Below are 72089 nucleotides of genomic sequence, written 5' to 3' on the forward strand. Positions count from 1 at the left end.
AGTTCACTTACAGAGGTGTTATTTCTGTAGGCCGAAGTTCACCTACAAAAAGTTGTTGTGTTGTGTTTAGACTATTCCTGTAAGCCGAAGTTCACTTACGGGAGTGCTATTTTTGTAGGCCGAAGTTCACCTACAGAGAATAAGCCATATCTAGGACTAGTTCCTGGGTAATGTTGGGCTGCAGGGTGTAAACCGACACGTGAGCTCCTGGCCTGCATAGGACAGACATGCATCATACTTGGTTGTGCATTTCTTCTGTTATGATTGCTGAATGAATGTTTGCTTTCTTTGTTTGTATTCTATTCACTGTGTCTGTGTTTTGTTTTCTTGTATTCTTTTGTTTGTGTTTTGCTTTCTATTTTCTCTATTTTCTCTATTTATCTGTATCTTCTATTCACTACTTCTCGGTATTCTGCTATATATCTGCTAAGCGACACAAATTAATGAACTTAACTAATAACCCCGGTCCCACTAAGAACTCCCCAGTTCTTACCCTTTCTCTCTCCCTTCCCCCTTCAGATAGAAGCAGGAGTACCCTTCCGTAATCTACTGATGACCGTTTCACAAAGAGGATTCCGCTCTAGGTAGTCTTCTGAGTCTAGGGTGAATCTCTTTATCTGTTTATATGTATATACTATGAGACCAGCCAATGTCTACACCCCGTTCGTATGCGCACTTTAGCCTAAATCCTGTGTACGAGACTCCTGTTGTGTGGCTACCTGATGAGGTACCAGAGAGACGTCATATGGCAATGTCTGATCGTGCATAGGAATAGTAGATGATGTTCCATCTTTTGGTGACGTTCCACCTGACTTGAGTTTTGAAGACATAAAACGCACTTTCCCTCGCTTTAGTAGTTTAGAGGGACTAGGCGAGTATAGAGTCTAGGCTAGCCTAGGTGCCAGCTTAGGGACCTCTTGAACAGGTCAGGACTTGGGATGTTGTATGTATGTATATGTATATAGTTATTATCTAGCTATATCTAGGGGTGTTCTAACTAAAAGTCTATACTCTAATAAAGGCTGAATCACTAAATGTTGTTAGCTGCTTGTGATGTATTTATGTGTGATTGTTTATAACTGTTTTATCTGTTTTTATTTATGAATTGATTATAAATGATTATGTTTATTAATCCAAATGTTTTCAGAAAAAAAAAGTACCTCACTAACTAACTACGCTTTTAACAACGAATCAGGCTCATATAATAAATAATAGATAATAATTAGGATGACAAATTGGTAGCACTCGATTTCTAGTAAGTCCTAGGCATACTGAAAATTGGGTCGGTACACAATTCATGCATAATTCTCAAGAAATCATGTAAAGTTCACAATGTTTGCTTGAATCAAGATGTAAGTGTATTTCTACCCAAAACATGCTTATTTACTAAGAAAATGCATGAAACTACCCTAAAATAGTAAAGAAAAGGTTAGTGAAACTGGCCAAAATGCCCTGGCATCAGCACATCACAAACCTTAAGTGGAAAACCATGATTTACCTTGGATTGTATCCTTGATTAGCTTAGGTTGAAGGAGTGTGTTTTATTTAAGTGTGGGAGAACTTTGGGAAACATTGATAGTAAATGAAATTGTACATTTTTGGGTAATTCATTGAAAATTTTGAAAAATGGGTGCATATTCATGTATCAATTTTGCTTTAACCATATGCATCTGTCATAGAAAAAGAAAAAGAAATAGAAAAAAATATATATGAAAAAAAATAATAATAATAAAAAGGGACAAAGGTTGCCCCAAAGAAAGAAAAAAATATATGAATAAGAAATGCATATGCGGATGTGGATGAAAATGGTGCATGAATGTGTATAAAAAAAAGTGGGAACGGGAAATTAGGTTGCATATTTTGTTATTTGGTTAATATAGGTTGAGTTGGACACTTGAGCTAATCAAAGATCCAATTCCTTAGTCCACTTAGCCATATTTATCCTACCTTAACCCTAACCCCATTACAACCCTCTAAAGACCTCATGATACTTGCACTCATGCATCACATATTTGTTGATTGTTAGATGAAAAGCAAATCCTTGAAAGCATGATTAGGAGGAGACTTGAGGGGATTGACCCTAAACACTTTTGAGCGTTGAGAGTGTATACACACCTAGTGAGGGTTCAATTACTCAATTCTATGTTTCTATATCTCTTATCATGTATTCTTGCAAGTTGCTTCATTTTGATGAGTTGAATCAATTCTCTAGACTTTGCTTGCATTGGATTAATTCCTTGCTTGGCCCTATTTGTCTATATTCTTGCTTGAGAATTTGATTGTTTGTTTTCACCTATTCAATAGAATACTATAAATAGATATATATACATAGATAATATATAGTATACTTGCATGTATATAGATAGTTGCATTCAATAAGTTGATTACCCTTTGATTATTCTCCTTGTTTGGTTGAGCATGAGGACATGCTATTGTTTAAGTGTGGAGGAATTGATGGGTCCATACTTTTTGATATATTTTAGCTCGATTTGGATGGATTTCATCACATAAACTCACACTTAAGCACTCAAATAGCATACTTTTGTGTTATCTCCCTAATTTGGACTTAAATGTGAAAACATGCATTTTTGTGCTTAAATTGAATAATTTAATTCCACTTTTATGCCATTCGATGCTGTGATATATTTTGTGAGTGATTTCAGGTCATTTAGGCAAGAATGGATAGGCAAAAGTGGAAGAAATCAAGTACCTGTGCATACGCACAGGAGCCAAAACAGCAAAGTGTGCGTACACACACGTCTGTGCATACGCATAGGACCCAACACGTGATTTCATTAATGAAACACGTGCTGCGCGACTTTGGGGACCTTTGGCCCAATTTTGGAAGCACTAATGCTGAATGGGAAGTGCTATATCAAGGGGGATTGAAGCCCTATGAAGGCATTAGAGTAGAAGGCCACATTTTTTACATTTTCTTAGCATAGTTAATTAGGAGTAGGAGTAGGAGTAGAGTAGAGAGCTCTCCTAGGGTTTATGCAATTTTAATTGTAGCATTTTATAGCAAGCTTTTCTCTTGGATTTTGCTTCTTTAATTGTAAGTACTCTTTAATTCCTCTTTAATTACATCACTATTACTTTCAATTTCTCTTTGGTTCAAGCATTTTGTCAATATTTACAATTTTAATTTCTTGAAGTTTTGATTGATGAATTTATTGTTTCATACTTTCTTTATGCTTGATTGCGTGTCTCTTGTTGATATTGTTGATAGTTTGTTATAGTTTTCTATTTTTCCTTGCAATTTTTCATGTTTTATTTTTATGCACACAAGGTGTTTGTGAAAATGCCAATTATGGGTTTTGAGTAGATTTTCACACCTTGGCTTGGGATTTGAGTTTCTAGGATACTAGAGTCATAATGTCCGACATTTAGTGGTAATTCTTGGGTAGTTAGTTAACTCTTGTTTCCATTGACTCTAGCTTTTTATCAACTAGTTTGGTAAGTTAGCTAGGACTTATGGATTAAGATCAATTATGCTTGCTTGACTTACTCCTCGATGTTAGGGGTTAACTAGGTGAGATTGAGTCATCATAATTATCATAGTTGTGGTTATGGCGATGATAGGATTCCTTAGACTCTCATTCTTAAGTCAAGGCACTTTATTGCATTTATAGCAATTTCACTAGTTTTGACCTTGTCTCTCTTTACTTGTATTAATTCATAATTTTGCTCATTCCTTAGTTCTTTTATTTCTTAGTTCTTTTAACCTTTCATTTATTGATTTCAAAACCCCTTTTTGCCTCCACAACCGAAAGCATAACACTTCCAATTGCATCCTAGGGAGAATGACCCGAGGTTCAAAGACTCTCGGTTTATATTTGATTCAAATTGTGATAACATTTGATTGATGATCAATTGTTGGGTTTGTACTATACTTTCAATGTCAATCCTATTTTTAGTGTGAAAAATCTAAACCCATGCTTTTGGTTTCTTCATCAAGGATCTAAACTTGTCAATGGCATAAACCACTGTAAGGAGCTCCTTTTTTGTAGTAGTGTAGTTTTTCTGTGCATCATTTAATACGCGACTAGCATAGTAAATGACATGCAGAAGCTTGTCATGTCTCTGACCTAGGACTGTGCTAAATGCATGATCACTTGCATCACACATTAGCTCAAATGGCAGGTTCCAGTTGGGTGTAGAGATGATAGGAGCACTGACAAGCTTGGCCTTCAGAGTTTCAAAGGCATGCAGGCATTCTTGGTCAAAGACGAATGGAACATCAGAAGCCAGGAGATTACACAGGGGTTTGGGGATTTTAGAAAAATCTTTTATAAACCGCCTGTAGAATCCTGCATCTCCTAGGAAGCTTCTAATAGCCTTAACACTAGTAGGTAGAGGCAAGTGTTCGATTACTTCCACCTTAGCTTGATCCACTTCTATCCCTTTGTTTAAGATCCAATGCCCAAGAACAATGCCTTCAGTTACCATGAAGTGGCATTTCTCCTAGTTTAGAACTATGTTTGTTTCTTGGCATCTTTTTAGGACCAGGGTCAGATGACCAAGACTGGGGTCAAATGAGTCTCCATAAACAGAGAAGTCATCTATGAATACTTCAAGGAACTCTACCATGTAAGAAGATGGATAACATACATCTCTGAAAGGTGGCAGGTGCATTGTACAGGCCAAATGACATTCGTCTATAGGCGAATACGCTCGAAGGACATGTGAATGCCGTCTTCTCTTGATCTTGTGGATCTACTGCTATTTGATTGTACCCGGAATATCCATTCAGGAGACAATAAAAAGCATGACCTGCTAGCCTCTCTAGCATTTGGTGAATGAAGGGTAAAGGAAAGTGATCTTTCCTGGTGGCGTCATTGAGTTTTTTCTGTAATCAATGCACATACGCCGCCCTGTAACTGTCCTTTTTGGGATCAGCTCATTCTTGTCATTGTGAACCATTGTCATTCCACCCTTATTAGGAACAACCTGGACTGGGCTCACCCATGGACTGTTAGAAATGAGATAAAAAATTCCAGCCTCATAGAGTTTAGTTACCTGCTTTTGCACTACTTCCTTCATGGCTGGGTTCAATTGCCTCTGTGGTTGTACCACTGGTTTGGCATTATCCTCCAGCCGGATTTTATGCATGCATCTAGCAGGGCTAATGCCCTTAAGGTCACTGATTGACCACCCAAGGGCGGTCCTATGGGTTTTAAGCACCTGAACTAGTGCTTCTTCTTCCTACGGCTCTAGTGTAGAGCTTATGATCACAAGATAGGTATCTCCCTCTCCCAAAAATACATATTTCAGGGAGAGGGGTAATGGCTTAAGCTCGAGCTTAGGAGGCTTCTCCTTTTCCTCAGAAGTTTCCACAGGTTCCTCTGAATCAGGCTGATTATCATCTAGGATATCATCAAGCCTGTCCTTGGAGCTTTCGGCCATATTGACTTCTTCCACCAGGGAATCAATGAAGTCAATGCTTGATGACAAGTCATCTTAGCCTAGTTTTACTAGCCGTTTTAATTTGTTTTCAATAGGTTTTATGCACTTTCTTGAGCCATAAGTAAGCCATTTGGGTAGAATTTCATGTTTTCCTTAGATTCAATCAACCATGGATAAATTGATGTATTTTCATGAGTTTTTGTGCCATAATCACTTGAATTTCAAGAAGAAGAAGAACTCTCATGACTATAGCACAGCTTTGATGCAATTGTTGATTGATGATAGGTGGAACGAAGTTTGGAAGAAGGTTGAAAAAAAAGGGAATGACAAAAAGCAAGGAAAGGAACTCACGTTTGAGCTCAAGTTTGCCTCAAACTTGGACTCAAACATGAGGAAGAGCACAATTTCACCCTGGATGCATGCCAAGTTTGCGCCAACGTTTGCCTCAAACTCGAGGTCAAACGTTTCTCCTCACAGCCTGAAGGGGTATACTTCCAACAAGAATAACTTGAGCTACAGAGCTTCAAATGAGGTGATTAAAAAAGAAATGGAAAGTAGGAATCGAGAGCTTTCCAAGCATATATGGCACTGCATGGTGGACACTAAAATTGAGGGAGAAAACTGCCCCGAAATGTACATAAACGAACATGGTGTCAACTTGCAGTGAGGCCAACTGACCTCTGCACCTTCGATGGAGTATAACTCGAGCTATAAAGCTCCAAACTATGCGCTCCCAATGGCATTGGAAAGTAGACATTCAGGGCTTTTCAAAAATATATAATAGTATGGGGTGGACAATGCATTTGAGCCTCCAGAATCTGGCGTTTTCGACCACGTTTGAGGCAAACGTCGCACAACAAAGCCAGCAACCCTGTCCTCTTCAAAGGAGCATAACTTGAGTTGTAGATGTCCAATTGAGGTGATTCTAATTGGGTTAGAAAGTTGACATTTAGAGCTTTCTAAACGTATATAATAGTCTATAGTGGGCATGAAATTGGCAACTTTGACAAGAGGACAAAGTAGCATCCCAAGACTTGATGTGCAACAAGTGTCAACGTTTGCGTCCAAGTTGGGCCTCAAACTTGGACTCAAACGCCGATGATAGTAAAAAGGCCGATCTGCATAATGGGTTTCACGAAGACGTTTGAGTCAATGTTTGCCTCAAAAATCAACTCAAACGTGAATTGCTCAACAATCCAATTTGCACGCAGATTTCTCCTCAAGACCAAGGCCATCCGAATTCATCTTCAACCCAATTCCACTCCAAAGCAATCAAAGCCCACATGACTCAATGGCACAAGGATTAGTTAGCTTAGGAATTTATTTTAATTGTGATTTGTTTAGAATTTCAATTTCATTTTCATCTTCACTTTGTAAAGCCTATATAAAGGCATCAATTCCATCTCATTAGGAGAGAGCCCCATTAGAGAATATTGGAGGGCAGCTCCATTAGAGAGAGCTCTCTCTTAGTTTTCTTTTTCGTTTTGGATCTTGGGTGGAGAATTGAAGAACTTCTGTTTCAATTCCACCTTGAAAGCTCTCTCTTAATTCAAATTCTGTTTACTGCTTTCACTTTCTTTTCTTCTGTAATTTACTTTTATATTTTCATTTTGCAATTGTTCTTGTTGGATCAAGGAAGGATTTGAGATCTAGACTTGTTTTCTAGTCTCTTCCACCCCTAAGATCTTCAACATCCTTTTAATTGCTGCAAATTAAGCATCAGTTTTTCTGTTTTCATTCTTCAAGTATTTTTGCTTTTCTGTTTAAGATATATTGCAATTCAATTCATCTTTAATTCTATTGTTTGTTGAAATCTGCTTCTGCTTGTTTAAATTCTACAATTCCAGCTCCCAATCCCTTTTATAATTCAAGCAATTTACATTTTTTGCACTTTAAGATTCAGTCATTTACATTTCTTGCAATTTAAGTTTCTGCAATTTACATTTCTTGCAATTTAAGTTTAAGCTATTTTATTTTCTTGTTCTTTAAGTTACTTGCAATTTACTTTCTGTTGGCTACATTTAACATAATTCACTCAATGTTAGCTTGACTAAACTAATCACCCACTAAAGTTGCTTAATCCATCAATCCCTGTGGGATCGACCTCACTCTAAGTGAGTTTTACTACTTGATGCGACCCAGTACACTTGCCGGTGAGTTTTAGGTGATTGGAATTTGTTTTCCAAAAAATCCATCAAGTTTTTGGCGCCGTTGCCGGGGATTTATTTAGATCAACAATGATTAAGTGGGTGAGAAGTCTAGATCAAGCATTTTCTTTATTTTTGTTTTCTGTTTTAGATTTAAACTAAGGTGTTTGAGTTTTTGCCTCACTAAGAAATTCTCATCTCTGATATGTGTAATTTTAATTTTCCTTGGTGTTGTATTTTACAAAATTCAAATGGAGTTCAACTCATCTTATGATCAAACAAATTTTATGGGATATTACCCACCATCACCAATCCCTAATGGTGGCTGGGAATATCACCAAGAAAATACCAATTATGAACACTCCAATTCATGGAGATTTGCTTCAGAGACACAAGATGAGCAAGAGAATCATATGGGATACTTCCCACCACCACAAAATGATTCAAGTCATTATTATAATGGTGGTTGGGAGTATCACCAAGGAATGAAAGAGCATCCACCCTCACGTCCCAGTTTCTCATTTGAAAGTTCTTCATCACTTGATTATGCCTCAACACAAAGTTTCCTCCAAAATCCATACAAGTCATCCTATCAATCACACAACTCATTCCACACCCCTCAACACAACTTCACCACAACACATCCATGTCACCAAAATTACTCTCAACCTTCATCTCTTGAACCAGCAGATGAGGATTACCTTCAATGGTCCAAAAAACCCTTAGAAAGCCAATGCCAAGCCATTGAAATACACAGAAAACTCATGGAAAGATACACACAATCCCAATCCTGGAAAGAAATCATCTTCAAGAAGATGAATGGGCCCTTAGAGCAAACAAAGGGGAACTTAGAACCATCAAACAGTGAGGATGAAGACCAATTTGTGAGTGAGAAAATGGAAAAACAAGAACAAAAGGTCCCTGTTGCAAGTGAAATTGCAAGAAAGGATGAGGGACATGAGCCAAGGATTTTACAATCACAAAAGCTACTTGAGGTGACAATGAAACATAAAGATTCCCTCCCAAAGGAATTAATGGAAAATCATGAAGAAAAAATAGAGGAAGATACTCAAGAGAATTCATACTCAAGTGAAGTAAAGAAGAAAGAGGAAAGGCTCAGGGAACCACCAATACAAGAGGCTCTTGATGAAAAGAAGACTCCAACAATCACACAACCACCAAGACTTGGATTCAAGGAAGTGAAGGCAATTAACAAAAGCACCAAGAAGAGGATTGTGACCAAGCTACCAAGGACAATATTCATGAAGAATAAAGGGTCAACCACAAGCAATCCAACCCCTGGACCATTAGCAAGCAAGCTCAATCAAGCCATGTACAAAAGAAAGCTTGCTGAGAGAAAACCAAGAAAAGGGACAATAGCTGAAACCTCTCCCCCCTTGAGGTCATTCCTCTTAACAAACTGGAAGAAGAGGAAGAAAGTGAAGAACAACATGTCAAGCTAATGACACTAAAAGAGCACTTGTTGGGAGGTAACCCAACCGTAGGTAACATTTCTTCTCTGCTTTGTTTTCTTTCTGTGCTTTATTTAAATTCAATAAATTGGCATATGGTTAAATTCTAAGTTTGGTGTTGCCCTGCAAGAATTTGTTTTCAATTCCTTTGGATGATTGCATCAATTCTACATGGAAGTGTCACACTAAGATTCTAAGTTTGGTGTGCCACTTATTTTTCTATGCAAGTCATCCAGCAGCACCACTTGTCTGCATAACCACAATGCCTTTGTAGTGTTAATTTTCTTTTGGTTTGACACTTTGTTATTCTATTTACTTTAGTTATTTCTTTGTTTTTAATGCTTTCACTTATTTTGCTTCTTAACTATTTTTGTTAATACATCACCAAGAAATCCTTATTCATGACAGATTCTTCACTTAGTGATTGTATTTAACAAATTACAGTTTTATTTGCTTAGTTTTAATTCAAATAAATTGACATATGATTACATTCTAAGTTTGGTGTTGCTATGCAACAAAATTTAGTTCCAATCATTACAAGATACCTGCATTAATTCCAAGTGAAAGTGTCACACTAAGTTTGGTGTGCCACTTATCTTTTATGCAATGTATTGTGCACACCTTCTTATCTATGCAATCACAATGTCTCTATCTCTTGTACCTTGATTATTATCTTTAATTTTGCTTACTTAGAACACATGTACTACTAACATTTCATTGTGTAAGATATTCATGATCCATCTTAGCCCCATAGCCATTGTTCTAATTGTTGCTTGAGGATGAGAAAGCATTCTAAGTTTGGCAAGGGAAGGAGGAGAATGGGAGGAAAATGACAACAATAGAGAAGATGAACTACAAGGTTGTAAAGTTCCTTTTCCTCTCATTTGTTTCAAGCACTATAAACTGCATGATTGTCTTTACCTTCTCTGTATGCATGTGTGTATGAAAAGGCATAGTTTGATTTCTAAATTGCAACATGGTGCTGTGTCATTATGATTACCAACTTGAGTTTTGTGAATTCAAAAGCAATAAAGTATCATGATCATAAACAAACAAGGAATTAAAGAAGAATTTAGCATGTGCATAAAAGTATTGGAAAGCTAGTATGTTTGATTGTTGCTTAATTGCATTAGATTTTATTTAATTGAAGTTTTCATCTAGCACGTTTTGTGAAATCTTTTAAAATCATGAAAACCTTGAAGAAGCAAATGCAAAATAAAGCAAGAAAAGAAAAAGGGAAATAATGAGAAAGCTGAAGGCTCTGAGTACCAATGACAATTATATTGTTAAGTACTTGTGGTGTTTATGTATCAAGCCAAATGCTTGAAAACAAAACACTTAGAAGTCAAGGCTAGACTCAAGTGCAAAAGCACTCCCTCAAAGCTCAAGGTTCTGAGCATCAATGATTAGAGAGTTAAGAAAAGAAACAAATGAGCTTAATGAAGTCCTCTAATTAAATGCTTGTGGTGCTTATGTATCAAGTGGTAATACTTGAAAACAAAGCATTTAGAAGTCGTAGCTTTGTTATCAACTCATGGGGCAAAGCACCCAAAAGGAGAAGCTAATAAGAAAATCAAAAGCTTGCTTCAAGGAAGAAATATAAGAAAAAGATTTCATAAATTGAGCTAGATAGAAGCATCAATCATTTACATTTCTTTTGTGATTGTAGCTTGCTTAGAAAACTAGCTTACCATGAACATTGAGTTGCTATTCTTCTCACCTTGGTTTGTCAATATTTATTGCATGATTCTTTTCTTGCTTGGGGACAAGCAAGGTTTAAGTTTGGTGTTGTGATGACAAGTCATCTTAGCCTAGTTTCACTAGCCTTTTTCCATTGTTTTCAATAGGTTTTATGCACTTTCTTGAGCCATAAGTAAGCCATTTGGGTAGAATTTCATGTTTTCCTTAGATTCAATCAACCATGGATAAATTGATGCATTTTCATGAGTTTTTGTACCATAATCACTTGAATTTCAAGAAGAAGAAGAACTCTCATGATTATAGCACAGCTTTGATGCATTGTTGATTGATGATAGGTGGAAAGAGGTTTGGAAGAAGGTTGAAGAAAAAGGGAATGGCAAAAAGCAAAGAAAGGAACTCACGTTTGAGTTCATGTTTGCCTCAAACTTGGAATCAAATGTGAGGAAGAGCACAATTTCACCCTGGATGCATGCCAAGTTTGCGCCAACGTTTGCCGCAAACTCGAGGTCAAATGTTGCTCCTCACAGCCTGAAGGGGTATACTTCCAACAAGAATAACTTGAGCTACAGAGCTCCAAATGAGGTGATTCAAAAAGCAATGGAAAGTAGGAATCGAGATCTTTCAAAGCATATATGGCACTGCATGGTGGACACTAAAATTGACGGAGAAAACTGCCCCGAAACGTGCATAAACGAACATGGTGTCAACCTGCAGTGAGGCCAACTGACCTCTGCACCTTCGATGGAGTATAACTCGAGCTGTGAAGCTCCAAACTATGCTCTCCCAATGGCATTGGAAAGTAGACAATCCGGGCTTTCCAACAATATATAATAGTATGGGGTGGACAATGCGTTTGAGCCTCCAGAATCTGGCGTTTTTGACCACATTTGAGGCAAACGTCGCCTCAAACGTTGCACACCAAAGTCAGCAACCCTGTCCTCTTCAAAGGAGCATAACTTGAGTTGTAAATGTCCAATTGATGTGATTCTAATTGGGTTAGAAAGCGGACATTCAGAGCTTTCTAACCATATATAATAGTCTATAGTGGGCATGAAATTGACAACGTTGACAAGAGGACAAAGTAGCATCCCAAGACTTGATGTGCAACAAGTGTCCACGTTTGTGTCCAACTTGGGCCTCAAACTTGGACTCAAACGCCAATGACAGTAAAAGGCCAATCTGCATAATGGGTTTCACGAAGACGTTTGAATCACTGTTTGCCTCAAACGTTGACTCAAACATGAATTGCTCAACAATCCAATTTGCACGCAGATTTCTCCTCAAGACCAAGGCCATCCGAATTCATCTTCAACCCAATTCCACTCCAAAGCAAGCAAAGCCCACATGACTCAATGGCACAAGGATTAGTTAGCTTAGGAATTTATTTTAATTGTAATTTGTTTAGAATTTCAATTTCATTTTCATCTTCACTTTGTAAAGCCTATATAAAGGCATCAATTCCATCTCATTAGGAGAGAGCCCCATTAGAGAATATTGGAGGGCAGCTCCATTAGAGAGAGCTCTCTCTTAGTTTTCTTTTTTGTTTTGGATCTTGGGTGGAGAATTGAAGAACTTCTGTTTCAATTCCACCTTGAGAGCTCTCTCTTAATTCAAATTCTGTTTACTGCTTTCACTTTCTTTTCTTCTGCAATTTACTTTTATATTTTCATTTTGCAATTGTTCTTGTTGGATCAAGAAAGGATTTGAGATCTAGACTTATTTTCTAGTCTCTTCCCCCCCTGAGATCTTGAATATCCTTTTAATTGCTGCAAATTAAGCATCAGTTTTTCAGTTTTCATTCTTCAAGTATTTTTGCTTTTCTGTTTAAGATCTATTGCAATTCAATTTATCTTTAATTTTATTGTTTGTTGAAATTTGCTTCTGCTTGTTTAAATTCTGCAATTCCAGCTCCCAATCCCTTTTATAATTCAAGCAATTTACATTTTTTGTACTTTAAGATTCAGTCATTTATATTTCTTGTAATTTAAGTTTCTGCAATTTACATTTCTTGCAATTTAAGTTTAAGCTATTTTATTTTCTTGTTCTTTATGTTACTTGCAATTTACTTTCTGTTGGCTACATTTCACACAATTCACTCAATGTTAGCTTGACTAAACTAATCACCCACTAAAGTTGCTTGATCCATCAATCCCTGTGGGATCGACCTCACTCTAAGTGAGTTTTACTACTTGATGCGACCCGGTACACTTGCCGGTGAGTTTTAGGTGATTGGAATTTGTTTTCCAAAAAATCTATCAATGCTCAGATTGGGTGCTGCATAGCCTTCACAGCATTCAGTACAAACTTCTCCTCATTGACTCTTAGGGTTACTTCTCCTTCTTCAAAATCAACGAGGGTTCATCGGTGACTAGGAAAGGTCTTCCTATGATGAGAGATGCACTTTTGTGCCCCTCTATATCCAATACCACAAAGTTAGTGAGAAAGGCAAAAGGTCCAACCTTGACAATTACGTCCTCTATTATGCCTGATGGTATCTTAGTAGACCCATCAGCAAGTTGAAGGCATATGCGGGTTGGTTTGACTTCTTTAGTCAAGCAGAGCTTCTTTATTAGTGAATATGGTATTAGGTTGATGCTTGCTCCAAGGTCACATACAGCTGTCCTTGTACAAGCATCACCTAAAGTGCGTGGTATCATAAAGCTTCCAGGATCTTTAAGCTTCTCTAGCAAGTTATTTTGAATGATTGCACTGCATCCCCACTGAGGAGGACTGTTTATGTCTCTCTCTAATCCTTCTTATGACTTAAAATGTCCTTCATGAACTTTGCATAAGAAGGTATCTATTCAAGAGTTTCTACGAAGGGGGATCTTTATTTATAATGTTCTGAGATATTCCGCAAAGCAGGTGAACTGTTTATCCCATTCCTCTTGATAGAGTTTCTGAGAAAATGGCATTTTAGCCTTGTACTCATCAACCTTGGTTGAAGGAGGCCGAATGCCATGTGAGTTGGAAGAGGGGTTACTAGCTTGCTTAGGAGGGTTGTTATCAATGAACAACTAGCCTCTTTTGCATGGGCTTTCAAAGCCCATGCTGCTGTCCCCTTGGGCGTGTGGATGCCCAATCTCTCCCTTTCCTTGGCGTTCTATGCCAATAAGGTCAGCTTCCTGGACGTTTGAACGCGCAGTCTCTGCCCTTTCTTGGTGTTTAACGCCAAGAGAGATACCTTTCTGGGTGTTTAAATGCCTAGAGTTATTTTGTGCAGAGACTTGGTTCTCCTCTATGAGCTTTTTGTTTTTATTATACTGAGGTTGGGTATTTAAGGTTTTCCCACTCCTTAGTTGGACAGCCTGGCATTCATCTGTTATCTGCTTAGATAACTGCTGCCTTGTTTGACTCAACTGGGCTTCTATATTCCTGTTAGAAGCCTGAGTTTCTTACAGAGCCTCTTGCAGTTCCAGCATTTACTAGGCAAGGGTGTGAAGTGCCCGAGTCAATGGGCCATCCTGCTCTGGAGGGTTGGGTTCAGCAACTACTTCCTTAACCTCTCCTTTTATAGAGGTCTCAGGAGATGAGTACAGATGGTGATTAGTGGTAACTATCTCAATAAACTCATGAGTGGTCCAAGGCCATTCTGGCCATGTCTGAAAGCCCATAGTAGAAGATGTCTAACTGTACCCATTCTGAAAACATTTCAGTGGGACATTTCATTAGCATCCTCTTATACCTTCCGGAGGCATCATAAAGAGATTAACTGTCTCCTTGTTTGAAGTCTTGGATGTCCAACCTCAACTGGTCATCCTTCTAGGGGGAATGATAATTTAAAAACTTGTCCACTAACTGTTTCCATGTTTTTAGACTATCTTTAGCCTGGTTATCCAACCACCTTTTTTTCTTGATCCTTTAAGGCAAAAGGAAAAAGCAATAACCTGTAAACCTCTTGGTCTACTCCCTCACTGTGTATTGTGTCAGCTATCCTTAAGAAATCTGCAAAGAATTCTGTAGGTTCCTTCTGAGAAAGCCCAGAATATTGGCAATTCTGCTGCAACAAAGTGATAAGTTGAGGGTTCAATTCAAAGCTATTAGCTCTGATTTGAGGTATACTAATACTTCTTCCATAGAAGTCAGTAGTGGGAGTTGTATAAGATCCTAGAGTTCTCTTGAATTCTTCATTCCCACTTGGGTTCATGACCAAGAAAGGTAGAAGACGAAGAATGTAGAAAAAATAGAGATAGAGAGTAATGACCGAAATTCACTCCCCATATAAAATGAATCCGTTCTTTTGGCAAGCGCACCAAAATTATCGTCAAGTAATAACCCACAGTGGAGTGGGATCGTATCCACAGAGATTGGTAGATTTGAGCAATTTTAATCAATTGGTGAATTAGTCAAGCTGAGCAGAATAGATTGTGATTGCAGAATTGTAAAATGGGCAAAAATATAAATTACTCAAAAGTAAAGAGAAGCAGTAAAGTGCATAAAAGAAAATGGCAATAATGTAAAGTGCAGAAACTTAATTGACTTAATTGTAAATGGGAATGGGGATTAACAGAATGTAAAGAAAGCCATAAAAAATGTGGAAGATAAGGATAGGGGAATTCATTGAGATCAGGAGATGTTATTCTCTTAGGATTAAATCCAATTTATATCATCTTCAATCATGCAACTTGACGTGGCGAAAATTGGCGAGTTAAGAAAATTTTTTTATAAGAGATACGTTGCAAGTACAGTTCTTAACCAACCAAAAATCCACTTATCAATTTAGAAGGGTTGTCACAAAATTAAAATTAAAATCAAAATACTGGGAGTATGAATCCCAGGTCGTCTCCCAACGAGTTGCAGAAAGATGTGCTATTTTATAAATCAGATGTTTTCAAAAGTGGTTTGAGTTGATAAACAGGAATTTAAATTAGAGAATTTATGTAATTTTAAATAAAAGCCTTGACTGGGAGTAGATTAGTTGGAAGCCCTATTCTTGTTGGAGTACTCTCAAGATTAATTGATAATTGAAAGTTGCTCTGCTTAGTTACCCCTTACTAGGTAGAGGGAAGTCAAGCAAGTTGGAAAGCTATTTCTAATCACAAGTCCTAATCCTCTCCCTTGAGAAGGACTAGTGTCAATGATTAGAGGGTGATCCAATAATAAACCCAATTACAATTTTTCTCTTGAGTAACCCAACTCAAGGTTTCCTTTCAATCATCTCCCAATCAAGTTATGGAACTACTCGCTCATTATGAATGTAAATTTCACAAAATAGGGAAGAGAAATACTGAAAGACATAATAAATAATAATCAAAAGGATCAATTGAAATGAAAATAATTCTTGTATAATTAAATTCTAGAAATAATCCAAGAGTAACTCTGAGTAAATAAGAAACATGAAAGAGTAAGTGACATGTAAGGAAACAAACTAGAATGACGAAGTCTTGACAGAGGTAATAACTCTTCTCAATGTTCCAATCCAAAAAGCAATAAAATCAAATCCTCAGAACTATGAATGTGTAGAGAGAAAACCTAAAGGAGAGGTAAAATTAGATCTAAAAACTAAAACTAGATGGAATGAATGTTGTCTTTTGTCTCTGCATGTTCCCTGGCTCTAATCTGCTTTTCTGGGCTGAAAACTGGGTCAAAACAGGGCCCAAAATCGCCCCCAGCGAATTCTGCAGATTCTACAGATTGTGCATGTCACGCGATTGCGTCATCCAGGCGTTCGCATCACTGGTGCAGTTTCCAATCCGCACGGTCGCGTTAGCCATGCGTCCGCGTCACTGCAATTTCCTCTATATAGCGCGGTCACGTGAGCCATGTGTCCGCGTCACTGCAATTTCCTCTATATCGCACGGTCGCGTGAGCCATGCGCCCGCGTCACTTCTCGCTGGTCATCTCCTTAATTTCTTGTGTTCCTTCTATTTTTGCAAGCTTCCTTTCCAATCTCCAAGTTATTCATGCCCTATAGAGCCTGAAATACTTAACACACAGATCACGACATCAAATGGAATAAAGGAGAATTAAATTACAAAATTAAAAGTCTCTAGGAAGCAAGTTTTCAACCATAAAGTATTTTTAGGAAGGAATTATAAATGCATGCTTATTTAATAAATAAGTGGGTAAAGATTTGATAAAACCACACAATTAAACACAATATAAATCATAAAATAATGGTTTATCAACCTCTCCACACTTAGATATTAGCATGTCCTCATGCTTAGTTGAAGGAGATAGAATAAATGAGTAGGAACATGTTAAACTCATGCAATGCAATGCAACCTATATATGTGAATGCAACTATATGATTTTTGTTCACTTGGTTAAAAGTAAATAAGCTCTTCAAGACAATCACAAATCAAATTCCACTAATTCAATTCTTATACACTAAGAACAGATAAAAATGCAATAAGGTAGCTCACGAAAGCAGGGAACATAGAATTTAAGCATTGAACCCTCACTGATGGTGTATGTATGCTCTAATCTCTCTAGTGTATAGGGTGATCACTCTATCCTTCTCTAATCATGCTTTCTAAATTTTGTTCTTCACCTAACCAATCAACAACATTTAATATATCAATGCAAACACCATGAGGTCTTTTCAAGGTTGTAATGGGGCCAAGGTAAGGGTAAGGATACACATATGGTTAAGTAAGCTTTATAAATTGAATCTTTAATTAACCTAAGCTTTAACCCACACATATGTATATTCTATATAACTTAAATTTCATACCTAGCTACCCAAAATTTCTCTTTAACATTCCTTACTCATGTATCAACTTTCATTTTAATTTTATCATACATGCATTGATCTTGGAATTTTTAACTTAACATTGGGGTAATATTGTCCCCTTATTTAATTATTGAATATTTTTGGTTTTTTTTTTATAAACATAAAAATAAACATGGCTTATCAATGCACATAGATGTTTAATTCTTATAGTTTCAGATGAGCAGGTACCCAAATTCCCATTATATCATCATGACACATTCCCTTATTATCTTTTGTTCCCACAATTTTCCCATACTTAATTAACACACAATTCTATCTTAAGCTAACCAAAGATTCAATTGGGATATAAAATTGTTTTTCCGCTTAAGGCAAGTAACGTGGTAAAATAAAGAACAATTGGGATTTAAAAGCTCAAAGTGGCTAACAAAGGTAATTGAAAGGGTAGGCTTAATTTGGGATAAGTGAGCTAAACAAATAATGGCCTCAATCATATGCAAGCATATAAATATATTAAACATTGGACATATAGGATGAAACAAAATATAAATTACAATCATAGAGAAGTAAACACACAAGAACAGAATAATTATGGTTAAATAATGTAACCATGTATAAAGGCTCAAAGTCTCACAGGTTGTGTGTTCTTTAGCTGAAAAAACCATGTTCCAAATATAACTTCAAGCAAATTTAACACAAGTTTAAATTAAAATTAGTGAAATTTTGTTCTAAAAATAGGGTCTTAGAAGAAACTTATCGTCTTTTCAATTAAGTAGAACATGCATGCAACTAATCTATTACTATGCAATCTATCCTATTCTATAAAAGAAAAACTAACTAAATATCCTATTTTATTGGTGTTAGGGAAGAGAAATTACCTCCGGAAGTCAGGTACTGACTGACCTCCCCACACTTAAGGCTTTGCACCGTCCTCGGTGCCATCTGTCAGGAACAAGAGTGGGCTAGTAGCAGTATCTCCACAGTCGGGACCATCATGGCTCCCTGTGCAGGTAAAGGAAGTGGAGTCTGGGGGTCTGAGTCTCTGTATTTTCCCTTAAGTAGCTCATTGAGGTGTGTGAATCGGCGCTAGTTACGGCACTCTCTTAGCTTTGCTTTGTGTTCTTGCCGATCTAACCTTTCAAGTATCTGATGGAGCAGTTGATTGGTTGTAGGTGCTTGTGGTGTTGAAAGAGGAATGTCTTCAGCCGGTTCAGTAGGCTGGCTGGTAGTGACTGCTGAAGGTCTGATGTATTTCCCGTTAGGGACATACTGATCTTCCCGTGGAAGCATGGATTTGGTGTCCCCAGCTCTGTAGGAGACTCCGGTTGCTGAGACCAGGGCGGGAAAAGGTAAGTTGCCCGCGATTTGTACGTGTCCCACAGCACTCCGGATGTGTCCTGGTAGGTTTAGAGGCTGGTCTGTAAGGATGCACCATAGTAGAACGGCCATGTCTGCAGTGAAGGAGGACTCGTGGGTGCTTGGAAAGACGTAATGGGACATAATCTGTGCCCATACTCGAGCCTCCAAGGTAAGTGCGGAAGCCGATATTCCCTTAGGACGGAACGATGGTATCCGTAGATCCATCTGCTGCCAGGTAGGGTGATAACTCCGAGAACAACGTCCCAGTCAAATTGGTACATCTGGCACTTGAGTGCGGCTTCTTGAAATGCGTCCAGTCCTTCTGGAATAGGGGGAAGATCTAGAGCTCATTGGATGGCCCCTTCTGTAATGGGGACTTGCTTCTGTCGGACATAGACAAACTGCAGGGTTGGCAGGTGGAAATTGGAGTAGAACTCGACTTCCCAAGAAAGATTAACCTGCCGTGGCTATCTCTGTAGGAAACCCCGCTGTCTACGTGCAATTTGTTATTCAACAAATTCAGCAATATGGTTTGGGAGGATAAGAAGGTATTCGTTGTTGTAACTCCTTTCTGCCAGGATGGAGAACATCTGCTCACAGTAGCGATTGGAAAATCGTGCAGTGTCCTTTGCTGAGAAGGCTTTCTCTTTATCATCAACCTTTATAATCCTCTTAATTCTTTTTGTTGAGGGTTTAACTGCAGTTGAAGAAGGCTCTACCACTAGTGCTCGTTTAGTTCCTCTCCTTGATGTTGATTTGGGAGCAGCTTTCTCCTTGCCTTTCTTGGTGGCCATCCTGAAAGGGAGAAAAGAGAAAGTATGTCAAAATGTCAAGGGGAAGAGTAAGGAAGGGAATGGGAAAGGTGGTAAGTAATGCACATTAAAAGATAAATGATGTTAACACATGGTCATGACTACATGTGAAAAATCATAAATAGAAATATAGGGAGTGCATAGGAGAACAATTAAATGCAAGGTGTTTATTGGCATGCAGGCAAAGGCATGAGTAGCATAGATCAAACATTTAATGTCCATGTTAAATTACCACAGAGTTCAAACTAACAACCTGTTTGGAATAGCAATTAAATTAAAATAATAAAATATAAAAAAGGGTTTTGTGAAAAGCAGGCATTTAGAGTAAAAAGAAATCCAAAAATAGTGCACAATGCCATACGGGCGTTTTCACAAACACATAGCATGCATGGTAGGTAAGCTATTGAAAAAATAAGTGGAACATGCAAGCATCCCTTTTAAAAAGTAACATAAAATTGCCAAACAAGTTCTTAATAATCCACAAGCAAACCATAGGGAATAATAATGACCCTACTAAATATCTAACACCAATTAAAAGAAAAAGAAAGAAAAAGAAAATTATAGATAATACAAGTAAAAAGAAAAAGAAAAGAAGAAGAGAACATAAATTAAGAAGAAGAATAGAAAAGTAAAGAGGGAAGAGGAAAAGAAAAACCTTGTTAATAGTGATGAGAGAGGGAATAGAAAGTGAGAAAGAAGGAAGGAGGAAGAGAGGGAAAAAATAATAAGGGGGAAAAGAAAAAGTAGGATTTAGGGAAGGGAAAGATAAGATATTTGGCAAATTAGGATGAGCTGTGTGGCGCAGGCGATGCGGACGCGTGGGGACGCGTTCGCGCGACTTGCACTTAAATGAATTGACGCGGTCGCGTCGGTCACGCGTACGCGTGACTCGTTTTGTGCTACTGGCGCGAGGGCAGCCTCGCGCTCGCACAACTCTCTGTTTAAAACTTATTTTTGCCCAAATCCAGGGTGACGCGGTCGCGTGATTGACGCGATCGCGTGGGTGGCCACTATAGGGATATGATGCGGACGCGTGAGCCATGCGTCGGTGTGGTAAGTTTGTGCGTTCAGCACCAGTCCAGCACCACTCTAGCACAACTTTCGGTCGTGCACCCTTTCTTACGTCGATTTCCAGGTCACGCGGCCGTGTGAGTGACGCGGACGCGTAGGACGCATGTTTCCCATGTGACGCGGACGTGTCAGCCACGCGGTCGCGTGGGATTATTTGTGCCAAAGGCACGCCTCCAGCCACGCTCCTGCGTGACTCTATGTTCGATTAATTATTCTCTCTGAGCGACCTGCGACGCGGACGCATCGCGGCTCTCTCTCTTTTTTTATATATATATAAAAATATGCAAATGTATATGCAAACTAAGTGTACTAAGAAGAGAAGAGTTATTGAATAAGAAAACTAAGAATAAAGAAAAGAATGATCATACCATGGTGGGTTGTCTCCCACCTAGCACTTTGCTTTAACGTCCGTAAGTTGGACGCTCCACTAGCTCAATCTTCTGCTGTGAGTGGATCTTCCAAGAGGAAGATTTCTAGCTCCTTATTTTTCGTCACCTTCTCGCCATGATATAGCTTCAAACGATGTCCATTAACTTTGATGAGTTCAGAGCTTGAAGGGTGACTTAGGTGAAAAACTCCGTACGGCTCAGCCTTCGCTACTCTATATGGACCTTTCCATCTTGAACTCAACTTGCCTGGCATGAGCCTTAGTCTAGATTTGTAAAGGAGGACTAAGTCCCCAGGTTAGAACTCTTTCCTCTTGATGTGCTGATCATGTACAGCCTTCATCTTTTCCTTGTACAGCCTCGAGTTCTCATAGGCTTCCAGGCGAATGCTTTCCAATTCTTGCAACTGCAACTTCCTTTCAGCTCCAGCTTTCTCAAATCCCTGATGCGGGTGGAAACTGTCTCTCAACAAATTTCCTTCGGCAAGTGTACCGAATTTGTCCTCAAGTAAAAACTCACAATAGAGTGAGGTCGAATCCCACAGGGATTGATTGATCAAGCAACTTTAATTAGAATAATGTTCTAGTTGAGCGAATCCAGAATTTGGGTTGAGAGTTGCAGAAAATAAAATGGCGGGAATGTAAATAACAGAAAAGTAAATGCTAGAATTAAAGGACTGGAAGTAAATGACTGAAAGTAAATTGCAGAATTGTAAATGGGAATGGGGGATTTGCTCATAAAAGTAAATGGCAGAAATTAAAGAGAATGGGTAAGATCAGAGATGGGGAGTTCATTGGGCTTAGGAGATGTTGCAATTCTCCGGATCAAGTTCATTTTCATCTCTTCCTCAATCAATGCACTCATTGATCTCCTTGGCAATCTTAATTGATTGAATTACAAATTCAATCTCTCAAATCTTGATCAATAGCCAATTCCTTGGTCAATTGCTCATGAGAAGAGATGAAGTATGGTCACTGATTATACCACATGCATTTTCCAAATCAAGTATTAAGAGGGTTATAGTCACATACCCATCCAAACCCAATTTGGTCCAGCATGAGAAAGCATTTCTAGCTTGATCTCTTCATTCCTCTTTCAAGGTTCAGAAGAGATCCAAGTTTGAATAGCTTCTTTTCCAAGATAACTACCCAATTGGATGAAGATCGAAAGCTTTCAAGTAAAATCAAGAGAAAAGATAGAAGAAGAATAATGAAAATTAGTATTGATCCATCAAACTACAACAGAGCTCCCTAACCCAATGAAAGGGGTTTAGTTGTTCATAGCTCTAGAAAATGAAAATAAAGATGGAGAATACATCATAAAACTAGAAAATGCAGAGAAGGTAAAATACAGAGAGTAGTTCTCTTTTTCCCCTGAACTTCCAGAACTCCTAAACAATTCAAAGCTACTCCTATATATACTACTTTTCTCAGCTTCTAGTTGGCTCTTCAAGTCTTGGGCCTTTGGATCTTGAGTTTGAAGCAGTTCTCTTCTTCATTTGGGCTTGGCTTTACTTGCAGAGAGAAAATGTGAAGTGGGCAGAGACTTTAGCTCAGGATGTTAGGGGTGTTAACGTTTAGTGAAAATATGAGTTCGAGAACGTTAGTGACAATCAACTTTAGTGGCACAAACGTTGCCACTAACGTTGCCTATAAGTCCTTCGCACACGTTATTGAGACTTAACATTCCCAATAACTTTGAAAAGCCCCCTTTGTTCCCACGTTAGAGCCCATGTTAACTTAGTTAACGTGGCTCTTTAACGTGGGCTTGCCATCCTTCGAGAACGTTAGTGACACTCAACATTGTCACTAACGTTCCAAGGTGCCCCTATGTCTCACGTTAAAGTCCACGTTAACTAGGTTAACGTGGCTTCTAACGTGGCCATGCTTAGCCATCCCCAACGTTAGTGACAATGTTGAGTGTCACTAATGTTGGCCATTCTTTCACTCATCAACGTTAGCTTCCACGTTAACTAAGTTAACGTGGAGGTTAACGTGGCTCCTTGGGGGGTTGTGTGGTTGCTTCCAACATTAGTGACAATGTTGGGTGTCACTAACGTTGTCGACCACTCTTGCTTCTTACGTTAGCTCCCACGTTAACCAAGTTAACGTGGGAGTTAACGTGGTATATTTCTCCTTAGGCCAACGTTAGTGACAATGTTGAATGTCACTAACGTTGGCGTTTCTCCCCCCTTCTAACGTTAGAGGCAACGTTAACTAAGTTAACGTGGACTCTAACGTTGGCTCAACTTCCCCACTCCACGTTAGAGTTCTCGTTAACTTAGTTAACATGACTCTTAACGTGGTCAATGATGGCTTCGAGAGTGTTATTGGCAATCACTTTTCTCATTAACTTTGCAAAGTTCTAGTCCAAGTCATGGGTAATGCAACATACAATTTGTCACTAAACTCATGCAAAATCCTCATGAAATAATGTAAAATGCACAATGTATGCTTGAATCAAGGTGTAAGTGAATATCTACCCAAAACTAGCTTATTTCCTAAGGGAATGCATGAAACTATCCTAAAAACAGTAAAGAAAAGGTCAGTAAAACTGGCCAAGATGCCCTGACATCACAACACCAAACTTAAAGCTTGCTTGTCCCTAAGCAAGTACTGGAACAAGAGAATGATGAATGGAATGCCAAGAGCAATGAGTCATTCTTGTGGAAGTCATATCACTGATTTTATGGTGGTTTCATGCATAGCAACTTAGGTTCTTTCCTTTACTGGCTTTCAGACCTTTATCATGTCCTAAAACACTCACCTTGCTTACATCCCATGAGACTTTTATTCATTGATCCCTTTATTGTCATTTCAGAGCTTATTGGTGTTTTTATGCTAAGTGCTCTGTAAGAGGGCAACTTTTTAAGATAAGCTTTCAGCCAACACTCTCAAACCAGTTGGTTCAAGGTGCTAGGTGTTGAAGCACCCCTAAGGACTTACTCCCTCAAGTCTCTCCCCCATACATACACACCACAGGCATATAGTTCATTTATTTTCCTTCTTGAGACCTTAGTGTCCAGCACCTCTTTGGGTTACTAAATGCTCTGTAGTGAGGGTTACTCTTGATAATGGACTTTCAGCTGATAATCCCGGGTTTGTTAACCCAAGTTACCAAGTGATAAAGCACCCCTAAGATCTTATTCATCCAAGTAGATCCCTCACATAGGAACACCACAGACACATATCTTAAGATCAAAACCATTGGTGCCTAGCCTTATTGCTTGCTCTTTTTCTTTTGTTTTTACACTTTCATTATTCTTTTCTCTTTCTCTTCTTAGGATCTTGTCATATACTTAGTCTCATGAGTATATTCAAAGCAAAGTATTCAGGCCAGATAGTTGTCATCCCACCTTATGGTTGAACCAACTTAGCTAACTTATGATCATACCACAAACTCATGAATGTACTCCATAGTATGAACTCTACTCTGGTCTTTTGAAACATAAACATTCTCTCTTCATTTGATTCAAAAGGAACAAGCATACAAGTAAGTAAAGTAAGGATGCAGTGACATAAAAACTATCACACATACACCTATTCAGAAAGGAAACTTAAAAGACAGAATTTAAAAAGATTTAAACTAACATGGAAGCATGTTCTATTTCATACAAGATCTTCCTTATTTAAAGCATAGAAAACGATGGACTAAAAAGAACTCCACCACCTGTCATTCATGTGGATGCCCATGCTCCCATCCTTGCTTGTCCTCATTGTGTCTCTCTTGAGTGCTTGTACTTCCACTTCCCTTGCCTTTTCCAAGCAGTTTCTTCCAGAAGCCAGTATCTTCCATCTTCTTCTTTAGTGCTTCTTTCTGCTGTTTCACCTTTCCTTCTTCTTGCTCTACCAATTCTTTTTGGACCTCATCATATGTGGGAATGGCATAGTGGAGATGATGCAATTGATTAGACATGTAATTCAACTTGGCTTGAGTGTTTACATAGAACTCCTTCCTATGTAATTGCCTTCCTTCATTGAGTACACTGAACTCATTGAAAGTTTTCATTTGGGCTATTTGCCGCTGGTTGAGTTCTTGCAAGTGCTTCTCTTGAAGCTCTTGCCTCTCAATCACTTGGTTGATGGCTTGAGTGAGCTGGGAGTAGTGTTCCTGCTGCTGCTCCATTTGTTGTTTTTGCCATGCTTCCTGTTGGCTCAGCCAGTTGGATTGAAGGTTCAGTATTTACTCTTGTCCTTACATATGTCTCATCCCCAGATCCTCAATGGCTCTTAGAAGGTGACTCATGTTCAAGTTGGCTGGATCATAATACTCTCCTTGTTGATATTCTTCCTGATGAGGTCCCTCTTGGTGAACTCTTTCTTTTGCTTTTGGTTTCCCTATTTGTGTCCTTCTTTATTGCTGAGCAAGTGTAGTATAAACCAATCACTAGAGTGTAACTGGCCTCCCTGGGTTCACCCAGTCTGGATTGCTATCCTCAAATACTACCTTGGCCTTGTTGCACAAGCGGAGAATGGTGCTGGGGTACCAAAGCCTGGCACCTGAATCAACCTTCTCAGCCGAATCTTGAATCCCCTCGGCGATGAGCTCATTCACATTGATTTCCCCACCCTGTATTAAGCAATGCACCATAGTAGCTCGATTGATGTTTACCTCTGAATTATTTGCAGCTGGTAGAATGGACCTCCTTACGAGTTCAAACCACCCCTTGGCTTCAGGGCTCAGGTCTCCCCTCTTGATGAACTTGGGTCTCCCATCTGTGTACCTCTTCTAGTCAGCTGCTATAACACAGATGTCTGACACTATCTCTGAGAGCTCATCATTATCAGGGCTTCTACTTATCCTTGCCTGATAACTGTCCTCATCAAAATGAGGTGATTTCAGGTGAAGAGCTCTTGTTATGGCATTTGGGCTGAAGTCCACCTCCTTTCCTCTCACGTAACTTTTGAAGGTTGGGGCCTTGGTTTTATCTTCTCTTACTACATTTGCATAAAATTCTTTGATGAGGTTTCCATTGATCTTCCCCTCTGGACTTGTGAGCAATTGCCACCCCCTCTGTTCGATTTTCTCCAGAATTTGTGGTGACTCATTTACATTGATTTGGAAGATTAACTCTGGCAATATCTTTCTGGCCCTTATCCGTTCGAATTCTCGTTCATGAAAGGCAGTTTTGAATCTCTTCTCATCGAAAGGAGCACTCTCCATGGGTTCCTTCCTCTTTTGCCTCTTTGAGCTTGATGATGCCATGAATTGAGTTGCTGTTTTGAGGGGGGGTTGGAGGATACGGATAGATGAGGAATAGGTTGGCTAGGACAGAGTGTGATGAAGGAGGTTGAGCAAGCCGAAAGTATGAAGTATGGAGAGTGGGAATTTGAGTGTGAGGAATGAGCATGCACTAAGGTTCACTTATATAGGGAGATCATGAGTGGATGGAAGGTGTGGATTGCAAGGATTGTTGCTTGATGGATGGTTGGGGTTGTGTATAAAGGAAGGACAAGGATCATCACTTAATGAGAGTGATTGGTTCGGTCTTCAAGGGTCTTCCTTCTCCAATGTTGCATGGCAACGTTTCCCCATGCGTTCCCTCTTAAGACATGTGTGTAGTCTTCTTCATTAAGTGGCGGAATCTCCCCCTATTTAATTGTCCAATCAATCCCCTTCAATGCTCTTTTCCTTTTTCCTATAAAGATTTAAAATAAGGAAATTAATATCATAAAAAATCAAACTCTATGGCTAGAATAATAAAGAGAAGAAAAAGAGTTTGTATATTTATGAATTTCAACTAGCCAACTACTTGTGTATCCTTAGAGGCAGATTGATGGCACCTTGGGGTGACACCAAACTTAGTTTGGAGCACTGTGATGAAAAGTTTTGTTCAAAGCTCGAAGAGTTTTGCTTTGAACACCAAACTTGTTCTTCACTATATACTGCATGATAAAGATTTCACCAAGTGTTTGTCAAGTTTGGGTTGAAATTCATAAACATTGATTTATTCACTATTTTAAAAACATATAAAATATGGGTTGCCTCCCATGAAGCGCTTCTTTAGCATCACTAGCTTGACGTTTTTCCCTCATCAGGGTGGTTGGTAGTGCTTAAAGTCCTCCCCTCTTGCTGTGGACTTATATCCATTGGTTGGATCAATGATCTCCACATGTTCCAGGGAAAGAACTCTGTTGATAGTGAAGACCTTAGGTAACTGAGATGGTACAGTGGGGAGATTAGGGGGAATATCTGGGAAGTAAGCTGAGACAACTCTATCCCCTGGAGAGAAGTCTTCCGTAGGGATCTTCTTGTTCCTCCACCTCCTTGGTACCTTCTTCTTTGTTTCTTTTGAGGTTGCCTTCCCCTTGGTGACCTCTTTTTCTAAAGGAGTTGTGATGCTGTCTTCACCTGCCTCTAGAGGTTTAGGTTCCTCCAACTTTTCTTTGAGCTGTGGCAATTACTGTTTTCCTTGTTTATCAATTAAGGGAATCTTAGAATGAACTGGCTGTACTTCAGTGCTTGTCTCCTCTTTCAGTGTCTCATTATCATTTGTGCTTAGTTCCTTGTCCTCTTGATCTGTTTCTTGTGAGAGTTTGAAAACATTGAAGCTGAGTCGTTCATCATGGATTCTCAATATTAGCTCCCCTTTCTCTACATCGATAAGTGCTCTGGCCGTAGCTAGGAATGGTCTTCCCAATATGATTGGGTGAGTGTGACTCTCTTCTATGTCCAGGATGACAAAGTCTGTTGGGAGAAAGTATTTCCCAACCTTTAGCAACACATTTTCCACCACTCCTATTGCTTGCTTTTGAGTTTTGTCAGCCAATCTGATGATTACATCTGTGGGCATTATCTCATTGATCTGTAGCCTCTTCACCAGGGATAAGGGCAGTATGTTGATGCTGGCCCCCAAATCACATAGTGCTCTATCGAACATAGTTTCACCTATGGCACAAGGGATGTGAAAACTCCCTGGGTCTCTTCTTTTTGTAGGCAACTCAGGTTGAATAAGGGCACTACATTCCTTGTTCATCACTATAGTTTGGCCTCCTTTGAGTGAGCTTTTCCTGGGAAGAAGTTCCTTCATATACTTGATGAATGCAGGTATTTGTTGAATTGCCTTGATGAATGGTATGTTTACATGCAGAGATGCAAACAAGTCTAGGAACCTTGAGTATATTCTCTTTCCCACAGCACCATTGAGTAGTTGAGGGAAGGGTGCATAGAGCTTCAGCAGCTCTTGTTGTGAGATTTCTGGTTCTTGGTGATCTCTATCCTCCTCCTTTGTTGAGTTGTCATCAGGTTGTTCGAAAGGTTTGCCATGCTTGTCTTCAGTCTCTTGATCACTTGTAGTGACCATTTTGCAATCTTCCCATCTTACTTTCTTTGCTTCTCCTTTGGGGTTTTTCTCCGTGTCACTTGGGAAGCTATCAGTAGGTTTGGGAATCTTCTCAGCTAAATATCCCACCTGGAATTCCAGCTTCCTAATGGTCTCTCCCTGGTTCTTAATATTGGCTCGCACCTCCTCTTTGAACACCTTATTTTCTTGAATCTCTTGGCATATTCCTTCAAGTAAGGTTTCAATCTTAGAGAGCTTATCATCAATTGATGGGTGATTCGGAGCAAATATGCTGTTTTGGTTTTGATAGGCGTGTGGAGAAGTGTTGTTGTGGGGTGTTGAGATGTCCTCTGTGTGAATTATTGGTGAGCTGCATTGTTGTTGGAGTTGTAACGTCTCTGGTCTTGGTTTTGATCTTGCTGACTTCCCCACCCAAAGTTTGGGTGGTTTCTCCATCCAGGGTTGTAGGTCTTGGAGTATGGATCATAGTTTTGCCTTGGTGAATTCCCAATATAGTTGGCTTGCTCCTGACTACCCTTTGCTTCTTCATTCACTCCTTCTTGGGTTGTTGATAAAGTGGAGATTGCTGCTACTTGGTTCCTCTCCATCTTCTTGGTGAGGTCAGCCATCTGCTGGGTAATGAGATTGTTTTGGGCCAACAGAGCATCTACATTGTTTAGCTCCATTACTCCTCTTGTGTTCCCTCTTTCGGAAGCATAGAAGTAGTCGTTCTCTGCTACTGTTTCAATGACATATATAGCCTCCTCAATGGTTTTCTTCTTGTTCAAGGATCCTCCAGATGAATGGTCTACGGCCTTCTTTGACTCAAAAGAGAGCCCTTCATAGAAAATGTGCAGCTGCACCCATTCGTTGAACATGTCAGGTGGACACCTCCTTGTGAGGTCCTTATATCTCTCCCATGCTTCATACAAAGTTTCACCATCTTGTTGCATGAAAGTTTGGACCTCAGCTCTCAGCCTATTGATTCTTTGAGGAGGGTAAAATCTTGCTAAGAATTTGTTCACCACATCTTCCCAAGTTGTCAAGCTTTCCCTTGGGAAAGATTCCAGCCACTGGCGTTCAACACCCTTTTACATCGTCTAAACGCGGCCAAAGTATGGACTATAATATATTGCTGGAAAGCCCTGGATGTATACTTTCCAACGCAATTGGAAGCACGCAATTTTGAGTCTTGTAGCTCCAGAAAATCTACTTTGAGTGTAGGGAGGTCAGAATCCAACAGCATCAGCGGTCCTTCTTCAACCTCTGAATCTGATTTTTGCTCAAGTCCCTCAATTTCAGCCAGAAAATACCTGAAATCACAGAAAAACACACAAACTCATAGTAAAGTCCAGAAATGTGAATTTAACATAAAAACTAATGAAAACATCCCTAAAAGTAACTAGATTCTACTAAAAACATACTAAAAACAATGCCAAAAAGCATATAAATTATCCGCTCATCACAACACCAAACTTAAATTGTTGCTTGTCCCCAAGCAACTGAAAATCAAATAGGATAAAAAGAAGAGAATATACTATAAATTCCAAACTATCAATGAAACATAGCTCCAATTAAATGAGCGGGACTTGTAGCTTTTTGCCTCTTGAATAGTTTTGGCATCTCACTTTATCCATTGAAGTTCAGAATGATTGGCATCTATAGGAACTCAGAGTTCAGATAGTGTTATTGATTCTCCTAGTTCAGTATGATGATTCTTGAACACATCTATTTTATGAGTCTTGGTCGTGGCCCTAAGCACTTTGTTTTCCAGTATTACCACTGGATACATAAATGCCACAGACACATAATTGGGTGAACCTTTTCAGATTGTGACTCAGCTTTGCTAAAGTCCCCAATTAGAGGTATCCAGGGTTCTTAAGCACACTCTTCTTTTGCTTTGGACCTTGACTTTAACCGCTCAGTCTCAAGTTTTCACTTGACACCTTCACGCCACAAGCACATGGTTAGGGACAGCTTGGTTTAGCCGCTTAGGCCAGGATTTATTCCTTTAGGCCTTCCTATCCACTGATGCTCAAAGCCTTGGGATCATTTTTATTTACCCTTGCCTTTTGATTTTAAGGGTTATTGGCTTTTTGCTCTTGACTCTTGGTTTTAAGAGCTTTTGGCTTTTTCTGCTTGCTTTTTCTTTTTATTTTTTTTCGCCTATATTTTTTTCTTTTTTTTTTCTGCAAGCTTTGTTCTTTGCTGCTTTTTCTTGCTTCAAGAATCATTTTTATGATTTTTCAGATTATCAAATAACATGTCTCCTTATCATCATTCTTTCAAGAGCCAACATATTTAACATTCTTAAACAACAACTTCAAAAGACAAATGCACTGTTCAAGCATTCATTCAGAAAACAAAAAGTATTGTCACCACATCAATATAATTAAACTAAGTTCAAGGATAAATTTGAAACTCGTGTACTTCTTGTTCTTTTGAATTAAAACAGTTTTCATTTAAGAGAGGGGATGGGTTCATAGGACATTCATAACTTTAAGACATAGTTACTAACTACTAATGATCATGTAATAAGACACAAACATGGATAAGCACTTAACATTAAGAAAACGAAAAACGGAAAATAAGAACAAGGAATGAGTCCACCTTAGTGATGGTGGCATTTCCATCTTGAGGAACCAATGATGTCCTTGAGCTCTTCTATGTCTCTTCCTTGTCTTTGTTGCTCCTCCCTCATTGCTTTTTGATCTTCTCTTATTTCATGAAGGATGATGGAATGCTCTTGATGTTCCACCCTTAATTGTCCCATGTTAGAACTTAATTCTCCTAGGGAGGTGTTGATTTGCTCCCAATAGTTTTGTGGAGGAAAATGCATTTGAGGCATCTCCGGGATCTCATGGTGATGAGCTTCATGCGTCTCTTGAGATCCATGAATGGGCTCTCTTGCTTGCTCCATCCTTTTCTTAGTGATGGGCTTCTCTTCCTCAATGGGAATGTCTCCTTCTATGAAAGCTCCAGCTGGGTAACATAGATGGCAAATAAGATGAGGAAAAGCTAGCCTCGCCCCAGGAGAGGGCTTTTCGGCTATTTTGTAGAATTCAAGGGAGACGACTTCATGAACTTCTACTTCCTCTCCAATCATGATGCTATGAATCATGATGGTCCGATCCACAGTAAATTCAGATCGGTTGCTAGTGGGGATGATGGAGTGTTGGATGAACTCCAACCATCCTCTAGCCACAGGCTTGAGGTCCAGTCTTCTTAATTGAACGGCTTGCCTTTGGAGTCAATCTTCCATTGAGCTCCTTCCACACATATGTCCATGAGGACTTGGTCCAACCTTTGATTAAAGTTGACCCTTCTAGTATAGGGGCGTGCATCTCCTTGCATCATAGGCAAGTTAAACGCCAACCTCACATTTTCCGGACTAAAATCTAAGTATTTCCCCCGAACCATTGTAATATAATTCTTTGGGTTTGGGTTCTTACTTTGATCATGGTTCCTAGTGATCCATGCATTGGCATAGAACTCTTGAACCATTAGGATGCCGACTTGTTGGATGGGGTTTGTTAGAACTTCCCAACCTCTTCTTTGGATTTCATGTTGGATCTCCGGATACTCATTCTTCTTGAGCTTGAAAGGGACCTCGGGGATCACCTTCTTCTTGACCACAACATCATAGAAGTGGTCTTGATGAGCTTTGGAGATGAATCTTTCCATCTCCCATGACTCGGAGGTGGAAGCTTTTGTCTTCCCTTTCCCTTTTCTAGAGGATTATCCGGTCTTCGGTGCCATCAATGGTAATGGAAAAACAAAAAGCTTATGCTTTTACCACACCAAACTTAGAATATTGCTCGCCCTCGAGCAAGAGAAGAAAGAATAGATGAAGAAGAAGAAGAAGATATGGAGGAGAGGGGGGAGGGGTGTATTCGGCCAAGAAGGGGAGGAGAGGGTTGTGTTGTGTGAAAATGAAGAAGAATGGAGGGCTTTATATAGGGAAGGGAGGGGGGTAAGGTTCGGCCATAAGGGTGGGTTTTGGGTGGGAAATTGATTTTGAATTTTGAAGGTAGGTGGGGTTTATGAGGTAGGTTTATGGGGAAGAGTGGATGGATGTGAGTGGTGAAGTGGTTATAGGGAAGAGAGATTGAGGTGATTGGTGAAGAGTTTTGGGGAAGAGTGTTTATGGGATTGTGTGAAAGAGGGGTGAGAAGAAGTGAGTGGAGGTAGGTGGGGATCCTATGGGGTCCACAGATCCTGAGGTGTTCAAGGATTTACAACCTTGCACCAAATTAGGCATGCAAAATGCCCTTGCACACAACTCTGGGCGTTCAGCGCCAGATTGGTGCTTGTTCTGGGCGTTGAACGCCCATTTGTTGCCCATTTCTGGCGTTGAACACTAGAACCATGCTTGTTCTGGGCGTTCAGCACCAGCTCTTCTCCAGGGTGCAATTCTGGTATTCAAACGCCTAGATGCTGCCCATTTTGGGCGTTCAGCGCCAGAACCATGCTCTGTTCTGGCGTTGAACGCCAGCCAGATGCTTCTTACTGGCGTTTAAATGCCAGTAAGGTCTTCCTCCAAGGTGTGATTTTTCTTCTGCTGTTTTTGATTCCGTTTTCAATTTTTATATTTATTTTGTGACACCACATGATCATGTACCTAATAAAACATGAAAGAAAAAGAAAAATAAAATTAGATAAATAAAAATTGGGTTGCCTCCCAACAAGCGCTTCTTTAATGTCAATAGCTTGACAGTGGGCTCTCATGGAGCCTCACAGATGTTCAGAGCATTATTGAGACTTCCCAACACCAAACTTAGAGTTTGGATATGGGAGTTCAACACCAAACTTAGAGTTTGGTTGTGGCCTCCCAACACCAAACTTAGAGTTTGACTGTGGGGGCTCTGGTTGACTCTGTTTTGAGAGAAGCTTACTGTGCCTCTTTTCCATGTTTACAGAAGGGTAACCTTGAGTTGTAAATACAAGGGAGTCCTCATTCAATTGAAGGACTAATTCACCACTGTCAACGTCAATCACAGCTCTTGCTGTGGCTAGGAAAGGTCTTCCAAGGATGATGGATTCATCCTCATCCTTCCCAGTATCAAGGATTATGAAATCAGCAGGGATGTAAAGGCCTTCAACCTTTACTAACACGTCCTCTACTTGTCCATAAGCCTATTTTCTTGAATTGTCTGCCATCTCTAATGAGATTTTAGTAGCTTGCACCCCAAAGATTCCCAGTTTCTCTATTACAGAGAGGGGCATGAGGTTTATCCCTGAACCAAGGTCACAAGAGCCTTTTCAAAGATCATGTTGCCTATGGTACAAGGTATTACGAACTTTCCAGTATCCTGTTTCTTCTGAGGCAATGTCAGTTGATCCAGATCACTTAGTTCATTGGTGAATAAGGGAGGATCATCCTCCCAAGTCTCAATACGAAATAATTTGGCATTCAGCTTCATGATTGCACCAAGGTACTTGTCAACTTGCTCTTCAGTAACATCCTCATTCTCTTCAGAAGATGAATGCTCGTCAGAGCTCATGAAGGGCATAAGGAGGTTCAATGGAATCTCTATGGTCTCTAGATGAGTCTCAGATTCCTTTGGTTCCTCAAAGGGAAACTCCTTATTGATCACTGGACGTCCCAGGAGGTCTTCCTCACTGGGATTTACGTCCTCCCCTTCCTCTCTAGGTTCGGCCATGTTGACTATGTCAATGGCCTTGCACTCTCCTTTTGGATTTTCTTCTGTATTGCTTGGGAGAGTACTAGGAGGGATTTCAGTGATCTTTTTACTCAGCTGGCCCACTTGTGCCTCCAAATTTCTAATAGAGGACCTTGTTTCATTCATGAAACTTACAGTGGCCTTAGATAGATCAGAGACTAAGTTTGCTAAATTAGAGGTATTTTGTTCAGAGTTCTCTGTCTGTTACTGAGTGGATGATGGAAAAGGTTTACTATTGTTAAACCAATTTCTTCCACCATTATTAAAGCCTTGTTGAGGCTTTTGTTGATCCTTCCATGAGAGATTTGGGTGATTTCTCTATGAGGGGTTATAGGTGTTTCCATAAGGTTCACCCATGTAATTCACCTCTGCTATTGCAGGGTTTTCAGGATCATAAGCTTCTTCTTCAGAAGATGCCTCTTGAGTATTGTTGGATGCAGCTTGCATTCCATTCAGACTCTGAGAAATCATATTGACTTGCTAAGTCAATATTTTATTCTGAGCTAGTATGGCATTCAGAGTATCAATTTCAAGAACTCCCTTCTTCATAGGCGTCCCATTACTCACAGGATTCCTCTCAGAAGTGTACATGAACTGGTTATTAGCAACCATGTCAATGAGTTCTTGAGCTTCTGCAGGCGTTTTCTTTAGGTGAATGGATCCACCTGCAGAAGTATCCAATGACATTTTAGCCAATTCAGATAGACCATCATAGAATATATCCAGGATGGTCCATTCTGAAAGCATGTCAGAAGGACACTTTTTGGTCAGTTCTTTGTATCTCTCCCAAGCTTCATAGAGGGATTTACCTTCTTTCTGTCTGAAGGTTTGAACATCCACTATAAGCTTACTCAGCTTTTGAGGAGGAAAGAACTTGGCTAGGAAAGCCTTGACCAGCTTATCCTAAGAGTTCAGGCTATCTTTGGGTTGAGAGTCCAACCATATTCTAGCTCTGTCTCTTACAGCAAAAGGGAAAACCATGAGCCTGTAGATTTCAGGATCTACTCCATTAGTCTTAATAGTATCACATATCTGCAAGAATTCAGTTAAGAACTGAAAAGGATCTTCAGATGGTAGTCCATGAAACTTGCAGTTCTGCTGCATCAGAGAAACTAATTGAGGTTTCAGCTCAAAATTGTTTGCTCCAATGGCAGGAATGGAGATGCTTCTTCCATGTAAATTGGAATTAGGTGCAGTAAAGTCACTAAGCATCCTCCTTGCATTATTATTATTTTCGGCTGCCATCTCCTCTTCCTGTTCGAAAATTTCTGAATGGTGCTTGCTGGATTGTTGTAATTTAGCTTCTCTTAGTTTCCTCTTCAGAGTCCTTTCAGGTTCTGGATCTGCTTCAACCAGAATATTCTTGTCCTTGCTCCTGCTCATATGAAGGAGAAGGGAAAAGAAAAATAATGATAGGGATCCTTTTTACCACAGTATAGAGGTCCTTGTATGAGTAGAAGGAAAGAAGGAGATGAGAGAGAAGGAGAATTTTCGAAAATTATTTTTACAAAAGAGTTAGTGATTTTCGAAAATTGTTTTTGAAAAAGGTTAGTAATTTTCGAAAATTAAAATCAAAAATTAAAATAATTAGTTAATTAAGAAGAAATTTTGAAAAAGAGGGAAGATATTTTCGAAAATTAGAGAGAGAGAGAGTTAGTTAGGTAGTTTTGGAAAAGATAAGAAACAAACAAAAAGTTAGTTAGTTAGTTGAAACAAATTTGAAAATCAATTTTGAAAAGATAAGGAGATAGGAAGTTAGAAAAGATATTTTAAAATCAAATTTTTGAAAAAGATATGATTTTAAAAAAAGATAAGATAAAAAGATATTTTTGAAAAGATATGGTTGAAATTAGTTTTGAAAAAGATTTGATTCTTAAAATCACAATTAATGACTTGATTCACAAGAAATCACAAGATATGATTCTAGAACTCAAAGTTTGAATCTTTCTTAACAAGCAAGTAACAAACTTGAAATTTTTGAATCAAAACATTAATTGATGATGTTATTTTCGAAAATTAGGAGATAAAGATAAGAAAAAGATTTTTGAAAAATATTTTTAAAATTTTCGAAAATAAATAAGAAAAATGAAAAAGATTTGATTTTTGAAAAAGATTTTGAAAAAGATAAGATTTTTAAATTGAAAATTTGATTTGACTCATAAAAACAACTAGATTTTAAAAAGTTTTGAAAAAGTCAACTCAAAATTTCGAAATTTATGAGTGAAAAAGGGAAAGATATTTTTTTTTTGAATTTTTAATGATGAGAGGGAAAAACATGAAAAAGACTCAATGCATGAAAATTTTGGATCAAAACAATGAATGCATGCAAGAATGCTATGAATGTCAAGATGAACACCAAGAACACTTTGAATGTCAAGATGAACATCAAGAACTTATTTTTGAAAAATTATAAATGTAAAGAAAACATGCAAGATACCAAACTTAAAAATTTTTCATGTATAGACACTATGAATGCAAGAATGCATATGAAAAACAAGAAAAGACACAAAACATGAAAACATCAAGATCAAACAAGAAGACTTACCAAGAACAACTTGAAGATCATGAAGAACACTATGAATGCATGAATTTTTCGAAAAATGCAAGATGAATATGCAATTGACACCAAACTTTCAACTTGACTCAAGACTCAAACAAGAAACATGAAATATTTTTGATTTTTATGATTTTTTATTTTTTTGGATTTTTGCATTTTTTTTTCGAAAAAAACATATAGGAAAAAGAAAATAAGGATTTCAAAATTTTTTAATATGAATTCTAGGAATCTTGTATTCTTAGTCTAAAGCTCCAATCCGAGGGTTAGACATGGGTTAATAGCCAGCCAAGCTTTAGTATGTAACTCAGACATGCCACGGCTGACATTCCAATTAACTTGCCTCTATGCTGATGGTTGGAAGCCCCTATCCAAAAGAATTAGACATGGCTTTATAGCCAGCCAGGCTTCAACATGCTTCATGAAACTCTAGAATTCATTCTTAAAAATTCTGAAGAAAAATATATTTTTGAAAAGATTTAATTAATTTTTTTTTTTGAAAACAGATGAGAAATTTTTTAAAGGTTTTTGAAAAATTTTTGAAAATAAAACAAAAAGAAAATTACCCAATCTGAGCAACAAGATGAACTGTCAGTTGTTCAAACTCGAACAATCCCCGGCAACGGTGCCAAAAACTTGGTGCACGAAATTGTGATCTCAGGCAACGGCACCAGAAACTCTGTACGCACGTCTAAATAAATTGTTTTTCATTCACAACTTCGATACAACTAACCAGCAAGTGCACTGGGTTGTCCAAGTAATAAACCTTACGTGAGTAAGGGTCGATCCCACGGAGATTGTTGGTATGAAGCAAGCTATGGTCACCTTGTAAATCTCAGTCAGGCGGATATAAAATAGTTATGGAGTTTTCGAACATAAATAATAAATAGATAGAAAATAAGGATAGAAACACTTATGTATATCATTGGTGAGAATTTCAGATAAGTGTATAGAGATGCTTTCGTTCCTCTGAACCTCTGCTTTCCTGCTGTCTTCATCCAATCAGTCTTACTCCTTTCCATGGCTGGATTTATGTAAGGACATCACCGTTGTCAATGGCTACTTTTTATCCTCTCTGGAAAATGGTCCGATGCGCTGTCACTGCATGGCTAATCGTCTGGAGGCATCACCCTTGTCAATGGCTGCATCCCATCCTCTTGTGAAAATGGTCCAAATGCTCTGTCACAGTATGGCTAATCATCTGAGGTTCTCGATCATACTGGAATAGGATTCACCCTCCTTTTACGTCTGTCACTACGCCCAGCACTCGCGAGTTTGAAGTTCGTCACGGTCATTCAATCCCAAAGTCCTACTCGGAATACCACAGACAAGGTTTAGACTTTCCGGACTCTCATGAATGCCACCATCAATCTAGCTTATACCACGAAGATTCTGATTAAGAGATCCAAGAGATACTCATTCAATCTAAGGTGGAACGGATGTGGTTGTCAAGCACGCGTTCGTGGGGGAATGATGATGATTATCACGTTCATCACATTCAGGTTGAAGTGCGAATGAATATCTTAGAAGCGGAATAAGTTGAATTGAATAGAAAAACAGTAGTACTTTGCATTAATCTTTGAGGAACAGCAGAGCTCCACACTTTAATCTATGGAGTGCAGAAACTCTACCGTATGAAAATACATAAGTGATAATGGTTCAGGCATGGCCGAATGGCCAGCCCCCATGAACGTCTAAGATAGCATAAAACTGCTCAACGATGTCTAATACAATAGTAAAAAGTCCTATTTATACTAAACTAGTTACTAGGGTTTACAGAAGTAAGTAATTGATGCATAAATCCACTTCCGGGGCCCACTTGGTGTGTGCTTGGGCTGAGCTTGAATGTTACACGTGTAGAGGTCAATCTTGGAGTTGAACGCCAGTTTGTAACGTATTTCTGGCGTTCAACTCTGGCTTGTGACGTGTTTCTGGCGTTTAACTCCAGACAGCAGCATAGAACTGGCGTTCAACACCCTTTTACGTCGTCTAAACTCGGCCAAAGTATGAACTATTATATATTGCTGGAAAGCCCTGGATCTCTACTTTCCAACGCAATTAGAAGCGCTCCATTTTGAGTCTTGTAGCTCCAGAAAATCCACTTTGAGTGCAGGGAGGTCAGAATCCAACAGCATCAGCGGTCCTTCTTCAACCTCTGAATCTGATTTTTGCTCAAGTCCCTCAATTTCAACCAGAAAATCCCTGAAATCACAGAAAAACACACAAACTCATAGTAAAGTCAGAAATGTGAATTTAACATAAAAACTAATGAAAACATCCCTAAAAGTAACTAGATTCTACTAAAAACATACTAAAAACAATGCCAAAAAGCGTATAAATTATCCGCTCATCAATGATCTTCTGGAGGGTGCTTCATAACTCCATTCAGATTGAAGCTTACCACTCGGCCGTCTATTTCAAAAGAGTATGTTCCTGAAAAAGCATCCAATTTGAACTTTGAGGTCTTTAGGAATGGTCTTCCGAGTAGGATTGACGATGGCTTCTCTGAGTCATTTTGGGGCATCTCCAGGATATAAAAATCAATGAGAAATGTGAGCCCCTTAATGCCCACTAATACATCTTCAGCAACTCCAGCCACTGTGATAATGCTTTTATCTGCTAACACAAAATGAACTGCCGACCTTTTTAAGGGAGGGAGCCTCAAAATATCATATGTAGACAAAGGCATTATACTCACACATGCTCCTAAATCACACATGCAGTCAGAAAATACTACGCCACCAATAGTACAATTAACCATACATGGACCTGGATCACTACACTTTTTAGGTATACCTCCCATTGAAGCAGATATAGAACTACCTAAAGGAATAGTTTCTAATTCATGAATTTTGTCTTTATGTATACATAAATCTTTTAGAAACTTTGTGTATTTAGGTACTTGTTGAATAACATCAAAAAGGGGAACAGTTACCTCAACCTTTTTGAATATTTCTACCATTTTGGGATCAGGTTCCAACTGCTTCTTGGGCTTCCTTGAAAGTTGTGGAAAGGGAATAAGGATGGCATTTTCTACAGTGTCTGCGCCCTTTGGTGCTTCTTCCTGTGATTGAGCTTCTTCTTCTTCAGCTTTGTTCTCTATGTCCTCTTCCTCCTCAATATCTTCTATTTCCACTACCTCTTCAGCTGAGGTGTGTTCTGGTGGGCTTGGCTCCTCCTGATTCCTCTCTTGCAATGTGGTTCCGGACCTTAGGGTAATGGTATTGATGCCACCCTTTGGATTGGGTAAGGGTTGAGAAGGACTTCTACTGGAGCTTGCCTGTTGAGTGTTTGAAGTATTGGGTGGTGCCAGCTGAGAGATGAGAGCTTGTATAGCGGATGCTAGGGCATTAAATGAACTTTCCATGTTCCTTTGTCCTTGTGCAATGGATTGAAGAGTATCGTCACTCGGAGAGGAATTAGGTTGAGTGATCTGCGAAACTTGTTGTTGGTTGTGTTGTGGTCCTTGGGACTGCCTCAGGTGAGGTGCTTTGTAAGGCTGGTTCTGGTTCTGTTGCCTGTTGTTGTTATTCTTCCACCTCTGATATCCTTGATTGTCTCTGCCTCCTCTGTTATTGTTGTCCCTCCAATTCTGGTTAGAGTTATCTCTCCAATTCTGGTTAGAGTTATCCTGCCATCCATGGTTGTAACTGCCACCTTGATTGTACCCTTGGTTGGGGTGGTCATAGAAGTTTTGAGTGGCTGCTACAGTGTTGTCTTCCTGCTGGAGCTGCGGACATTCATCAGTATAATGGCTGTAATCGGCACAGATCCCACACACTCTCTGTGGGACTAACTGTTGGCTTTGCTGTGCTTGTTGTTGACTCAACTGCATCTGCTTCAGTAAGTTGATCATTTCACATATACTCTGAGCCAGAGCAGTAGTTTCTTTGCTAGAAGATACATCTGCAATAGCCTTTGAGTGGATTTATTTCTGCCTGTGATTCCTTGTAGACTTAGCCAAGTCGCTGATCAATTGCCATGCCTCATCAGTGGTCTTGTACTTTTTCATAGACCCATTGCTAGCACTTTCCAATTTGGTCTTTTTTGGGGCCTCATGCCCTGTGTGACATAGCCGAGCAACACTATCTTGTCAATCATATGATGGGGGCATGCTTCTAAAAGGTTGTTGAAGCGCTCCCAGTATTCATAGAGAGTCTCAGATTCATCCTGAACAATCATGGAAATGTCTTTCCTCAGTTTATCAGTAACTTCAGCTGGGAAGAATTTTTCTAAAAATTCTCTTCTAAGCATATCCTAGTCAGAAACGGTTGCTGCGGGTTAAGTGTAGTACCACTCTCTTGCTTTTCCCTCAACAGAGAACGAGAAAGCTTTCAACAGAATAGAAGTTTCATCTGCACCATCGCGCCTGACAGTAGAACAGGCTGCTTGGAAATCCCTCAGGTGCTTGATAGGGTCTTGAGCAGGTAAGCCATGAAACTTAGGCATCAAGTTGAGCAGTGCAGTCTTTATTTCAAAGTCTGTAGCCACTGTTGGGTGATGCGCTTGAAACGGTTGCATTGTAAAATCAGGGGCTCCAGCCTCCTGGATAGTAATTCTCCTAGGTGCTGCCATGTCACCTACACGTAAATCAACCGAATCAGCAGAAAGGGAGCTTGTTTCTTCCTCAAGTGACGTTTCAGATTCGCCCTCAGAGAGGACTAACCGACGCCAAGCTTGCCTTATTCGTGAGATAGTTCTTTCAATCTCAGGATCAAATATTGGCAAGCTTGGATCAGGAAGTGAACGTGTCATTTAACGAAAGAAACATGTAGCTCATAGTAGCAAAAATAAAATGAAATGCAAATAAATAAATTCTAATCAATACCTTAGCACTCTATTGCAACTCCCCGGCAATGGCGCCAAAAATTGATGTCGCGGAAATTGGCGAGTTAAGAAAATTTATTTATAAGAGATACGTTGCAAGTACAGTTCTTAACCAACTGAAAATCCACTTATCAATTTATAAGGGTTGTCACAAAATTAAAATTAAAATCAAAATACTGGGAATATGAATTCCAGGTCGTCTCCAAACGAGTTGCAGAAAGATGTGCTATTTTATCAATCAGATGTTTTCAAAAGTGGTTTGAGTTAATAAACAGGAATTTAAATTAGAGAATTTATGTAATTTTAAATAAAAGCCTTGACTTGGAGTAAATTAGTTGGAAGCCCTATTCTTGTTGGAGTACTCTCAAGATTAATTGATAATTGAAAGTTGCTCTGCTTAGTTACCCTTTACTAGGTAGAGGGAAGTCAAGCAAGTTGGAAAGCTATTTCTAATCACAAGTCCTAATCCTCTCCCTTGAGAAGGACTAGTGTCAATGATTAGAGGGCGATCCAACAATAAACCTAATTACAATTTTTCTCTTGAGTAACCCAACTCAAGGTTTCCTTTCAGTCATCTCCCAATCAAGTTATGGAACTACTCGCTCATTATGAATGTAAATTTCACAAAATAGGGAAGAGAAATACTGAAAGACGTAATAAATAATAATCAAAAGGATCAATTGAAATGAAAATAATTCTTGTATAATTAAATTCTAGAAATAATCCAAGAGTAACTCTGAGCAAATAAGAAACATGAAAGAGTAAGTGACAAGTAAGGAAACAAACTAGAATGACGAAGTCTTGACGGAGGTAATAACTCTTCTCAATGTTCCAATCCTAAAAGCAATAAAATCAAATCCTCAGAACTATGAATGTCTAGAGAGAAAACCTAAAGGAGTGGTAAAATCAGATCTAAAAACTAAAACTAGATGGAATGAATGTTGGGGTCAAAACAAGGCCCAAAATCACCCCCAGCGAATTCTGCAGATTCTGCAGATCGCGCAAATCACGCGATCGCATCATTCAGGCGTTCGCGTCATCCAGCGTTTAGCCTTGCCACGCGTGCGCGTCGTCCACGCCTTCGCGTCACTGGTGCAGTTTCCAATCCGCGCGGTCGCATGAGCCATGCATCCGCATCACTGCAATTTCCTCTATATCGCGCGGTCACGTGAGCCATGCGCCCGCGTCACTTCTCGCTTGTCATCTCCTTAATTTCTTGTGTTCCTTCCATTTTTGCAAGCTTCCTTTCCAATCTCCAAGTTATTCATGCCCTATAGAGCCTGAAATACTTAACACACAGATCACGGCATCGAATGGAATAAAGGAGAATTAAAATACAAAATTAAAAGTCTCTAGGAAGCAAGTTTTCAACCTTAAAGAATTTTTAGGAAGGAATTATAAATGCATGCTTATTTAATGAATAAGTGGGTAAAGATTTGATAAAACCACACAATTAAACACAATATAAACCATAAAATAATGGTTTATCACAACTCATTGGCCTCTTGGCAATCATGATTGATTGAACCCCAATCCCTTGGTGATTCAATCTCTCAGTTCTTGATCAATAGCCAATTCCTTGGTCTAATTGCTCATAAAGAGAGATATGCTTGGTCCCTGATTATACCACACATTATCATAGGTCCAAGTAGAGGGAGGATTATATGTCACCATATCCAAACACCAAAACCCAAATCCTACTCAAGTGTGAGAAGGGATTTCTAGCATGGTTTCATGTTTCCTTTTCCAAGTTTCCCATGAAACCCATTTTGCATTCAATCTCTTTCCAAATATGATTGAACAATAACATTAAAACGAAATTCCTTCTAGTAAATCAAAGAAAAGATGAAGAGAAGAAGAAATTAACTATCATTAATCCATCAAGTACAACAGAGCTCCCTCTCTCAATGAGAGGGAATTTAGCTACTCAAAGTGTAACAATCCTGATTTTCGAGTATGCGAGATCTTTTCTGAAGGCACGGAATCCTCCGGAAGATCAGTAAGGGGAGAACCTCTGATATATCATCAAGTATCTCAATCCTCATTGTCATTATGTTATCTTTAAGCTAGAACCTTTTCCGAGGTAAGCTCGATAACACAATCACGAAGAACCTAGTTTTTGAACCGTATCGGTTAGGAGTTTTGATTCTGTTTTTCGTAAATAGTCTCAGTTTAATGAACTGAACTCAATTCATGAGAGAAGAGAGATAATAGGGTAATATTATCATTATATTAGCATTAGAATCTTCTTGAATAATATTATAAGGTTACCTAGTTAGTTTTAGTTAAAAACAGAAAATCAGTTTAACCGGGTTCACAGTTTACTGGTGCAGCTTAGCACCAGCACTCTCTGATGACTTTAGCAATGCTAAGGCCTCATTATACATGTCTTATTCTCATAATAAATATGTTACTAGTGTCATTTATGCTAGTAGCTCAGAAAATAATTTTTAGAGATGTTTTTACAAGTGTTCCGATACATCTAGTTTTAGTAGTTATACACCTGAGATATTTTAATATTATTTTAATCCACCTCCAAGCAAACCAATCACAACTCACCCTACACCCCCCAAAACCCCCGAGGCTGGCTCATTTTCACTTTGTGGCCGAAAATAGGAAGAGAGAAAAAGAGAGAAAAGTTCTTAGTTCCAAATCTTCAAAGTTTGATTTCTGCTGAACCCAAACTCAAATCAAATCTCCGATTTCACCAAAATGATCCTCTCTTCTTTCTCTACATTATAACCATATAACTTATCAAGGCTGGAAATAACGTTAGATGGCTGTCCCTTTCCCATTTGAATTCAGTTTTCAAGGAAACATGCTTAAACATGTGTTTTCTTGATGTTCTACCTTAGGAATTATGCTTAACTTGACTTGAGGGCCAAGAAACATGAATTTCCCGCAAGTCTAAGGTTGGAAATCACTTCCTAACATGCTTAGTGAGATTTGGTTAGTTGAGGGTTTTTGGATTTAAAGTTGTTCTTGATGTGATTTAGGAGGAAAAAGTGCTTAAGGACCACCTGAAAGTCTAACTGAATTAGGAGCAGCAAAACCAGGTAGGGTTTGATGAATTTAATATTGATTGATTGTGTTTGAGTTGTGTAATTATGATATGGTTTGGCTGTGCTTGAAATTGATTGTTTATATGAGTGATTCTTGTTGAAAACTTGGTGAAATTTTGATGAAATTTGATGAAATTCAAGCTTTAAAGTTCATGTTCTTGGAGCTGCTGGAAAAACAAAACCCTGGGCTTAAATTGAAGTTCAATTTGTGTTGAAATCATGTAGAAAATATGGGGTTTTAGTGGCTGCTAATTTATTATGAATTATAGTAAAAATCGGTTGCTGAAAAGACTGAAAAACGGGTAAAAACAGAGAAAGAATCTGAAGAATTTATGAAGAACATGAAGAACACTTTGAGTGTGATGAAGAACATTGAAGAACACATTTTAGATCTTAGAAAGGTCAAGGAAGTAAAATTTTTTGTGTTTAAGGGGTTATTTGGTAATTTCTGAAAGTTAGGGTGGTTAAAGTAGAAATATTAAAAGTTATCGGGGTAAAATGTTAATTTTAAAGGTTAAAAGGGAATGGCAAGGTAATTTCGAAAATTAATGATAAAATAATAAATAATAATAAAATATTAAATAATAATATTTAATTAAAAATAATATTATAATAAAAATAATAAAATAATACGAAAAAGGCAATTTTCTGTAAAAGCTTTAGAAAGACAACTTTAAGCGCAGAATCTCATAATTACCTTCATAAAACACTTAGGGAGTGGTAAGAACATATTAGTGAGACAAAGATAAATAAAAGATAAAAATCGAAGAAAAAGTCTGTAAAGTTTTAATGACAGAAAAACAGACAGAGACTAGCGAACAAACTAGGGCAACATAGTTAGTCCTTGAGTTGCGACTAGGATTAGGTATTATATGAAAAGTTAAACTATTTCAGTATAGACTTAATGAACCTATACTTGGGACAGGCTAACTTTTCATACCGAAATTTACATAAGCTTTAAGTACACATGTTAAACAGAGAAGTTAGAGCAGAGTAAAGAGATTAAGAGCAGAGGACTTATTGAAAAGTTAATTGTTGCTTGAGGCAACCCAAGAAATATTGTTTGCTTATTCGTTGCTTGAGGCAACCCAAGAGATATTGTTTTCTTATTCATTGCTTGAGGCAATCCAAGAGATAATGTTTATTATCTGTTGCTTAAAGCAACCCAAGAGCTTCTGTAGGGAAACTAGGATACCTACAGCAATTTTCCGTTCCCAAGAGTATATTTCCTGCGAGTAGAAAGCAGAGGCTGTCTCAATAGAGCTGCTAATAATTATATGCGCATTTATTTGAACGAAAGATCATATCTGGGAAATCGTGAACTCGTGACCGGATAAATGTCGGGAATGCAGGTGCTAACCGACACATGAGCTCATGGCCTATACTAGGACTAGACATGCATCATTCTTGTCTGCGCATTATTCTCTGTTGCATTCCTACTTGTGTGTGATCTATTTCTTTATGTTTGTTTGCTTGAGTGCTATGTATGTGCTTTATCTTCTTGTATTCTTCTACTTGTGTTCTGTTCTTTGTTCTTCTATCTATTTTTAACTTCTATTTACTACTTTACTGTATTCTATTATCCATTTACTAATCGAAATCGAATAAATGAATGTAACTAACAACCCCGACCCTACTAAGAACTCTCCAGTTCTTACCCCTTCTCTCCCTTCCTCCCCCTCAGATAGAGACGGGCGTGATCTTCTATGAGTTCGAGGACCCTTACGTCTACGAGGATCCGGTACATCACAGTTACTTTATTATGGGTTTAGAGCCTCGTATTAGACGATATGTGTTACCTAATCAAGCTTTTCAACATGCTCTGTCTAGCCCGCATTTTGACCCCGATGCTCCTTATGACTTTCCCTTATCCTGGTTACATCCTGACGGACCTGGACATCCTTTTCCTGATGATCCCGGACACCCCATACCAGCTCAACCTTTGAATGAGGTGGTACCTGAGCCTATCATTCCTGATGAGCCTGAGTTAGCTGGTGACTACGTACCTGTGATTCCACCAGAGTGGGACTTTCCCCCTGAGCCGATCCCCGACTTTCCACTGCCTGATGAGCTGGCACTACCCGACGGTGGGGTAGCTCCTATATACACGAACGGACCTGTGCTCGCGAATGCTTTTGTACATAGTGATAGCAGTGTTTATGGTGGATCTAAGGGTATAGTTGTAGCTGCGAATGATGAGGAGGAGGAGGATCCTGAGATAGAGATAGAGCAAGATGAGGAGATGGACGAGCCTCATGGCGATTCTCCGAACGGCCACGTGTAGAGAGAGTTTGACAGTAGAAGGGACATTCTTTTGATGACGCTCTAGTCTGACATTATCTGATAGTGTCTCTCACTTGTGCTAGTACACCCGAGAGCTAGGAGCTATGTAGTGGTTAGGATAGCCTGGGTGTCAGTTTAGTGGCTTTTTATATGGGCCAGGCCCTGGGAGTGTCATGTATATACTAGCTACGTAGGATGACGTGGATGTAAACTGACTTGATCTTTTGTGAACGCTACATGTTTGTTATAGTATACATGATGTGTAATATTAGCTGTGTTCTATGTTTCTTTATACCTCCTTTTTACTTCTCTCAATGTATGTTTGTTTATTTTACCTTAGCACCGCAACGAATAAAAAAAATTTACTCGTAAAATTGGCAACGTTCTAACAAGGAACAGGCTCATATATTAAGTAATAGTTAATAATTAGGAAGAACAAGTTGGTAACACTTAGCTTCTTGTATGACCATGGCATATTGGAAGTTGGGTCGTTACACATAGCTCAGAAAAAAGTACAAGAGATGGAAGAGATGATGTGAAAAGTAAATCTAACTATACTTTAACAAAACTCTACTCCACAACCCAACTCGCTAACTCCTTTCTCAGTACTTTTAGGGGTTATTTATACTACTCCTAGCACTAGAATAAAGAAAATACAAAAGAGAAAAGAAAAGTACAATTTGGAGGGAAAAGAAAACTCAATAAACGTGACCTTCCAGCTGGCGTGTGACAGGCGTTTGAGTGGCGTGCCACGCCCAGCTTCTAATTTGGCTTGGCACGCCATGCCAAGCTCTTCAAGTGGCACGCCCCATGTGTTAATGTCCCTGGCGTGCCACGCCTTCGAGCCCAAGTGGCACACCTAGGGTCTTCTTAAGTGTTGGTGTTGGCCTGGCGTGCCACGCTTTTGAGCCCAAGTGGCACGCCCAAGCCTTTTCCCTCTTCTTCTCCTTTCTGGAAAGTTGAACTGGCGTGGCACGCCCAGGGTCTGGCATGCCATGCCCATTATGTGTGCTTGGTTATTCTCTCTGATCAATTGAACTAGCGTGGCACACCGAGGGTCTGGCGTGCCACGCCCCACATTCTTTCTTAGTCCAGTAGCTGGCATGCCACGCCTGGTCCTTCAAGTGGTATGCCTAGGTGAGAATTTAGAGCTGGCGTGCCACGTCTTTGACACCAAGTGGCACACCCAGCCTTTGCTTTGGCCTTCTTCAACATTGGCGTGCCACGCCTGGATGCTCAAGTGGCATGCCCAAGTGAGAATTGAGAGCTGGCGTGCCACACCTTCGACACCAAGTGACACGCCCAGCTTTGCTTTGGTCTTCTTGAGTGCTGGCGTGCCACGCCTGGATCTTCATGTGGCACACCCAAGTGATGATTTGAAGCTGGCATGCCATGCCTTCGATACCAAGTGGCACGTCCAGCCTTTTGGGCCTTCAACACCTTCTCTGGAAACTTGTACTGGCGTGCCACACCTTGATGCTCAAGTGGCACGCCCACTCTATTGTGGCTCCTCTAAGCTTGGTGTGCCACGCCTGGATCTTCAAGTGGCACGCCCAAGTGATGAATTAAAGCTGGCGTGCCACGCCTTCAATACCAAGTGGCACGCCCAAGTGATTGTCTCCTCTGGATTGATGAACTGACGTGCCACGCCCCATGGTTCAAGTGGCACGCCCATATTGTGTAATGGACTTGGCATGCCACGCCCAGCTTGGCATGCCACGCCCCTCTCTTGGCCTTCATCATTGCTTTCTGGAAACTTACACTGGCGTGCCACGGCCAGCTCTTGGCGTGCCACGCCCATGTAAAATGTTCAATCATTCTTCTCTGGGAATCATAACTGGCGTGCCACGCCCATATAGATGACTTGAGGATCCTTTCTGGAATTCAATACTGGCGTGCCACGCCCATACATTTTTGTGGCATTTGTTCCAATTGGCACGCTAGTTTCACACGCCCAGCTTGTTTTGTTGTTTTCTTCCCTTTTTGTTGCTCTTTTCTACCTGAAATTTAGCACAAACCCATTTCAAAGCAATGTACCATAATATTCATCAATAAATTCATAAATTGCAATGATTAAATGAGATTATGCTCTTTTATGTTCCTTTTTAGGCAGGAAAAAAGGGTAAATGATGCAAGTCATCATAACACCAAACTTAAGCTTTGCTTGTCCCAAGCAAATCAATGTGAGTAGTTCTTGGATAAATTGAGACTTGACCTTGAATGGATGTAAGTATGACTAGGGATAGGGCTAAGTGTTTAACACATGCATGAATATTTTTGTTTCATTGTCATAAAGAACTCCTAGATCCTTGAAGTTTCTTCCAAGTATATGCCTCAGAGTCTTTTTTATTGATTGTCACCTTGAAGTAGCAAGAGTTATTCCATTCTCTTTTGTTTGTTCTTTCCCTTTAAATTTTTCTTTTTCATTGACCACGACTCTAGGTATTTTGTCTCAAGACAACCCTTTAGTTAGGATTTCAATTAGCACTCCCAAACCAGTTGTCTTTAGGGTACTAGGTGTTGAAACACCCCTAAGCATTTACTTGCCCAGGTCTCTTTTCTTGACACATCTTCACCACAAGCATCTACTAGGATTTCCAAATCTTATTGAGCTATTTAGTGTTTCTTTACATCGTAGTAGTTGATGCTCAGAGCCTTGGGTCTTTATTGCTTACTACTTCTTAGTTCTATAGATATTTAAGGAACACCTCTTAGCCTCTACTTGTCATACCTTCCAAGCCTAGTTGCTTTTCGTGACTCATTTTCTTTTTAGTTCATTCAAGGTTCTACACTTAGTTCCTTATCTCTTAGTTTTTGAACAGTCCCACTTGGTCTTAGTCTCTTTTACTCTTATTTTTGTAACACTCACAATGACTTTTATGGAAATAAACTATTCTTTTATAGATGTTGATAAAACTTGAACTAATATTGCATTTACCTTCTTGTAATTCAAGGGACTCAGAAAAGACTTAAGGACATAATAAAACTAAGCATTAGACATAAACTATCCTAACATTGCTATTTATTATTGAATAGAAATTAAAACATAAAGAAAACCAAACAGAAATTTAGAAATTTGAGAGTGTCAACCATGGGACTTAACAACCTTGAGCAGCTTTAATTCATTAGCCCTTTTCCTTTGTCTTTCTTTTTGGAGGGGGAGGATTCATCGTCATCCTTTTTGGAAGATCCCTCTTGTGCCTTTTTGTCCTTGGGCTTCCAAAATCCTAGCCTTCTCATGTAGGATTTCACATTTTCTTTGTGCTGGTATGTGATTTCTTTCTGCCTTGCACTGAGTTCCTCCATCTTCTGCAAATAGGTAGGATAATTGGGATTTATGTTGGCTACTGTATTGCACAAGTAGCTCAATTTTGTTTGTGCGTAGTAGTCATATTCTCCTCTTGCTATGGTTCTTGCTTTATAAAGATGCCTAAACTCAGTAAGGCTCCCTAGTTGACGTTGTTGTTGTTCCATAATGATTCCTAGGTTGCCTTGCATCTCTCCCCAATTGATCTGGTCTTGCTGCTCCTTCACATGCTCCATACTCCCTTGGAGTTGTTGTATGTTCTCATTCACTTGGTCCCATTATTTTTGTTGATCCTTGAGTTGGTTAACATCCTCTCTCAGATGATGTATGTGTCCTCTCATTTGGTGTATGTCTCCTTGCAATTGCTCCTAGTTGAAGTGCTAAGTAGTGTGGTATTCTTGGTATGGTGGTGGTTGGAGTGCTAAGTAGTGTGGTTGCTCTTCAGCCCCTTCTTCTTGTTGTGGTTGCCCTTGTGGCACATGAGCATGAGCTCTATGCTCCCTTCTTCTCTCAAGTGGGTTGACAGCCACCACTTTGGCCATCTTCTTGGTAGTTATGGGCTTATCTTGATCTACCAGCACCTCAATAATAATCTTCTCAACCCCTGCTTCATATCACAGCCTTTGAATGATGCTGGAGAATGCCAGTCTTGTGCTATTCTTAGTGCTTTTCAGCACCCTGTTGATGTTGTTGGCAATCATCTCCCCAACATTTATATTTTCCCCTTTCATGATGCTGTATATGAGCACAGTCCTCTCCACTGTCACCTCACAAGTGTTGGATGTTGGGTTGGGAGATCTCCTCATAAAATCTAGCCACCCTCTAGCTTGGGACTCAAATCCCTTCTTCTCAGCCGGTTGCATCTCCCATCTTTGTCATTTATCCATTGCACATTCAGCACACAAATCTCATTGAGGATTTCATCAAATCCTGGGTCTTGTTGCTTAATCCTCTCTTCATAGCTCTGGGTGGAGTTTGTCTGCCTCACCATTAACATCCTGTCTATGTTGGAGGGGTTGTAGTCGATGACTTTCCCTCTCACACAGCTAAGATAGCCATAGGGTTGCCCTGGCTGAGGCACAGCATTGGCATAAAACTCTCTAACGAAGCTTTCCACCACTCTCCTTGGTGGGTTGCACAAGAGTTCCCACCCTCTGTTGTTGATTTCCCTGTTGATCTCAGGGTGTTCATTCCTCCCTAGTTGGAAGCCAACTTCTGGAATGATTTGCCTCTCACTCACCCAACCATAAAATTAGTTTTGGTTGAATGATGAGAGGAACTTGTAGTCATTGTGGCTTGAGGACTCCGAAGTTGGTTCCTTGGTCTTTCTCTTCTTTGACGATGAGGCTCTTGGTGGTGCCATTTGGGATGAGGAAAGGGTGTTTGAAGGGTTAAAGAAAGTTCAAGAAAGTTGCAAGAGAGTAAGCAAAACATAGTTTTGCTCCAACACCAAACTTAGGACTTGATTGTCCCAATCAAAAAAAGGAAAAGAAAGGTAAAGAAAAAGGGGAGGGGGGAAGTGTGGAGTTTCTTTCGTGTATGAGGTTTGGGTTCAAAGTGTGAAGGGAGGTGGGAAAGTGAGGGGCTTTTATAGAGGTAGAAAGTGTAGTCAGGAGGGTAGAAAGTGAAGGCAATTCAATGTTTTCCCACTAGGGGAGTGGCGACTAGCCTGGGAAGAGGCACCAATCCTTATCCCTTTTGGCTTCTTGCATGTGTTTAGTTCCAAAGTGCAAGTACACTTTGAATTCTTGCTTTACGAGATATCAATCATGTGGGCCCCATTCTCTCTCCTGAAAATAAAAACTGAAACCCCATCAGTAATGACAAAAGAATCCTTCACATTCTTTATAGTGTGTGCCAATGAAATTGCAACTGATGAGTGTCCCTTGGGACACCAAACTTAATCCCATTGCATCTAATAAATTGGTTTCATCATTTGGTTTTTAATGTGTTTATAGGGGTGAATAAATTTTAATCTTTTCACATTCCTTTACTTCTAACCCCTTCCAAACAGATTAAAACCAACCTTTATGCACCCTCCAATTTATTAAATGCTTTCAATCTTGAATGGTATTGGGCTTGCTTAAGTGATCTTCGTATGGTGGTGGCCATACCAAACTTAATATCTAGGCTTACTTTCAAATTTAATTTATTCAAAAGGTTGTAAGCCTAGATTAAGTGGGTTAGTGGCCACACCAAACTTAGCTTTTTAGATAGTTCTCAGCCCAATTACTCATCATCAGTAAATATATCTGTTTCGAGGGTTACCTGAAACTGTAGGTCGATCTCGGATGAGATCTTCTATACTGGTCGGAGGTGACATGTCTGGCTGGTTGGACTGGCTGCGCTGCTGATCCTTTGTCACCGGAGGGTGGTGGTACCTGCAAGGGACTCCGATGCATAAGTTAGAAAGGGTATTAAGCAGGTTTTTTGTAGAATCAGAGTATGAGTTATACCTGGGTGCTCCAGTGTATTTATAATGGTGTGGAGTGACCTTTTTTAGATAAGATATGTTAGTTATCTTATCTTATCTTATCTTTGGGTGGGTCAACTTATCTTCAAGGGAACTGCCCTTCTCTTTGTAGGCTTGGGCTGCCTTTGGATTTGGGTCGTGTTCCTCGATTTTGGGCCCTTTTTGGGCTTTCCTATCGATTTGTCCGAGCTCTTTTGGAAGAAGTCAGATGGTTTGACCTAAAGAGGTCGGTCGCTTTGTCGCTAATCATCCTGGGTCGGACATCTCGACCTAGGTTATGATCAGTGCCCCTGCTCGAGCTTGTTCTTTCTTTTGAGGTCGAGTCTTGATTTTAGGACTTCGATCCTTTTCTGGTGAAAGCCGAACTCGAGCATCTGTCGATTTCCTCTTTATAAAGTCTTCTTTTGAATGTGGAACGTTTTTTCTTTATTCTTAAAAGCACGCGCTTTGTATTAGCGCTCTTGTCTTGGGAATGCGCGAGGGTTCAATACCTTTATTAATTGGTTTTTAATGCCCCGTTTCTCTAGCCTCTTTTTTTGAATTTTTCACTCAGGAAAACGGTTTCTCTTCTCTTGTTACCGTAACTTCCCTTTTCTTTCTCACTTTCTGTTTTCGCCTGAAGTTTGCAATTTTGCTTTTCTCCCTGTGACATTGTTTGGTGATTGTTAGTGCTTTTCCTTGCTGTGAAAGGGCTATTCCGGATTCCATCTCTCATCTTCAACTTTCTTTGAAGCTTTCTGCTTTTTCTAGGTTGGTTCTACTTTCAGTTTTTTTACTTTTTTTGTCGCTTTTTCTTTGGTTCTTTGGTGAAGCTTTGATTTTTCGTTTGCAAGCTTGAAAGTTTGAACCTTTTGGCGTCGTGATGTTCAATTTTTGTGGTGATGCATGTTTCTGGTTTTTTCTCCCGGTGCTTGAGGGTTTTTGGGTTTTTTCATGTTTTGTTGGCTTTCTATTTGATGTTGTAGCTTTCTGGGAAAATAGCTTCATTCATTTCTTTTTGAAGGAAAAAGGTTGCGTCTTTGACGTCCTCTGCTTGGCGCGTTTTGTTGTTTTTGGTTTTCTGATTGAACTGCTACTTTGCTGCTCCTTTGATGACTTTGTTTTGACTTTCCTTTCTTCTCGGGATGTTGCCTTTTGAAAAAGGGCTTTTCTTTGCTGAGAGTTTTGTTGGGATGTTAGTCTTGTGGGTTTTCCTGAATTCTTATTCCGTGACTGCCTCCAAAGGATGCCCCTGGATCTTCGGTGTGGGTCCTGGGGTTTCCTTTTGTTGTTTGTGCTGTCCTAAATCATGCTGGCCGAGTTGTTTTGATTTTGTCCTTAGATGCTTTCTAGTAATCCATCTTCTTTTCTTGTTTGTAGGACTAGTTGGCCATGTCTTCTCGCAAAAATATTGTAGAGACGTCTTCTAAGATTCCTCAGGGGATGTCCGATTGGTTGGCCTTCCTTATTTTAATGTGTGTTTCTGTGGTGAATGCTGAGTTTTTTGTGGAGCTTAGGAAACATCACCGCCTCTATAAGAGTAGAGATCAGGAAAGGAATTATGAATTGGTAGCACCTGATTCCGAGGAGAGGGTTTGCTTCCCTGCTCTGACCCGGAGGGAGCGCCCTTTCTTTTATGCTTACGACTATTTTTTCAGTCAGTTGGACATCACTTTTCCCTTCACTTCTTTTGAGACCGATTTGTTGTGGTCGTGTAATATAGCTCTGTCCCAGCTCCATCCGAACTCCTGGGGCTTTATCAAGGTTTTTCAGCTTCTTTGCCAAGAGTTGGACGTTACTCCTTATCAAACTCTTTTCCTTTATTTGTTTGTTTTAACTAAGCCCGGGATTTCTTCAAAAAAGAAAGCCTCATGGGTTTCTTTTAGATTTGCACAAGGGCATAAGGTTTTCGCCATGTATGACGAGTCCTTTAGGGACTTCAAGAATTATTTTTTCAATGTCCGAGCAGTTGAGGGAGCTCGGCCCTTTTTTTTGGAAGCGAATGATGAGCCAGCCTTCCCCTTGTGTTGGCAGCAGAATGTAGTGGTATCTCGTTATACGTGGATGATGCTCGACGAAATTGAGCAGGCTTTTGTAACTGTTTTGGAGGACATTTGGGGGGAACCTCCTCATCTGGAAACTAAAAAATCTTTGGGGGACCCATCCCTTGTCCGAACTGCATTGGGTATTTACTTGATATATTTTGTTTCTTATTTTTTCTTTACTTTCTTCTTCTTTTTCTGGTTTGTAAAACTGTTGATTTTTATTTTTCAGAGATGGCCAAGAGTAATGACTTGATGAAGGATTTCAAGAAGGCGATAAAGGCTATTACAGCTCATAACATCTCGACCAGGGCGGATGGGGAAGGGTCTTCTCAGGTTCTGCCGAAGCCATCTGTGCCGAGCTCGCCTGGATCGAGGAGAATGATCCCTACTCCTCGAGTCTGTATGGTTGATCCTCCGCAGTCTTCTACTGCTGTTTCTTCCCCCCCAGCCGTTTCTCCTTCCAAAAGACCTCGGACTGTTGAACCCTTCAATCTGGATGTGCCTGATTTTTATGCTATTGGGTTTGTCCACCAGCAGATCGGTCCTTATGGTGCCCTCTCTATAGATGATGTTTCTCTCCTTCGCCATTTAGATTTTATAACTCGGAGTAGCATCAAGATGGCACATATGGGAGCTGCCCTGTACCGAACTACCCAAGATTTCCCCCTTCATGCTACCAAAGCCTTTTTAGAGGAGGCTAAGAAGGAGTTCGACCTGATGAAGGGTTTGAAGGAGGAGCTTGAAGTGAAAGTGACAAAGCTGGGGAAGGAGTTGGAGGGTGAAAAGGCTAGTTCTGTTGCCTTGGCGGCTTCTGTGAAGTTGGCTGAAGACACGGCATTGAGGCACAAGGAAAGCTATATCACGACCTAAAGGGAAGTGATGCGTCTCAGGGAGGAGTTGGAATCTGCTCGGGCTAATTATGCCGAGCTCCAGGGTCACCTTGTAGGCAGCGTAAATGCTGCTTATGAGAACTTGAAGGAGCTGGTTCGGGTTCTTGCCCCCGAGCTTGACCTTACTCTCTTCAGCCTGGACAACGTTGTAAAGGACGGCAAGATTGTCCCTGACGACCCTGATGATGATGATGTTGAACCCTCTTCTGTGCCTGCCGCCAAAGCTTCTGTTCTGCCGACTTCTTCAGTTCCTTCATCTGAGGTTGGTCATCCCGAATCAGATCCTGATTGTCAAATCTTGGATCGGGATGATGGGATAGTGGATGCGGTGCCTCTTCAGACTCGCCCTCCTTCACCCCGTGTTGATGCTGCTGAGAAGCCTTCTGATCTTAAATAATTTTTCTAAATGTTTGTGTAGATAGCCCAACTTGTGGGCTTTTGAACCCTTTATTTTGTAGATAGTGGGTGCTAACTTTTGATACTTTCTTAGTTGCTTGTTTAGCAACTTAATTTTGAAAAACAAAATGGTTTCCAAGCTTTTGGGGCTGATTTTGGTAATCTCTTGAGCTTGTTATTATTATAACTTTATGTTTTTCATAACATGTCTATTTTCATCTGTCTCGGTACCTTTTTAGGTTTTTTGAAAGTGTTGGAGCCTTCTTGCTCGACCTCTTTAGCTTGCCTTTGTATTTTATACTTGTGGCTTGATTCTTCTGAGGTTGTGGATGTTTGGGTTCACCCTGTATGTCGGCTTCCTCATTTTGGCCTAAAGTTATTTCTAGTAATCCGTTTTGTTTGGACCTTGTTCAGGTCTCTTTCAGGGATTAATTTATAACTTTATGTTTTGGGCCGACTTTATCACATTGGGCCCTTTCCGAGCTATTTTAGTAATCCTCTTTCTTGGACCATGTTCAGGTCTCTTTCAGGGATTACTTTTATAACTTTATGTTTTGGGCCGACTTCATCATGTCGGGCCCTTTCTAAGTTATTTTAGTAATCCTCTTTCTTGGACCTTGTTCAGGTCTCTTTCAGGGATTACTTTTATAACTTTATGTTTTGGGCCGACTTCATCATGTCGGGCCCTTTCTAAGTTATTTTAGTAATCCTCTTTCTTGGACCTTGTTCAGGTCTCTTTCAGGGATTACTTTTATAACTTTATGTTTTGGGCCGACTTCATCATGTCGGGCCCTTTCTAAGTTATTTTAGTAATCCTCTTTCTTGGACCTTGTTCAGGTCTCTTTCAGGGATTACTTTTATAACTTTATGTTTTGGGCCGACTTCATCATGTCGGGCCCTTTCTAAGTTATTTTAGTAATCCTCTTTCTTGGACCTTGTTCAGGTCTCTTTCAGGGATTACTTTTATAACTTTATGTTTTGGGCCGACTTCATCATGTCGGGCCCTTTCTAAGTTATTTTAGTAATCCTCTTTCTTGGACCTTGTTCAGGTCTCTTTCAGGGATTACTTTTATAACTTTATGTTTTGGGCCGACTTCATCATGTCGGGCCCTTTCTAAGTTATTTTAGTAATCCTCTTTCTTGGACCTTGTTCAGGTCTCTTTCAGGGATTACTTTTATAACTTTATGTTTTGGGCCGACTTCATCATGTCGGGCCCTTTCTAAGTTATTTTAGTAATCCTCTTTCTTGGACCTTGTTCAGGTCTCTTTCAGGGATTACTTTTATAACTTTATGTTTTGGGCCGACTTCATCATGTCGGGCCCTTTCTAAGTTATTTTAGTAATCCTCTTTCTTGGACCTTGTTCAGGTCTCTTTCAGGGATTACTTTTATAACTTTATGTTTTGGGCCGACTTCATCATGTCGGGCCCTTTCTAAGTTATTTTAGTAATCCTCTTTCTTAGACCTTGTTCAGGTCTCTTACATGGATTACTTTTATAACTTTATGTTTTGGGCCGACTTCATCATGTCGGGCCCTTTTAAGTTATAGTAATTCTCTTTTATAGGGCTGGCCAGACCTCTTTCCAAGGATTTACTTTTTATAACTTTAGTCATTTTGTTCGACCGGTCTGACTTCTTTTCATTGGCCGGTCTTTAAGTTATTTTTTAGCAATCCATTTATTTAAGACCTCGTCAGGTCCTTTCTATGGATCACTTTCGATAACTTCTTGCATTATTCTATTTTCATCTTTGCCGATTTTGTAGAAATTAGGTTTAATCCCCGTTTGGTCGACCTTTGATGAATTTGGTTTTCATCTTTGCTGGTCTTTATCGTGATCGTACAGTGAATTTGATTTTCACTTTTTGCCGATCTGTAGCTTTATAATTGGGAGATGAATTTTTAGCTTTTCAGATTAATGCATCTTGAGAAATTGTAGAAAATCTAAAAAATTTTATTCAAGAGAAAATGCAGATATATTCATGTGGGAGTTTTATCCCTCTAAGTCGGGCAATTTGTAGATCTTGGCTTGGCACCTCATTAAAAAACCTTTTCAAGAAAAAGAGTGTGCTTTGTCCTAAGATCCTTTATCACCCCTAACTATAGTACCTTCTTAGGTTGCAGGCGTGCCATGACCTAGGAAGCTCTCATCCTTCGAGTTCGGACAGTCTGTAGTAGCCCTTTCCAAGTACTTTTATGACTCGGTAAGGTCCTTTCCAGTTTGCTGCCAGCTTTCCTTCTCCAGGTTGAGTTGTTCCGATATCATTTCGGATTAGGATGAGGTCATTCTCGGCAAAACATTGTGGCACTACCTTTTGATTGTATCTCGAAGCCATTCGACGTTTTAATGCCTCTTCCCTGATCTGAGCTCTTTCTTAGATTTCTGGAAATAGGTCGAGTTCTTCCCTTTGAAGTTGGGAGTTGGCTTCTTCATTACAGTGGATCACTCTAAGCAACCCTTCTTCAATCTCCACTGGGATCATTGCCTCCATTCCGTACGCTAATCGGAAGGGTGATTCCTTTGTGGTGGAATGTGGCGTTGTTTGATATGCCCATAGGACTTGTGGGAGCTCCTCAGCCCAGGCTCCCTTTGCGTCCTGTAATCTCCGTTTTAGCCCAGCCAATATGACTTTGTTGGCAGCTTCGGCTTGTCTATTGACCTGGGGATGTTCTACGGAAGTGAATTGGTGTTTTATGTTCAAGTCGGCCACTAATTTTCTGAAGCCTGCATCTGTGAATTGGGTGCTATTGTCTGTGGTAATGGAGTATGGAACCCTGAACCTTGTGACAATATTTCTATATAGGAACTTTCAACTTCTTTGAGCAGTGGCGTTAGCTAGAGGTTCTTCCTCGATCCATTTTGTGAAGTAGTCTACCCCTACTATGAGGAATTTGAGTTGTCCTGATCCCGGAGGGAAAGGTCCGAGAAGGTCAAGTCCCCATTTTGCGAATGGCCAGGGTGAGGTTACGCTGATGATCTCATCTGGCGGGGCGATGTGAAAGTTGGCATGTTTCTGATATAGTGGGCATGTCTTTACAATCTCTGTGGCTTCTTTTTGTAGAGTTGGCCAATAAAATCCGGCCCAAAGTATTTTTTTGGTAAGTGTCTGTGCTCCGAGATGATTGCCACAGATGCCACTGTATGCTTCTTCTAAAACTTCCTTTGTGTTGGAAGTCGGTACACATTTTAACAATGGTATTGAAATTTCTCTTTTGTACAGAGTATTGTTTATGATAGTGTAGTATTGTGCCTCCCTTTTCAACCTCTTTGCCTCCTTCTTATCTATGGGGAGTGTTTCTTTTTTGAGGTAGTTAATTATGGGGTCATCCATCCTTGATCTGTACTTGTTATGGCTAGGACCTTTTCTTCTTCCGAGATTGACGGGTTCTGGAGCATTTCTTGGATGAGGCTTTTATTGTTACGCTCTGGTTTGGTACTGGCTAGTTTTGAGAGTGCATCAGCTCGGGCATTCTGTTCTCGTGGTATGTGGCAGACCTCATATTCTCCAAGTTATCCGAGTTGTTCCCTGGTTTTGTCTAGGTTCTTTTTCATGGTGGGATCTTTGGCTTGGTAGCTCCCTGCTATTTGTGAAATGACTACTTGTGAATCGCTGAAGATGATAAGCTTTTGAGCTCCAACCTCCCTAGCCAGTTTCAAACCAGCTAGTAGCACCTCATATTCACCTTGGTTATTTGAGGCAGGAAACCCGAATTTAAGGGAAAGTTCGATTTGTGTTCCCTGGTTGCTTTCTATTATCACACCCGCGTCGCTTACAGTTTTACTTGAGGAACCATCCACATAGAGATTCCATTCTGTAGGGATTTTCGGGGTATCTGTAAATTCTGCAATGAAGTCGGCCAGGTATTGTGATTTGATGGCTGTCCGAGCTTCATATTGAAGGTCGAATTCAGATAACTCGACTGCCCATTGCAAGATTCTGCCTGCTAAGTCTGTTTTCTGCAAAATCCCTTTTATGGGTTGGTTGGTTCGAACCCTAATGGTGTGAGCTTGGAAGTATGGACGCAGTCGTCGAGATGTTAGTATGAGAGCGTAGGCGAATTTTTCTATTCTTTAGTAGTTCAGCTCGGATCCTTGTAATGCTTTGCTGATGAAATATACAGGTTGTTGCCCACTGTCGTTTTCTCGGACTAATGCTAAGGCTACTGCCTGATTTCCTACTACGAGGTATAATATAAGTGGTTCTCCTTCCCGTGGTCGAGATAGGATAGGTGGCTGTCCCAGGAATCTTTTGAAATCTTGGAATGCCTGCTCGCACTCCGTCGTCCATTCAAACTTCTTTCCCTTCCTTAGAGTAGCATAGAAGGGGAGAGTTCTTATTGCCGATCCTGCTAGAAATCTGGACAAGGCTGCCAATCTTCCATTGACCTGTTGTATCTCTTTGACGCAAGTCGGGCTCTTCATATCGAGTATGGCCTGGCATTTATCCGGATTTGCCTCGATTCCTCTTTGCGTGAGCATAAAACCCAAGAATTTGCCAGCTTCTACTGCAAAGGTGCATTTTGCAGGATTAAGTCACATGCCATGCCTTCTTATAGTGTCGAATACTTGGGTGAGGTCGGACAGTAACATCTCTTCACGTTGTGTCTTTATTAACATGTCGTCCACATAGACTTCCATGATTTTTCCGATATGATCCGAAAAGACCTTATTCATCAATCTCTGGTAAGTGTCCCCTGTGTTTTTAAGTCCAAAAGGCATGGCGATGTAGCAGTAGTTTGCTTTTGGGGTTAAGAATGAAATTTTTTCTTGGTCGGGTGGGTACATTGGGATTTGATTGTATCCCGAATATGCGTCCATAAATAAGAGGTATTTGTATCCGGAGGAGGCATCCACCAGAGCGTCGATACTTGGGAGTGGAGAAGGATCTTTTGGGCAGGCTCTGTTGAGATCAGTGTAGTCGGTGAACATCCGCCACTTTCCATTTGATTTTTTCACCAAGACGACGTTAGCTAGCCATAGTGGGTACTTGACTTCTCTTATGAATCCTGCCTCTAGTAGAGCTTGTACCTACTCTTCTACAGCTTGGGATCGTTCTGGTCTGAGCTTTCTACGTCTCTGTTGTACTGGCCGAGATCCTGGGTAGACCGGTAGCTTGTGGCACATTAACTCGGGGTCTATGCCTGGCATGTCTACAGCCTTCCATGCAAAGAGGTCGACATTATCTCGTAAGAACTGTATGAGTGATTCTTTTGTGTCTCTATTTAGGATTGAACCGATATTGGTTGTTTTGTGCGGGATATCTCCGATCTGGACTTTTTCTACTTTGCCTTCGGGTTGTGGGCGGAGTTCTTCCCGCCTCTGAACTCTACCGAGTTCGATGGTGTGAAATTCTTCTCCTCTGCCCCTGAGTTTTAGACTTCCATTATAGTAGCGGCGTGCCGTCTTTTGGTCTGCTTTTATTGTAGCTATCCCTTTTGTAGTTGGGAACTTCATGCATAGATGCGGGGTCGAGATTACAGCGCCGAGCTGATTTAATGTTGTCCTACCTATTAAGGCGTTGTAGGCTGAACTCACGTCGACTACGATGTAGTCTATCTTGAGTGTTCTTGATTGGTTTCTGTTCATACCCTGGGTCAAGCTGTCCGACCCGGGATGTTTACCGACAAGCCGACCGACCTCTTCAGGTCAAACTATCCGACCATTTCTCAAAGAGCTCGGCCAATGACCGACCTCTTCACAAAGAGCTTGGACAAAACACCATAGAGGCCCAAGTAGGCCCAAACGAAGGAACACAGCCCAATCTAAAGGCAGCTAAAGCCTAGAAAGATAAAGGCGGTTCCCCAGAAGATAAGATGACCTCATTCAAAGATAAGATAAGATAAGATAAGATAACCATCTTATCTCAAGAAAGGTCACTCTACAACTACTATAAATACACTGGAGCACCCAGGTATAACTCATACTCTGATTCTACTAAAAACCTGTTTAATAACCATGCTAACTTAAGCATCGGAGTCTCTTGCAGGTACCCCCACCCTCCGGTGATCAAGGATTAGCAGTGCAGCCAGTCCAACAAGTCGGACTCGACAGCTCCAGCCGCCACCCATCAGCCGAACACGTCATCTCCGACCCGTACAGAAGATCTCGTCCGAGATCGACCTACAGTTTCAGGTAACCCTCGGAACATTGGCGCCGTTGCCAGGGACCCTGGAAGTCATCCCATCACCATGGCGGATGACTACGACAACGATCACAACTCTGGTTCGGTGGACAGAACGCCAAACAAAGACACGGACGCCACTTCCAAAGACACACCTCAAAACGGGGGAGATAAGCATCCCCCAAACACATAAATTTTGGAAGCTATCCGTAAGCAACAGAATCGCCTTAAACAGCTGGAATAAGAAGCTGAGAGAAACCTCCGGAGAGAAACTAGCCGACGACTCCTAAAGCTCCTAAAGCTCGAGGCTGATCTCAAAGCCAAAACCATTTAACCCAGTCACAATGACGACTCCCACAAGGACAAAGATCCCTTCACCAAGGATATCATGAAAGCTATAGTCCCAAAGGACTTCAAAGCTCCCGACATGTGTAGCGACCCAATTTCTAGTACGTCATGATCATACTAGAAACTGAGCGCTACCAACTTGTCTACCTAATTATTATCTATTATTTATTATATGAGCCTGATTTGTTGTTAAAAGCGTAGTTATTTTACGAGGTACTTTTTTTTTTAAAACGTTTGGATTAACAAACAGTATCATTTATAATCAATCAAGATTAAATTCGTCAAACCCTACCTGGTTTTGCTGCTCCTAATTCGGTTAGACTTTCAGGTGGTCCTTAAGCACTTTTTCCTCCTAAATTACATCAAGAACAACTTTAAATCCAAAAACCCTCAACTAACCAAATCTCACTCAGAATGTTAGGAAGTGATTTCTAACCTTAGACTTGCTGTAAATTCATATTTCTTGGCCCTCAAGTCAAGTTAAGCATGATTCCTAAGGAAAAACATAAAGAAAACACATGTTTTGTATGGTTTTCCTTAAAAACCGAATTGAAGAGGGAGGGAGACAGCCATCTCACCTTATTTCCAGCATTGATAAGTCACATGGTTATGTAGAGGAAGAAGAGAGGATCATTTTGGTGAAATCAGAGTTTTGATTTGAGTTTTAGTTCAGAAAAAATCAAGCTTTGAAGATTAAGTGTTCATAAAAGTTTCTCTCTTTTCTCTCTTGTTATTTTCGGCCAAAATGAAGAAATGAGACAGCCTTGGAGTGTCTTAGAGGTGTAGGGTGAGTTTTGATTGGTTGGCTTGAAGGTGGATTAAAATAATATTAAAATATCTCAGGTGTATAACTACTAAAACTATGTGTATCGGAACACACGTAAAAACATCTCTAAAAACACACGTAAAAACATCTCTAAAACTATGTGTATCGGAACACACGTAAAAACACCAAATTAAAAATTTTTTTTCTGAGCTACTAGCATAAAAGACACTAGTAACATATTTATTATGAGAATAAAACATGTATAATGAGGCCTTAGCATTGCTAAAGTCATCAGAGAGTGCCGGTGCTAAGTTGCACCAGTAAACTGTGAACCTGGTTAAACCGATTTTCTTGTTTTAACTAAAACTGACCAGGTAACCTTATAATATCATTCAAGAAGCTTCTAATACTAATATAATGATAATATTATCCTATTATCTCTTTTCTCAGGAATCGAGTCCGGTTCGTCAAACTGAGACTATCTACGAAATACAAAATCAAAACTCCTAACCGATACGGTTCAAAAACAGGGTTTTTCGTGACTACATTATCGAGTGTGCCTTAGAAAAGGTTCTATCTTAAAGATGACAAAATGACAATTGAGGATTGAGATACTTGATGATATATCAGAGGTTTTCCCCTTACTGATCTTCTGGAGGATTCCGTGCCTTCGGAAAAGATCTCGCATACTCGAAAATCAGGGTTGTTACATTCTACCCTCCTAAAAGAAAATTTTGCCCTCAAAATTTCAGCCACGTGCAGAATCCATCTTCAAGCGATCTACTTTCTTCAAGCCATCCTGACGAAGAGGTAGGTCCGTTCCTTACAGCATCCAAATCTAACATAGTCATTGCCATGTATATCATAACAGCTATTAGGATAGCTGGTCTCACATCGATTCGTCGTTCGGATCTCGATTAAACCATGCCAATTCACAGTCATTGAGGTCTTATCGCACCCAACAATCAACATTACGGTGATCAGTCTTAATATCTCAAGTTAAGTACGAACATTCCCAAAATGAGCACTCATAGACATTCATGCCAAATGTATCTTAAAGATACCCTAACGGCATGAGACACACAAGCAGAGTATCCAATGAAGCATAGTCAGTCCACTCCCCAGGCCCTACCGGGAACAAACTGCTCTGATACCAAATTGTAACGACCCAATTTCTGGTACGTCATGATCATACTAGAAACTGAGCGCTACCAACTTGTCTACCTAATTATTATCTATTATTTATTATATGAGCCTGATTTGTTGTTAAAAGCGTAGTTATTTTACGAGGTACTTTTTTCTAAAAAACATTTGGATTAACAAACAGTATCATTCATAATCAATCAAGATTAAATTCGTCAAACCCTACCTGGTTTTGCTGCTCCTAATTCGGTTAGACTTTCAGGTGGTCCTTAAGCACTTTTTCCTCCTAAATCACATCAAGAACAACTTTAAATCCAAAAACCCTCAACTAACCAAATCTCACTCAGAATGTTAGGAAGTGATTTCTAACCTTAGACTTGCTGTAAATTCACGTTTCTTGGCCCTCAAGTCAAGTTAAGCATGATTCCTAAGGAAAAACATCAAGAAAACACATGTTTTGCATGGTTTTCCTTGAAAACCGAATTGAAGAGGGAGGAAGACAGCCATCTCACCTTATTTCCAGCCTTGATAAGTCACATGGTTATGTAGAGGAAGAAGAGAGGATCATTTTGGTGAAATCAGAGTTTTGATTTGAGTTTTAGTTCAGAAGAAATCAAGCTTTGAAGATTAAGTGTTCATGAAAGTTTCTCTCTTTTCTCTCTTGTTATTTTCGGCCAAAATGAAGAAATGAGACAGCCTTGGAATGTCTTGGAGGTGTAGGGTGAGTTTTGATTGGTTGGCTTGAAGGTGGATTAAAATAATATTAAAATATCTCAGGTGTATAACTACTAAAACTATGTGTATCGGAACACACGTAAAAACATCTCTAAAAATTATTTTCTGAGCTACTAGCATAAAAGACACTAGTAATATATTTATTATGAGAATGAAATATGTATAATGAAGCCTTAGCATTGCTAAAGTCATCAGAGAGTGCCGGTGCTAAGCTGCACCAGTAAACTGTGAACCCGGTTAAACCGATTTTCTGGTTTTAACTAAAACTGACCAGGTAACCTTATAATATCAGTCTAGAAGCTTATAATACTAATATAATGATAATATTATCCTATTATCTCTCTTCTCTCATGAATCGAGTCCGGTTCGTCAAACTGAGACTATCTACGAAATACAAAATCAAAACTCCTGACCGATACGGTTTAAAAACTGGGTTTTTCGTGACTACGTTATCGAGCGTGCCTCAGAAAAGATTCTATCTTAAAGATGATATAATGACAATGAGGATTGAGATACTTGATGATATATCAGAGGTTTTCCCCTTACTGATCTTTCGGAGGATTCCGTGCCTTCGGAAAAGATCTCGCGTACTCGAAAATCAGGGTTGTTACAACATGACTCCGTACGACGGCACATTGGATCCTAACCATCATCTTAGCGATTTCAGAAGCAGGATGTACCTCACAGAGGCCTCAGATGCAATACGTTATTCTCCATCCAGAAGGACAAAGCCAAGCATGCCCCAAGTCTATTAGGAATCAAGCAAGGAGATCGGAAAAGTCTTTTCAGCTACATGGAAAGATTCAACAAAGCATGCCTTGACATACAAAGTCTTCCAACAGAAGCGGCCATCATAGGACTCATCAATGGCCTCAGAGAAGGACCTTTCAGCCACTTAATATCCAAGAAGTACCCAACATCTCTAAACGAGGTCCAACAAAGGGTGGAAAAATATATCAATATGGAGGAGAACTCCCGATTTGAAGACAGCTCAAAAACCAGATTCTCCTACCCCCCTACAGGATAAGGATAAAGAGTCCAAAAAAAAAGAAGATCAACCCAGTGAGAAGCCTAGAAAACACCACAATTACACCCCTCTTCGGGTGTCTCTTGTGGGTGTTTACCGAGAAATATGCAACACTGAGAAGATCCCACCACCTCGCCCAATCACAACAAAAGAGGTCGGACAAGTTGAAGGTCCACCTCATAACAAAGAGGTCGGACGAGTTGAAGGTCCACCTCACACCAAGGAGGTCGGGCGAGTTGAACGTCTAGCTCACACCGAAGAGGACGGACGAGCTAAAGATCCACCTCACACCAAAGAGGTCGGACGAGTTGAAAGTCCACCTCACAACAAAGAGGTCAGACGAGTTGAAGGTCCACCTCACAACAAAGAGGTCAGACGAGTTGAAGGTCCACCTCACACCAAAGAGGTCGGACGAGTTGAAGGTCCACGTCACACCAAAGAGGTCGGGCGAGTTAAAGGTCCACCACACACCGACGAGGTCGGACGAGTGGAACATCCACCTTACACCAAAGAGGTCGGACAAGTTGAACGTCTACCTCACCCCCTAAGAGACGTGTTAATATGATAAATGGAGGATTCGCAGGAGGTTCGATCTCCAAATCGTCTTTCAAAAGACACCTCAAAGAGGTATATTTAGGAAGGGAGAGAGGTTTAAAGAGGACAACGGAATGCGAACAAGCCTTCCGAGGTTTCAAAAATTCTTGGGGCAACCACCCATTCTCACCAGACCCCGGGAAAGTGAAGAACTCATATTATACCTCGCAGTGGGAAGTCGGGCAATAGTCTCAGCACTAGTCAGAGAAGACGAAAGTGGGCAACAATCCATCTACTTCATCAGCAAAGCTCTACAAGGGGCCGTACTAAACTATCAAAAGATAGAAAAAGTTTGCCTACGCCCTCGTACTCACCTCTCAACGACTCCACCCATACCTTTAAGCTCACACTATCAGAGTTCGGACCAACCAGCCCAGAAAAGGCATCCTACAGAAAACAAACTTAGCTGAAAGAATCCTACAGAGGACAGCTCGGATAATTCGGGGGACCCTGGACAAAAACAAAAAATAGCTCGGACAAATTGGGGAAAATGAAGTCCGACACATAGAATGCCTGAGCTGATGCATTTTCAAAACTAGCCAACACCAAACCAGGGGGCAATAACAAAAGCCTCATCCAAGCTACATTACAAGACCACAACAAGTCGATCTCGAAGGTGGTATAAGGAATGTACTCAGGGTCAGCCACAGTAACACGCATTAAAAACTATGAAATCCAGCCAATCAGACATGCTGTCCGGGATCTTAGTAGACATCTCAAAGACATAGGTCGACTATGGGGTTACTACCAAACAACTCGAGCAAATAAGAAAACAACTCGGACAATAATAGCAAAATATCAAGTGACAGACATGGCAATAAAAGGGAAAGCCCAGGACTTACACGAAAGTACAGGGGCACCCTTTTGTACAATCTATACCCAAACAGTCCGAACACCTCTCAAACAAAAGGTCAAAACAAAAGCTAGAACTTTTGTACAAAAGGAGTCAGTCAACGATGAAAAGAAACAGGAACAGCAACCAAACCCTAAGCAAAGCACACATTCTTCTCAAAGGCGAATGACAAAAGAAAAGTGACAACAAACGATCAAGGATGCAAACTTTTTGCAGAAAAAACCAAAGTTCTTCAGAGCAAATACAAAGTCAAAGCCTTACATCAAAAGCATGCCAATAGCCCTACCTGAAGAGCTCCCACAAGTCCTATGGGCATATCGGACAACCTCACACTCCACTACAAAGGAATCACCCTTCCAATTATCTTACGGAATGGAGGAAATGATCCCAGTGGAGGTCAAAGAATGATCGCCCAGAGTGATCCACTAGAGTGAAGAGGCCAACTCCCAACTTCAAAAGGAAGAACTCGACCTACTTCCAGAAACCCGAGAAAGAGCTCAGATCAAGGAAGAGGCGTTAAAACATCGAATGGCTTCTAGATATAATCAAAAGGTAGTGCCAAGAGGTTTGGCTGAGAATGATCTCGTCCTAATCCGAAATGACATTGGAACAACTCGACCTGGAGAAGGAAAGCTGGCAGCAAACTGGAAAGGACCCTACCGAGTCATAGAAGTACTTGGGAAGGGCTACTACAGACTGTTCGAACTCGATGGACGAGAGCTTCCCAGATCATGGCACGCCTGCAACCTAAGAAGGTACTATAGCTAGAGAAGGTAAAAGATCTCATCAAAGGATGCACTCTTTTTCCTGAAAAGGTTTTTTAATGAGGCACCAAGTTGAGATTCAGAAATTATCCGACTTAGAGGGATGAAAAACTCCCGCATGTATATATTTTCACTTTCTTTTGAATAAAATATATTTTAGATATTCTACAAATTCTCAAGATGCATTAATCTGAAACATTCATCGTCCGATTATAAAGCAACAGATCGACAGAAAGTGAAAAATAGATTCACTGCACGATCACGATAAAGACCAATAGAGATGAAAACGCGATTCATCTAAAGGTCGACCAAACAAAGATAGAAACCACCTTCCACAAATCGGCAAAGATGAACACAGAATAATGTAAGAAGTTATCGAAAGTGATCCGGAAAAAGAACCTGACGAGGTCTTATGGATTGCTAAATAATAACTTAAAGAATGGCCGACGTTAAGAAGTCGGACCAAGTCAACCCAAGTTATAAGTAAACCCTGGAAAGTGGTCTGGCCAACCCTATTAAAGAGGATTACTTTAACTTCGAAGGGCCCGACATGACAAAGTCGGCCCAAACCATAAAGTTATAAAAGTAATCCCTGAAAGAGACCTGGCAAAGGTCCAAAAAAGAGGATTACAAAATAACTTAGAAGAGATCGACATGACGAAGTCGGTCTCCTACAACAAACAAGTTATAAAAGTAATCCCTGAAAGAGACCTGACAAAGGTCCAAGAAAGAGGATTACAAAATAACTTAGAAGAGATCGACATGACGAAGTCGGTCTCCTACAACAAACAAGTTATAAAAGTAATCCCTGAAAGAGACCTGAACAAGGTCCAAGAAAGAGGATTATAAAAATAACTTAGAAGGGCCCGACATGATGAAGTCGGCCCAAAACATAAAGTTACAAAAGTAATCCCTGAAAGAGACCTGAGCAAGGTCCAGGAAAGAGGATTACAAAAGTAACTTAGAAGAGCCCGACATAATGAAGTCGGCCCGACAAAAGTTATAAAAAGTAATCCATAAAAGAGATATGACAAAGGTCCAAATAAAATGGATTACCAAGAAATAACTTAGACGAGGCCGACATGAAGAAGTCAGCCCGAGCCAATTAAAGCTACAGCTTGGACCGACGAGAAGAAGTCGGACCAACGAAAGCTACAGCTTGGACCGACAAGAAGAAGTCAGACCAACGAAAGCTACAACTTCGACCGACAAGAGAAGTCGGAACAACGAAAGCTAAAGAAAGATTGACGAGAGAAATCGGACCAACAAAAAACGTGCTCTAAAAGGGACATAGCTTTGCCCAAAAAGCCACGGCTCCACGACAAGGCTATCGAAATTGTTCAGACTAACTAAAAAGGGTTCCACGAGAACACTAAAAAGTTGTCGGACAAGTTGGCCCAGAGGTCATCTGGCCCAAACAGGAGACAGACAAAACAAGATCTGATCAAAAAGAGGTTGGACAGCAAAGTACCAACACTCTATAAACATCTCACAAAGGCCAAGGAAAGGTCAAAAGGCCAAAGCCAGAAGTGCTTCGCTGAAAAGTACAAAGTCTAGAAAAAAGACACTACTTAAAAAAGCAAAAAGCACGGCCTCAAAGACGGAGCTAAAAAGTCGTCCAAACAAACTATAAAAAGGTTCCCCATCAGAATACTACCTAAAAAGTGGTTGGATTATGACTAAAAAGCCCGAGTAGTGAAGACAAACAAGTTGGAAGAAGGCTGAAAAGACCTCTCAACAAACTAAAAAAGGGGGCAATACCAAACTCGCACAAGGAGAAACTACTTAAGATCGACCAAAGTCAGGATGCTTGAGCACGACTTCGCCAAAGAGATCAAAGCTCCGAAAGCATGATCTCACGGAAAGGTTCGAACTCAAGCAGGGGCAAAGTCTTATAGGTCGATGCCAGATAAGAAGAGGCACAAGAACGATCTCAAAAAAGAACAAGCCAAAAGGTTGAGAAACAATTTAAGGCTCAAATGTTCTTAGCTAAAAGGGATACAACTCCACTCAAAGAAGGCACAATCTCAAACAGGGCTACGTACGTCATCCGAGACTAAAAAGGTTCAATATAAAGAACACTAAAAAGTCATTGGACAAGTCACTAAAAGCCCGGATATCAAGCCGCAAGGATAACTTCGCCAAAGCAGAGGGTTGTCAACACAAAAGCAAGGCGTGATCCAGAAGGCAAGGGTAGAAAACCTACACTACCACTCAAAAGAGGACGGACTGTGAAGTACTAAACCTCTAGAAAATCTGCAAAAGATTGCAAAGCAATGAAGAAACAAGCCAGACAGATGGTTGAGCACGACTTCCAAAGAGATTGAACCTCTAAAAAGCACAATCTCACGGAAAGATCGAACTCAAGCAGGGGCACTGTTCGTACCCGGGGTAAAGCTGTCCGACCCGGGGTGTTTAGCGACAAGCCGACCGACCTCTTCAAGTCAAACTATCCGACCTCTTCTGAAAGAGCTCGGCCAATGACGGACCTCTTCACAAAGAGCTCGGACAAAATGCCACAGAGGCCCAAGTAGGCCCAAACGAATTAACACAGCCCAATCTAAAGGCATCTAAAGCCTAGAAAGATAAAGGCGGTTCCCCAGAAGATAAGATGACCTCATTCAAAGATAAGATAAGATAAGATAAGATAAGATAAGATAACTATCTTATCTCCAGAATGGTCACTCTACAACTACTATAAATACACTAGAGCACCCAGGTATAACTCATACTCTGATTCTACAAAAAACCTATTTAATACCCATGCTAACTTAAGCATTGGAGTCTCTTGCAGGTACCCCCCCTCCGGTGATCAAGGATCAGCAGTGCAGCCAGTCCAACAAGTTGGACACGACAGCTCCGGCCGCCACCCATCAGCCGGACACGTCATCTCCGACCCGTACAGAAGATCTCGTCCGAGATCGACCTACAGTTTCAGGTAACCCTCGGAACAGTTTCCTTTTCTGAAGGTCGTGTGTAGTGAGATGTATTCGAGAGGCTAAATGGGAGTGTCTCCCAGTCCGAACAGATTGTGTAAGCATTTAGAATATGAATCACCAAATACAGAAAAGTCATCCATAAACACCTCAATGAGTCTTTCAATCATGTCTGAAAATATGGAGAGCATGCACCTTTGGAATGTTGCAGGTGCATTGCACAATCCAAAGGGCATTCTCCTTAAGCAAAGACACCATAGGGACAAGTAAATGAGGTTTTCTCCTGGTCCTTAGGGTCTACAACAATTTGGTTGTAACCAGAATAACCGTCTAAAAAGCAATAATATTCATGTCCGGCCAGTCTTTCAAGCCTATGATTCATGAAAGGTAGAGGAAAGTGATCCTTCCTAGTAGCTTCATTAAGCTTCCTATAATCAATGCACATGCGCTAGCCAGTCACTGTTCTTGTTGGTATCAACTCATTCTTCTCATTTGGTATAACAGTAAGCCCTCCTTTCTTAGGAACTACTTGCACAGGGCTTACCCAAGGGATGTCTGAGATGGGGTAAATTATCCTTGCTTGCCACAACTTCAACACCTCTTTTTGGACTACTTCATTCATGGTTGGGTTTAGCCTTTTTTGTTGCTGTCCTGAGGGCTTAGCACCTTCTTCAAGTAGGATTTTGTGCATGCACATTGAAGGACTAATTCCCTTTAAATCTGCAAGTGTCCATCCTATGGCATTGATGAGAGGACTTTTGTATGGTTTAGAATTTCACTAATGAAGTCTCATTGTAAAGTATAGTTTCTAAACCAATAATAGTCCTTTCATACAAAAATTTGTTTGTCACTAGTACAAACCCTTAAAATTATAAACCGAAGTATTAAACCTCAGGTCGTTCTCCCTAGGAATTGCAATAAAGTGTCCTTATTATTGGTTATGGAGTATATTTTGGGGTTTTGAGGTTTTAGACAAGAAACATAAATGGCAAAGA

The 72089-nt window shown here is 40.0% G+C and overlaps 1 protein-coding gene and 3 non-coding genes across 4 annotated transcripts; all 4 read left to right on the forward strand.

The window, feature by feature from the left end:
• The first annotated feature begins 29185 nt into the window (after nt 1–29185).
• On the forward strand, nt 29186–29289 carry LOC148580779 (small nucleolar RNA R71). The gene has a single exon (XR_015899371.1). It is a non-coding gene; the product is annotated as a small nucleolar RNA R71 (small nucleolar RNA).
• A 5445-nt stretch (nt 29290–34734) lies between these two features.
• LOC148580780 (small nucleolar RNA R71) lies at nt 34735–34842 on the forward strand. The gene has a single exon (XR_015897715.1). It is a non-coding gene; the product is annotated as a small nucleolar RNA R71 (small nucleolar RNA).
• A 5800-nt stretch (nt 34843–40642) lies between these two features.
• On the forward strand, nt 40643–40750 carry LOC148580781 (small nucleolar RNA R71). Its single transcript, XR_015896246.1, has one exon. It is a non-coding gene; the product is annotated as a small nucleolar RNA R71 (small nucleolar RNA).
• Nucleotides 40751–46044: 5294 nt separating this feature from the next.
• Nucleotides 46045–46720, forward strand: LOC148580782 (uncharacterized). The gene is made up of 2 exons (XM_088492278.1): nt 46045–46050; nt 46121–46720. Exons 1-2 carry the CDS (start codon nt 46045–46047, stop codon nt 46718–46720), a joined length of 606 nt encoding a protein of 201 aa, XP_088348404.1.
• Nucleotides 46721–72089: the final 25369 nt, after the last annotated feature.

Source organism: Arachis ipaensis, chromosome B10 (genome assembly GCF_059453495.1).
Source record: "Arachis ipaensis isolate K30076 ecotype BB chromosome B10, ASM5945349v1, whole genome shotgun sequence".
NCBI lineage: Eukaryota > Viridiplantae > Streptophyta > Magnoliopsida > Fabales > Fabaceae > Arachis > Arachis ipaensis.